General features: G+C 38.1%; 2 protein-coding genes and 1 long non-coding RNA gene across 6 annotated transcripts; 1 reads left to right on the top strand and 2 right to left on the bottom strand.

Moving 5' to 3' along the window:
* Positions 1-20,400: 20,400 nt before the first annotated feature.
* Positions 20,401-41,716, bottom strand: LOC135587657 (uncharacterized). Its single transcript, XR_010475939.1, has 3 exons — positions 41,576-41,716; positions 41,426-41,476; positions 20,401-20,665 (listed from the first exon to the last, which is right to left on the bottom strand). It is a non-coding gene; the product is annotated as an uncharacterized LOC135587657 (long non-coding RNA).
* Positions 41,717-43,218: 1,502 nt separating this feature from the next.
* Positions 43,219-44,008, bottom strand: LOC103994818 (nuclear transcription factor Y subunit B). The gene is made up of 3 exons (XM_009415255.3): positions 43,832-44,008; positions 43,503-43,736; positions 43,219-43,405 (listed from the first exon to the last, which is right to left on the bottom strand). The coding sequence occupies exons 2-3, from the start codon at positions 43,724-43,726 to the stop codon at positions 43,234-43,236; spliced, it is 396 nt and encodes a 131-aa protein (XP_009413530.2). The 5' UTR covers positions 43,727-43,736; positions 43,832-44,008; the 3' UTR covers positions 43,219-43,233.
* A 16,769-nt stretch (positions 44,009-60,777) lies between these two features.
* LOC103974110 (interactor of constitutive active ROPs 3) lies at positions 60,778-65,049 on the top strand. 4 transcript variants are annotated; one of them, XM_009388864.3, is made up of 4 exons: positions 60,778-60,903; positions 61,427-61,484; positions 62,233-62,404; positions 63,338-65,049. In XM_009388864.3, the coding sequence occupies exons 2-4, from the start codon at positions 61,465-61,467 to the stop codon at positions 64,955-64,957; spliced, it is 1,812 nt and encodes a 603-aa protein (XP_009387139.2). In that variant the 5' UTR covers positions 60,778-60,903; positions 61,427-61,464; the 3' UTR covers positions 64,958-65,049. The 4 variants fall into 4 exon arrangements, with proteins under 4 accessions (XP_009387139.2, XP_018677257.2, XP_018677256.2 ...); XM_018821712.2 differs by having other exon boundaries at positions 63,341-65,049; XM_018821711.2 differs by lacking the exon at positions 60,778-60,903 and adding an exon at positions 60,915-61,181.
* Positions 65,050-72,089: the final 7,040 nt, after the last annotated feature.

Below are 72,089 nucleotides of genomic sequence, written 5' to 3' on the forward strand. Positions count from 1 at the left end.
GGTAATCCCACTAACTTAATTAGGGGCCAATTAGGCCCTTAACAGGACTGAATTGGGTCGGATTGAATAGCCCATTTAGCCCCTAAAAACATGGCTAGTGGTGGCACCGCCAGGGCTAGCGGTGGCACTGCTTGGGAGACCCAATCTCTTAGGTGGTCTGGGTAGTGGTACCGCTGGCAGTTAATGCCAGCGGTGGTACCGCCCCTATCAGGCAATGGTACTACCAGAGCTCAGTCTCCGAGCTTTGTCAAGCAGTGATACCGCCCAGACTGGGTGGTGGTACCGCCCAGTGTCAGACTGCAGGCGATAGTACCGCCCAATAATGGTGGTGGTACCGCTAGGGCCCCGAAATCCGGGGATATGACACTTTTTGGCTCCAATTTTTGAAGTCATTAGGGCCTATAAATACCCCACCCTTTTCTGCATTAAAGGGTAACAAAGTGCTATTATATGTGTGAAAAATTCTAAGTGTTTAGGGTGTGAAAAATGTTGTAAAAGTGAGAAGAGTTCTCCTCCTCCCTCTCTTAGCCTTGTAACCATCCAAGAAAGAGGAGTGAGACTTGTAAGGGTTGTCTACTAAACCCGGCAAAAGGAGAAAGAGTTGTAAAAGGTGGTTGGCCTTCGCCTATTGAAGGAAAGCCTTTAGTGGACGCCAGTGACATGTTAGGATTGGAGCGGCACTAAGAGGGCGGGGGGGGGGTTGAATTAGTGCAGCAGATTAAAACGTTGGTTTCGACAAATCTTTCATACGATAAAAACCAAACTTGAAAAGCTTAACTTGAACACGTGTTCGTAAAGGTGTGCAGCAAAGGTAATGAGGAAATAAAGCATGTAAGAAGGTTTGCAGTAATGTAAATAGCAATAAGAAAATGCAAACTAGAGATCACGCCAATTTTAAAGTGGTTCGGTCAAATGACCTACATCCACTTGCGAGGCCTTCTTCGATGAGGCTCCCACCTTCCACTAGCAAATCTCTTAAAGGGGAAGGACAAATACCCCTCTTACAACCTTTTACAAGCAGTTCACACTCTTACAAATTTTCAGCAAGAAAGAAGGAGGTGAACACTCTAGCAAATTGAAAACAAGACTTGCTAAGACTTTTCTAAGACCTTTTTCTCAATCTATTGCTTCTCAAAAAGTTGTTATCTCAGCTGAGAATTGAGGGGTATTTATAGGCCTCAAGAGGATTCAAATTTGGGCTCCAAAACAAGACCGCCTGTCAGTGGCGGTGCCACCGCCTATCAGTGTCTAACACTGACAGTGTACTGGCGGTGCCACCGCCTGGCTCTCGGGTGCTGGGCAGTGCCACCGCCCAGTCTGGCAGTGCCACCGCCAAACCCTTCGGTTCACTGGTTGGGCTTTAAGTTCAGCCCAAACCAAGTCTAATTTTGGGCCAAGTTGGCCCCTAACCTGGATTATAGGATTAACACCTAATCCTAACCCTAATTAACATGCTAACTACGAATTTAAAGACATTTCCTAAGCTATTACAAAGTCCGCAAGTCAAGACTTTTTTCCGGCGAACTTCCGGTGGTCTTCCGACGAACTCTCGGAAACCATTCTGCGGACTCCCGGCAAGCTCCTAGACTTCACGATTTGATCTTGGCGAGTTCCAACGAGCTTCTTCAGCAAGCTCCGATCTTCTCGGCGAGCTTCGTGAACTTCCAACGAACCTTCCGGCGAGCTTTCGAAAAACCCTTCGGCAAGCTCCCTACTCATTCTCGGCTAGTTCCGGCAGCATTCCCGACGAACCTTCGGACTTCCGTCGAACTCTCGAACTCGCAACAAATCCTTCGCACTTGACTCCGACACTTTGTTTCGCTTTATATCTTCATCGTTATCTTAGTTAATCTTGCACACACAAGCCAAAACTCTACTCTGAGCTAGACAATTATTACAACGTGAATTGACATTCTGTTGCCCAGCACGTCATTGGTTGGCCCAATGCCCGACGTCCGAAGCCTTCTGCCATCCAATATCCTAACGTGATCTCCTCCGGCGCAATATCAATTCCTCCTGCATTAACTATCTAATCCTGATCGAGTAGACCTGCATCAATCAAAACGTAGATTAAATCATAAACACATATCAAGTGGTTTCATCATCAAAATACGAGATTCAACATGACCTTGATGGAGGAGGAATCCGAAGTGAATGTAGGTCTCATTGACCGAACCACTCTAAATTATGGTTTGCTTTTCCTTTTGTGTAATTTACTTTACTATAAATCTCCTTGAGCTTCTCCTTACATTCTTACAAAAGTTTTAAGTTCAACATCTTTCTGAAATGATTTGAATCGAGACAAACTTTATATGAAATCGAAGATTTTTTCGTTGCACTAATTCACACCAAACCCCCGCCCCCCCTCTTAGTGTCGCCCTTGATCCTAATAATATGCCCTAGAGACCACTACTTACCTTCTGAACAGAGTTCCAACTAAATAGGTAATGTCTACACCATATGAGATATGGAAAGGGAAAAAGCTCGATCTTAAAGTTGTTAAGATTTAGGGATGCCCTACCCACGTTAAAAGACACAACCCTGATATGTTGGAATCAAGAACAGAATAGTGCAAGTTTATGGGATACCCCAAGAAAACTTATGGATATTATTTCTATCATCTTGATGACCAAAATATCTTTGTACTCAAGAGAGCGGTGTTCCTTGAGAAGGAACACATACTTCGCGGAGACAGTGGGAGCATGATAGAGTTGAGCGAGGTTGGAGAACCTAGCTCAAGCACCACTCCATAGCCCGAGTCTATTCAGATACCTAGCACATAATTTCTGACTTTACATAGATCTGGCAGAGTATCCCATCCTCCTGAGAGATATGTGGGACATATTGGAGAAGAGGATGTTGAGGATATTGATCCTCAGAACTACGATGAGGCTATTACAAGTATAGACTCCGGGAAGTGGTAAGAAGCCATGAATTCTAAGATGGATTCCATGTACTCCAACAAGGTTTGGAACTTAGTTGATGCACCCGAGGGTATTGTACCCATCGGTTGCAAGTGGATCTTCAAGAAGAAGATCGAAGTAGATAGAAAGGTAGAGACTTATAAAGCAAGGCTAGTGAATAAGGGGTATCGTCAAAGATAAGGTGTTGACAATGACGAAACCTTCTCACTAGTAACAATACTAAAATCTATCTGAATTCTATTGGCTATTGCAACATACTATGATTATAAGATCTAGCAGATGGATGTGAAAACTATATTCCTCAATAGCAACCTCGAGGAGGAGGTGTATATGATATAGCCCGAGAGATTCATGTCCAAGGACTGCCCAGATAAGGTGTGTAGGTTGCTTAGGTCCATTTTTGGACTAAAGCAAGCTTCCCGAATTTGTAACATAAGATTTGATGAGGCAATCAGATCTTATGACTTCGTTAAGAACGAAGATGAGCTTTGTGTATACAGGAAGGTAAGTGAGAGCGCTATCACCTTCTTAGTGTTATATATGGATGACATCCTGATCATTGAGAATGATGTAGGAATGCTATCCACAATAAAGGCTTGGTTATCTAAATATTTCTCTATGAAGGATTTAGGGGAAGCATCTTATATCTTGGAGATCCGGATCTATAGAGATAAATCCAAGATGATGCTTGGCTTGTCCCAGTCCAAGTATATAGATACTATTGTTAAAAGATTTGAAATTGAAAATTCCAAGAGAGGTCTTATACTGATGAGAAATGGGATATCGTTTTCTAGGAGTATAACCCTAAAGACTACTAAAGAAATGACAAACATATATAGGATACCCTATGCCTCAGCGATAGGGTTTATCATGTATGTCATGCTATGTACTAGGCCTGATAGAGTGCATGCTCTAAGTGTCACAAAAAGGTATCAGGTGGATCCAGGATTGGAGCACTAGAAAGCAGTAAAGTATATCCTTAAGTACTTGAAAAGGACTAAGGATCTTTTACTAGTATATGGAGGTAGTAGCCTCAGGGTTGAAGGCTATACGGACTCAAGTTTCCAGTCCGATGTCGATGATAGCAAGTCGAATTCGGGGTATGTGTACACCCTGAATGGAGGAGCAGTATGCTGGAAGAGTTCCAAGTAAGATACTACTGTTGACTCAACCATAGAGGTGGAGTACATTACTGCAGTAGAGGCAGCGAAGGAGGGAGTCTGGATGAAGAAGTTCATCACAGATCTAGGAGTCGTGCTGGGCAGCGAGGAGCCGATTCACTTATATTGTGATAACTATGGGGCGATTGCTAAGGGAGCTCGGGTCTCATCAGAAGTGCTCTGAGGAGGTTCCACCTAATCAAAGAGATCGTGGCCCGAGGAGATGTAGTAATGGAAAGAGTTTCATTCGAAGATAACATTACAGATCTATTGACAAAGCCATTATCTCATATTGTCTTTAAGCATCACAGGGGTCTAATGGGGATCAGACACATAGGTGATTGGCTTTAAGTAAAGTGGGAGATTGCTAGTCATGGGTGCCCTGCAATCCAATCACGTGAGTGATAGCACGTGTGACTTGATATATGGTCTTATTACTTATTATTATTATTTGATATTTTATCACCTTATATTGATTATTATATATATATATATGTATATATTGTGATATCTTTGGATCTATGCAATAGGAATTAGATCGTGATGAGATCACGATAATGGGACTGATTCTCCTTTAAATACAAATGCTAAATAATCCTCGTCATAGGTTACTTGAGATGGACATCGAAATAATCAGACAGACTGATATGTTGTATACCCATCCATATGATAAATGTAGCTAGTCTCATAGCTGCTCATGTGAGGACACTAGGAATATAGTACAAGTGCTCATTGGAAAATGAGTTCACTAATTGATCTACTTATGGAATGTTAGATGGTTGATGATGCATTATTGTTAGACAGCGATTCTGTAGTCCTAGTGGTGTATCTGGTCCTTAGACTTGAGACACCAAGGATGTCTTATATAAGTACTTCATTCTTTGATATTGGACTTAGAGGTCTGAAGGTTCCAGATCTAGCACAGCCGGTCATCGAAAGCGGTAGCCAACCTTATGAGGACTATTAAGTGTCGATAGAGGATCATCCACTCTCGATGCCATGAAAGGAATGTCTCATGTGTTCTTGCTCAAACAAATCCTTGGCTATGGTCATTGGGATTAGGAGAGAAAGAGTTCTCCAAGAAAATTCGATTAGATGGATGAGATATTAGATGGATGAGGGACTATAGATAATGGTAATTGGGATAGACATGTTCAATGGATTGGATTCCCTTGTATCATCTAGGGATTGCGGCATAGTGGCCTAGTACATCCGTAATCGATGAGTCGAATGAATTAATATGGAGATAATAATTAAAGCCAGATGGAGTTTTGATAGATACGACTCATGGCCAATTCGATATTGGGCTTAGAGACACACATATGGTAGGCGTTGCGATGAGTAGAGGTTCGGATATGAGATATCCGCCAGAGCCCCTATCTTATTGGATATCCAATAAGCCCCTGAATTATTGGATCCTATGGATGAGATCCAATAAGAGCTAATAAGAGATTATTGGATAGAGATCCACTAATCTAAGATGCTTGGGTAGTTGGATGGAGATCCAATACCCAATAGAGCGGGATCCATTAGGGTTAAGTTGATAGAGGACTTCTATAAATAGGAGGGAACTAATGGTTCATAGGCCATGGGTTGTCTCTCCTATTCTCTTCCCCTTCTCTTCCTCAAATAGCTTTATGGAGCATCGTCGCAGCCCTGTTGTGTGGATCACCACTAGAGAGGAGGACACTTGACCTCCTTCACCCTCTCCTAGAAATCTACAGGAGTTCACGGATATAAGATCTCCCTAGGTAACACAATCTTTTATATACGCAGTTTTAAGTTTTATGATTTTTGTGTACCAATCTTCGTACGATGACGAACATATCTTTAAATAAATTAGGGGTTTTGTTTTTATATTCTTATGATGCGCATATGATGCCCCCTAAGATTCTCAACACCAGTGTCAGTTTCAGACTGGGCAATGGTACCACCTAGTGTCAGACTGATAGGTAGTGGTACCACCCAGTATTGGCGATGGTACCGCTAGCACCTTGAAGACCTAGGATGAGATCGTTTAGCTCCAAATGATTGAATCTCATATTTTGATGATGAAACCAACTAATAGTGTTTATGATTTGATCTGTGTTTTGATGGAAGAGGAAGATTGTTAATGAATGCCGGTGGCCTCAACAGAAGAGGAATCGATGGAGTGGATGTAGGTCACTACGACCGAACCACTATAATTCAGTTTGCATTTACTTTTTGCAATTTACATTTACTACAAACTGCCCTTCTTTACTTTACATCCACTATACTCTTTTGTATGCTTTCAAGTTAATATCTTCCGAAACAGGTTTAATCGCAATGAGATTTTAAACCGACGTAATTTTTACCGTTGCACTAAGTCACACCCCCTCCCAACCCCCCCCCCCGCCCCCCCCTCTTATTGTCGACTCATTCCTAACAGTTGGTATCAGAACCAGGTTATTTATTATTTAGTTTAACACCCAAGAGAAATTGCTCTTTTCGAATTTTAAGAGGGTTTTTCTATCGTTCATCCTCCTATGTTTAATGGGATGGACTACACTTTTTGGAAAACTCGAATGAGAGTTTTCTTGCTTTCTATGGATTTAAACTTATGGAATATTATTGAAAACATATTTCAAAAATCTTCTACTCCAATAAAAGAATGGAATGATTTGGAGAAGAAAAATTTTTCTTTAAACGCTAGAGTTACGAATGCTCTATTTTGCACCTTAGATAAAAATAAATTCAATTGGGTTTCTACTTGTAAAACGATTTTCAATATTTGGCACACTCTTGAAATCACATTTGAAGACACTAGTAGAGTTAAAGATTCGAAGATTAATATTTTGATGCATGATTTTGAGTTGTTTCGAATGAAACCAAGCAAGACTATTGAAGACATGTACACCTGTTTTACGGATGTCGTCAATAGTCTAAAAGCTCTTGGTAAAAGTTTTTCGAACCTTGAACTTGTGAACAAAATTTTATGATCTCTTTCTAAAACTTGGGGTCCTAAAGTAACGATCATTCAAGAGGCCAAAGATTTGAATACTTTTTCAATCGAAGAACTTATCAAGTCTTTGATGACCTACGAAATGACTAATGTGGCACATGACAAACTTGATAATAACCTTCCAAAGAACATGAACCAAAAATTAAAAAGTTTAAGTGATTGTGAACTTGAACCTCTCACAATAAAGATTAAAAAGTTTTTAAAACAAGAATCAAAAATTAAAAGTAAACTTAAAAAGAAAGTAACAACTTGCTATGAATGCAAGAAGAAGAAAGCACTTTGGGATGAAACGAGTACCTCCGAAGAAGATGAGCAAACCGATGAAGACGAAACGATAAACTTCGCTTTGGTGACTCTTGATAATGAGGTAAAATACTCAAACGAAACCCCCTTAGTTTACTTTGAAATTACTTGATGTTCTTCATGAGTTATTTTTAATTTAGTTTAAAAAAATCATATAAATTTCTTTTTAAAAATTGTATGTTTAATGATGTAATGAAAATGTTAAAAGTTTTAGGATCATGCTTTATCTTTCTAGTAATTTTGAAAAAGATCATGACAATTGTATGTTTTATGATAATGTAATAAAATATTAGATATAAATCTAATGCTTGTATATCTAAAAATATTAATTCTATGTATGGTTTAAAGAAACTATAATGAGTATCTTGATGATTTCCATATTGTTTTTTTATGACAATGCATGGCTTTTGTATGGAAGGCTTGATGATTTTTGTGATGAATCTTGTCTTTGGTTTTCGATTTTAAACATGATGTATGGTTTTGACATAAGAACAAATATTTGGGCATGCTAATATAAAGTTAATCACACAAATTGAAACTAAAGAAGTTTAGATATCTTTAAGAATCATTCAACATTATGTTCAATAAAACCATGCTTGATGACTTAATGAAAATGTAATGATAATTTGAAATCATGATTAATGAGTTTTTTAAAATTATGCATTGATGATTCTTGTGATTTATGGATTATCGATCTTTGCCGTAATGAAAGTTCTTTTTCGATTTTAAACATTGATGCATATTTTTTTATTTGGCATAAATGAAAAAGGCATGCTTCTATGAAATAAATCACATAAATCAAAACAAATAAAAAGAGGAAAGCATTTTTCTTAAAAAAAAATTTCTCTATCTTATCAATTTTTTTTACTAAGAGATTGATAAAGTTACATATGCCATTTTGAATCTCTTGAAAATGATTTTGAGTTGACAATTTGAATTTGAATGAGCTTTTATCTTGATTTTTCAAGAATTATAACTTGAGATTTCTTATGTATGAATCAAGATATTATATCATTTGATCTCTTATGTCTCTTTTTGTCATTTACTAAAGAGAATATCTCTTTCGGAATTCATGACTTAAAATTTCTTTTGAACATCTTTTACTATTTGATCTCCTATGATTCTACTTGCTATATATTAAAAGGAAGCATAATTGAAATCATGATCTTGAATTCTCGGAATCAAAACTTGATATCTTCCTTATGTGAATCAAGATCACTTACTTTTTATTCTCGAATGATTTTTTATATTTTATTAAAGAGAATATTTGTCCAAATGAATCATAATGTTTCCTTGATTATTTTTTTCTCACAACTTGAGAAGATGTGCTTTGATGTTTGGAACATTGTATACATAAATTGATTTTTCTTCCATTTTTCGATACTCCCTTGTTTTCATGAAGTATAACTCATCACTAAATTAATTTTTCTTGTTATTCTTTATGTGATGATTTGAAAATTGATGGAAAGGGGGAGAAATAAGTTATAAATGCTTAAAAATTTTAATGTCTTAGTATCATGTATGATATGCCTATAGTGACGATTGATTTATTTGGTATCTTGCATAAGGATGAAATGTAAGGTTTTAAAATTATGCATATTTTAATTTGAAACTATAATGATGCACAAACATATTGAAAAAGAATTGATACTTTAACTTTATCATGATTTAAAAATTGATGTAAAAGAAAAAAAGAATTATAAATTATATTCTTCCTTTCTTTTTGACAATGACAAAGGGGGAGATAAAATCTGCTAGCTTGCATGATGATATATGGAAGAAGAAGCTAAAACTTGTTAGCTTGCACATCGCAAAGAGAGCAAAATTTTGCTAGCTTGCTCATCTGAAAAGAGAAGCAAAAATGCAAACTTACAAAATTTACAATCTTACACATCTTTCACGTTAATGATGATTTGGTGATTATACATGTTGTAAAGTGATATAAAATCTGCTAGCTTGCATGTTTTAATATGATGTAACACTTGCTAAATTTGCTAGCTTACAAACTGCAATGATGATAAAACTTGAGATTATGTTTATTATGCAATGTTGTAAAGCTTATATCTCAAACACTTGAAAGTTGCACTTCTCCTTTTTGTTGATGAGAAAGGGGGAGAAGTATAATAATGTTATGCACAATTTTATCATAACATGTTGCTTAGATTTTTAAATCCAAGAGTTCTATCAATATGGCATATTGATAGTGGGAGTTAAAATTAACTCCGTCATCAATTGGTTGTCATCATCAAAAAGGGGGAGATTGTTGAATCTCGGATTTTGATGATAAAACCAATTGATAGTGTTTATGATTTGATCTGCATTTTGAGTGACACAGGATGCTTCGATCAGGGAGAGACAATTAAAGCGGGAAGAATCATGTTGGGCCAGAGAAAAACATGTCAGAAGATTAGACGTCGAGCCGAAGGATCGGTCGACGTATCGACAGGCTTCAGGCCATGAGTTCAGGCATCAGGCCAAGAAGAGCATATACTGTGCCAAGAAAATCAGAGTTGCAGAGGTCAACTGGCCGATTGAGCAATAGGCCGCAAGAGAGGACGATGCGTCGAAGAATCGGATGAAGCGTCGATGAACCAATGACATGCCGGACAACATTTAATTAGCTTCGTAATAATTGTCTAGATCGAATTAGGTTTTAACTGTGCAGGATTAACTATGATAGCAAGGTATAAAGCAAAATGAAGTCTCAGAGTCAAGGACGTGATTTCGTTGGGAGTTCGAGAGTTCGTCGGAAGTCCAGACATTCGTCAGAAGTTCTGTCAGAATTGATCGAGAAGTCTTGGAGCTTGCTAAAGAAACTCATCAAAACTCGCCAAGAAGATCGTTGTGAAGTCCAGGAGCTTGTCGGGAGTTCATTGAAACATTGCCGAGAGATCATCGGAAGTTTGCCGGAAGATCACCGGAAGCTTGCTAGAAGAAACCTAGACTTACGAACTTGTTTAGCTTAGTAAATACCTTAAATTTCATAGTTAGCCCATAATTAGAATTGGAATTAAGCCAACCCAATTAGGGGCTAGTTGGGCCCAATGAAAGGCCCAAACAATGACCCAACAAGCGGTACCATCATGGCATAGTCTCCGAGACTGTGTTAGGCGGTGGTACCGCTAGTCTGGGTGGTGGTACTACCCAGTGTCAGTGTCAGGCAGTGGGACCACCAGTCTGGGTGGTGGTACCACCCAGACATAGTCTCCGAGAGACTGTCTGGCAGTGGTACCGCCCATACCCGGGACCCGGGATGAGACATTTTTAGGCTCCAAGTTTGAATCAACTTGAAGCCTATAAATACCCCTCTCATCCCAGGTTAACAAACACAAGAATTGAGAGTGAAAAGGAAAGAAAATGTTGTTATAATCTTGTGTGAACTCCTCTCAAAGATCTAAGTGTTAGTATAGTTTGAGAGAGGAGTAAGTGGGGGTGTAAAGGTTCTCTCCTAAGGCTGCAAAAGGAGAATAGAGTTGTAAAATGGGAGTCGCCTATTAAAGGAAGATCATTAGTGGATGTCAGTAGCCTCGATGGAAGAGAAATCGGTGGAGTGGATGTAGGTCACAACGACTGAACCACTATAACTCGGTTTACATTTACTTCTTGCAATTTACATTTATTACAAATTGCCCTTCTTTACTTACTTTACATCCACTACACTCTTCTATATGCTTTCAAGTTAACAACTTCCGAAACGGGTTTAATCGCAACGAGATTTTGAACCGACATAATTTTTACCGCTGCACTAATTCACCCCCCTCTCTTAATACCTACTCGTTCCTAATACAAATTTGAATCCATTAGGGGCCTATTAATACTCCACTCATCCCTGCTCGATTTAAGCATGAAACTGAGTAGAAAAAGGGGAAAGAATACTTGAGAAAAATTGGAAACTCTCTTAGGATTTAGAGTCTCTTCCTCCTAGAGTTAAAAGTTTTCTAAGGGAGGAGTGAGGTCTAAAAGAGACGTGTAAAGGTTCTCTCCTGAGCTTGTGAAAAGAAGAAAGAGTTGTAAGGGTAGTTGATTTTCACCCATTGAAAGTGGATCGGTAGTGGAAGCTAGTAGCCTCAAGTGAAGAGGAATCGGGAGTGGATGTAGGCCACGATAACCGAACCACTATAAAATTGGTGTGCCTCCCTTTCTCTACTTGTTTACTTATTTTGCAACGGCTTTACCTGCTCAATACTACTCTTGCAAATATTTTAAGTTTAAATATTTTTCTGATATTGGTTTTCATCAAATGAGAATTTTCAAACCAACATGCTTTTACGTAAGTACTAATTCACCCTCACTCTTAGTGCCAATTTCGGTCCTAACAAGGGCGACATCGCATGCACAGTGGAAGAACAAAAAATAAAATCCCAAAATTTTCATAGAAAAAGGTTTCTTATCATCCTGCAAAAGTTGGTACATAGAAACCCACAAAATCAAAAAATTACACATAAGAGAATTACCTAGGGAGATCGTATATCCCTAAATTCCTATAGATCTATGAGATTAGATGAAGGAGTTCGAATGCCCTCCTCTCTAGTAGTGATCAGCATAGCAAGGGCTACGAAGATGCTTCTTTAATTTCCACTATTGCCTTACACTCGAGAAAAAAATTTTCTTAACATCGTGCAAAAGTTGGTGCGCAAAATCCCGTGAAACTGAAAACCTACGTGTAAGAGAATTCCCTAAGAAGATTGTATATTCCTGAATTCTTATAAATCTATAAGATTCGATGAAAAAGTTTAAATGCCCCCCTCTCTAGTAGTGATCCACATGGCAGGGGTTGTGAAGACGCTCCTCAAATCGTTGCCTAAAACTCTTCCTCACACGCACCATGCAATCAAGAAGGAGCTGCCCCTTCTTGTTGTCCACATGCCCCAAATAGGGGCTATGGTATGACGAGGAGAGGGAGAGTAAAGAATAGGATATAGCAGCCAAAAAGAACCTGGCCCATGGCTCTTTGGTTCCCTCCTATTTATAGAGGCCTCATGTCAACTTAACCCTAATAGATCCTGTCATATTGGGTGTTGGATCTCCATTCAACTATCCAAGCCTCTTAGATTAGTGTGTTTCTACCTAATAATCTCTTATCTTCTTTTATTGGATCCCATCCATAGGATCCAATAATTCAGGAGCTTATTGGATACCAATAAGATAGGGGTTCCAACGGATATCTCATATCCAAACCTTTACTCGTTACAATACCTACCATATATATGTGATCCTCTAGACCCAATATCGAGTTAGCCATAAGTCATACTTGTTAGAACTCCTTCTGACTCAATGAAATATTATATCTATAATAATTCACTCAACTTATCGACTACAGATGTACTAGGCTACTACACCGCAATCCCCAAACGATACAAGGAATCTAATTCATTGGACATGTCTATCCTCAGTTACTATGTATCTATAGTCCCTTATCTATCTAATACCTTAGAGACCATATACCGGGCATAGTGCTGTCAGGCCCATACGGTTTTCACTCGAGTCTTGCTTTAATCGGATTCTCTCGGAGTACTCTTTCTCTCTTACTCTGAATCCCTAGCTACGGATTTGTCAAAGCAAGAAAACATGAGATATTTTATTGAATCTCGAATTTTGTTGATAAAATTAATTGATGAAATTAAGATCTAATGTGCGTTTGAGTGATGCAAGACTAACCTCGATCAAGGAAAGACAATTCGATTAAAGCAGGAAGAATCAAACATTGGGCCAGAATGGAACATGTCAAAAGATTAGACGTCAGGCCAAAGGAATGGTTGACGTGCTGGAAGGACTCGTGCCATGAGTTCAGGCATCATTTTGAAGGATCGGATATTGTGCTAAGGAGATTGGAAGTTGCGGGAGTAAACATACCGATTGGGTAATACACCGAAGGAGAGGACGATGCACCAAATGATCGGACGAAGCGTCGAATGAACCAATGACATGCTGGATAATATAGAATTCATGCTTGTAATTATGTGTCTAGATCGAGTTAGTTTAGATATAATTGAGTTAGTTTTGAGGTGAAACAACGCCAACTTAATTATAGGCTAATTGGGCTTGAGTTGGGATTGTTTTATTGGCCAAGCAAAAGGCTGATTCGGTCACCCATAAAAGGGACAGGCGGTGACACTGCCAAACTGGGTGGTGGTACCACCCAAACACAGTCTCCCAGACTATATCAGGTGGTGGTACCGCTAGACTGGGTAGTGGTACCGCCGAGAAATAGTCTACTAAACTATGTCAAGCGATGGTACCGCCAAACTAGGCAGTGGTACTATCGAGTATCATTGTCAGATTGGGTAGTGGTACCACCCAGTATCAGATTGACAAGTGGTGTTACCGCTAGGTGTCATTCTAGCAAACGGTGGTATCGCCCAATAATGACAATGATACCGTCAGTACCCTGAAAACCGACAATGAAATACTTTTTGGCTCCATTTTTGAAGCCATTAGAGCCTATAAATACCCCACTCTTTCTTGCATAAAAGAGCATGAAAGTGTGAATAAAAAGTCTTCAGATTTTTTTTCTTCTATTTTTCTTTCTTTCTTTTCTTTTTTTTTTTTTTCTTTCTTCCTTCCCCAAGATCTCTCTTTCCTTGATTTGAACCTTCTTTACTCTCCTCTTCTTTTTCCTCATCTCTTCTTCTTCCTCCCTTCTCCTTTTTCTTTTTCGTTTTGTATTTGGGTGGTACCACCTAAACACAATCTCCTAGATTATGTCAAGTGATGGTATCGCTAGACTGGACAATGGTACCGCCCAAACATAGTCTACCAAACTGAGCGATGGTACTACCCAGTGTCAGTATCAGATTGGATGGTGGTACCACCTAGTGTCAGACTAATAAGCGATGGTTCCGTTAGTTGTCAGTCTAGCAGACGGTGGTATCGCCCAATAATGACAATAGTACTATCAGTATCCTGAAAATCGATGATGAAATACTTTTTGGCTCTATTTTTTAAATCATTATGGTCTATAAATACCTCACTCTTTCTTATATAAAAAAGCACGAAAATATGAACAAAAGTCTTAAGATTTTTTTCTTTTTTTTTCTCTTTTTTTTTTCTCCCTTTACGGATATCTCTCTTTCCTCGATTTGAACCTTCTTTACTCTCCTCTTCTTTTTCCTCCTCTCATCTTCCTCGCTTCTCTTTTCTTTCTTCTCCTCTCCTACAAACGCAGCCTTCTCTTATTTTTCTCTCTCTCCTTTCTCGCTTCTCTTCCACCGTAGCGTCTCTTCCTTTCCTCCTCCCCTTTCTCCCTTCTCTTCCATTGGCACAGCCTTTGTTTTCCTCTCTCTCCTTCCTCCTTTCTCTTGTTCTCTTTCCTTCATCTCCATTCTTCCCTTCTCTCCCATCAACGTAGCCTTCTCTTCCTTTCCTCCTCTTCTTTCTCCCTTCTCTTTCACTAACACGGCCTTTATTCTCCATTCTTCCCTTCTCTCCCATCAACGTAGCCTTCTCTTCCTTTCCTCCTCTTCGTTCTCCCTTCTCTTTCACTGACACAGCCTTTATTTTCCTTACGAGGAAGGCAGTGGTTGTTAAGAGATGTATGAGAGATGGTGGGAAGAAACCCCACCCCTATTTTGTACCTTTTGTAATTTAGTCCTAGTTATATGTATATTTATAAATAGGACCTCAGAAAGATAAAAAAAAAAATTACATTCTTTCCTTAATAAAAAGTTTAGTCCTATAAAATTGATGTATCTAATCTGGAAAGTAATCAAGATTGATATATCTTCATGACATCAATTATATCATGACATCGCATATAACTTAACATTTTAAAACTCATATAAAAACTCTAAGATATTATCTATCTCAAAGATTGATCCTTCAACATAAATATTTCTATACTACACAAGATATTAAAATAACTTAATCTTATATTCAAGTCCACTAGTATACTTTGATTTTTTACACTATACTTAATGTAAACATTAATACTTATGCATACTCAACTAATATTTTTGTATAATATTGAGAATGATATTTTTGGAAAGCATGTACTTCAATCCTAAGAATCAAAAATATGAGTATATCATTTATCATATATATGAAGCATTGATATTATAAATTATATATGTGTTATATATATATATATATATATATATATATATATATATATATATATATATATATATATATATATATATATATATATATATATATATATATATATATATATATATATATATATATATATATATATATATATATATATATATATATATATATATATATATATGTATATGTGTGTGTATGTAAAATCTATGTTTCTATAGCCATTCTAGTTATAATTTAATATGTGTAAGACTTTGACACTATAGTAGCACACACATACACACACACACACACACACACACATATATATATATATATATATATATATATATATATATATATATATATATATATATATATATATATATATATATATATATATATATATATATATATATATATGTGAAGAGGAGTTCTAATATCATAAGGAAGAACTTGTTGTGAAGAGGAGTAATTTCATTCATTGAGTTAATATATATTTATACAAGTTTTGAGGAAAAAAATTTCTTCAATCATGCACTCAAATTATTTGATCAAATTATGTACTCAAATATGTGATTGATCCTCAAATCATAAATAGATTGAGTATGTAAAGAATACAATGATGTTATTCTATGTTTGCCTCTATCATGATGTTCTATTAGTTAAGTATTGGACAGGTGAATTTGAGATTCTTTCGTACATTTTCTTCTTTGCTATTATGATGGCAGATGCTGAATGATGATACATCTGTATCTATAGGATATAAGAAAAGAGTTTCAAAAGAAAGAATCTCACAGCATATAATTGTTCTCTTGAAATATAATATTACCCCTTCGTGAAGTTTGTCTATATCAATATACAAACATAAAGATATATTGTGAAGTTTCTTTTATAACTTGAATATTAATTACATGATAATATGTTATTGTCTATTGATATTAACTTACTTTTAAATATTTTTAGATTAATAGTTTAAGCCGGTAAAGTTAATCGACTAGTAATCTCTTTGAGTTGGGCCAAAACAAATAATATTAAAATTTATTTAATATTAGAATATTATGGGACATTCAAATAAAAAAAGGGTAATATGTGGATAACATCCTAAATCTCACATGTGCCATACAAAGTATTTTTGAGTTATGAATTGGACATTGGCCAACACATCAATTTTTAGGTAGGAAAATTTACGATATCCCAATTTAGTTTCATATTCCAAATATAAAGATAGTTATGATATGGAATTATATGAGTTTACTATTATTAACTCAAGGCTTAAGTATTTTTATAATAGTGATTTATATCTATGGAGCTAATGAGTCAATTATAACATCAAAATAATTCACGATATAAGCAACAAAAATAAAAATAATTGAGGATTAGATTTTTAACTCTAGGAAAAAAATTTAGACCAATTTATGGACCGACCTTCCTCAGATGACTAAGTGAGCCTCAACATAAGTTCAATTACCAATACAAAAATAATCTATCAAATTAAAGAAATTGTAAGTATGTCTTATTTATGTAAAAATTTTGTTTGAGCATTGTTAAATTCTCAGTAGCCAAATGATTCTCATCCACTATATCAATTGGAAGACATGAGGGTCAACCAATGTTATTTCAATCATGTCCAAAACAATGTCAAACTACACTACCTAGTCACTGAAAAGTTGGATATCCGTCATGGACTTGGTGGCTTAACTCATCAGTAATCAAGTTCTCCATAAACATTAGGCCTGAGAAGAGACAACCTATAAATGATGAAAGAGCTAATCTCAAACTAAAGTAATTCAAGATTATGTAGGGGGAGAGAATGCTTGAGAAGGTGTCTTGCCAAAGCTTGCATCCACTGATACGTGTAGATTGAGATACTACGTGAAGTATTGATTAGCCTAAGATGATGAAGATGAGATTATTACTTTAAGACAACTAAAATATTACTTTAACATAAAAGCAGAAATTATTAAGATAACGATAGTAGCTAAAGTTTGTTTGCTTGATACCCATCACTTACGTAAACTATCCCAAGGCTCCTAAGCTCGATAGTTGGGGGATCCTAAACTCGTATCAACCATAATATAAGCTCGATAGATGAGATTATACTTTAAGACAATTAAAATATTATTTTAATATAAAAGCAATAATTATTACGATAACGATAGTAGCCAAAGATTGTTTGTTTAATACCCCATCACTTAAATAAGCTATTCCAAGGCTCACTTACATAACGATAGTAGCTAAAGTTTGTTTGCTTAATACCCATCACTTACGTAAACTATCCCAAGGCTCCTAAGCTCGATAGTTGGGGGATCCTAAACTCGTATCAACCATAATATAAGCTTGATAGATGAGATTATCACTTTAAGATAATTAAAATATTATTTTAATATAAAAACAATAATTATTACGATAACGATAGTAGACAAAGATTGTTTGTTTAATACCCCATCACTTACATAAGCTGTCCCAAGGCTCAAAGCCAAAGAGTATGGAAGTACAAAAGTAAATCATAATTACTCCATCGAAAAGAGATGAATCATAATGAGACTCATCTTATAAGAGAGTTTAGATCGGTTTAAATCAACCAAATCTAATTTATTTCTCACAACTAATGTGGATCTTCAAATTTTGAAAAATATCTTAACTTGCTCTTCTTCCGGAATGATCATCTCCGAAGTCACTTAAGCTATGATAGTGGTCGCCGTAATAAGTCAATGGGTCATTGCTCCTCACTTCAGGCAAGGAGATATTTTCTCCTCCAACACTTTGACAAAGCTTAGAGCTCTCCTAACTCTAAAATTAGATCTCAAATTAATATAATATATTTTGATTAACTAATACAAAGAGAAGCGAGAATAAAAAAGGGATGAGGGTAGAATTTATGTTATTTAAATGATATTCACTCATAAAAATAATCAAATAAATTCAAGAATTAAATATAACCTCGATAGGAGCTATTCCCAATATCAAAAGTATTTTCACTACTAAAAGAGAGATGCAATGAAAATTATAGCCCAATAACAAAGGCATCTGTAAATATATATATGAGGTTACGTATATTGATATGACTACTTGATCATTCAATAATACATGGGAAGGACTGATTCACTCTCCCAATAAGCTTCAGCGTTGAAATTTTTGATTTGGAAATCCCTTAATTATCTTCTCTAGTAGATTAAAAGGTCAACAACTTATATGCTTTCATTAGTATGTGAAAGAGGTAGACGCTTAGAATCCAATCCTCTCCAAGTGAAAGGACTAAGGAGAAACTCACTAACCCCTTCAAAAGAGGATGACTTCGTAGGAACTACTCTATAGATGATAATTCTATCAGCTTTGCAGAGGCTATAAGGGTAGCCTATGAAGTACTCTCGAAACGATTGAGAGGTCAATGGAAGAAAAAGATATAGTAAAAGAAAGTGTATAGATCTTTATTTATGGTAGATTAAGCAAATAATGATCCCTAATCTTGATATATAAGAATGGATCAATGATTTAATTTCTAGTACCAAAGATGAAGCTAAGTAAATACCAAAACATGTGTTACCTCCCAAGGTTTAAGTGTGATTTGAATTGACAAAAGCAATTTGTTTGCATGAAAATATAAGATTTTCCTAAGGAGGTAAAATGTGAATTCATTTGTTTTATGTTGAAGTGAAGCTCAAATTCCTTTATCAACTAAGTGAAGAAAAAGATACTATTGCAGTAAAAATCAAAATATTGGATGAAATTATGCACCCATTAAATTATGTAACTTATATTCTGAAAATGATAAAGATTTTTATGGGACATCACAACTAGGATGATAAGTTTTGTTTGTGACACACATAATGATAGGTAATTCGTATTATTTTCATTATATAGATAATAAGATGGAGAGTTTGTGATCTCTCTCCTGAAACAAATATATCTATTGTGTAAATCAACCGATTCTTACAAAGCCTATGTTGTACTTAAAAGCCAATTGATTTTTCAGATATATTATAAAATATATAAAATGAAAAACAAATGCTGAGATTGCAAAGATTGATATGCACTTTTAAGCTCATAACTTGGCAAGTTTCCTTTGTGAACAAAGATTATGTATTCAAAAATTTTTACTTTAGTAAAAAATTTGAGACTATGTATTGATGAATATAGATAAAGAAATCACATCAATCTTGTGAGCGTTTTTGTCGAGTTTGTACGTTATCACTTTACTGATCTCGTGTTAGTAGCCTAAAATCCTTTTCAGGGCCCCCAAAGTTTTAATGATGAAAAATTCTCGATGATAGATTTGAAAGGATTTTGAAATTACAACTTGTTACTGTAATTCCTCAATATTTTTTCTTGATCCTCCTCTCTCCACGACAAACAATGTTAATTCCTCAATATTTTTCTCTCTTTCTCCTCAATTTTATTTATATTTAAATATATTTATCTTATATAAATATTATTATTATCAATTAAGTTTGATAATAATTTTATTTTTTTATTAAATTAATTAATTAAAAGGATATTAAAAAAATTCATGGATTCTCTACCCCCATCGAGGACTCCCCCATTCCCCGCCTCCCACCTCATCTAAATGGGGAATAAGGTGAGACCGAGGGATGAGACAAGGGAAGCATTACCCGCGGGTTTATAGGAATGTTTGATATAATGAATGGCAGGTGACGCCACCTGTTTGGTCGACTCAGCATTAATAACCTCATTCTTGTATTGTACGTCCCAAAAACAATGGTTAAATATGGTATTGTATCAAACTATTTAAACTGACTAAACCGACGTCTTAAATATAAAAATCTCTATTAAAACATCTAAATTGGTTAATACATTGTTGCATAAATAACAGATCTTAAGTTTGAATTCACATGTGAACAATATATTATTTGATGTAATAAACATTTATTTTAATTTTAAAAAAAAAAATACAAGTAATGCAAGAGATGCAAAGTCATTTATATGGTGGTTCCAATAACATCATCAGGTCCCAGAAAAGTCGATCAGCAAAAGCTACAGAACATATCTCACAAACACTAAAAGGTCGTTTACTTAAGAATGTGCCCATTGAAGAGCAACAGGTAGAGTAGTCAAACTTAAAACCAGGGAATAAAACAAAGATGAATATGGTACATACACAGCCTATGATGACAAATAGTTTTAATTTCAGACTAATTTACACCGAAACACCATAAGAGGATGCTTAAGGAATGTCACTAACTCTTTCCCGAATAGCTTGTAGACCTGCAAGTCAGACTTCAAGATATTATAGGATCCTGAGCCATTCACTGCACCAAAAAAAGAAATCGCCATCAAAAACATGTCACTTTTTCATTGTCATGGAACCAAATCTCCATTGTTTATAATGCACTCAAAAGGAAACCAAATATAACGACGATTAGGTAAAATATAAAAAAATAAGAATCATAAGGTAATTTCATATGGTCATTCATAACATGGACCACAGCGAGTATCAAAGCGATCACAGAGTAACCCAGCAAGAGAAACCCCTACTCCCAATTAACACCTAACAGTATACAAAGACATGACAAGTTTACTCTCATCCACCAATCTCTCCACCTGAGATATGGTATTTTTCTAACATGCTTTCATCAACTACTACGAACCAAACTCATCATAAGTGATATTTCATTGTTTCACAAATAAAACAGCATACCAAGTTTTGCATAATTTATCTTTTAGTAAAGATGGACAGCGTATCACAGATACATCCTTTTGCAAGTTTTATATGTTTCATACATTTGCAAAAATAGCAAGTAATTTCTGTGTACGAGGCAATTGCCAGTACCAAGGTCTGGATATTCAGTGTTATCAACATAATGGATTTTTGAAAGTCACCTAAAGCATCAATTTGTGATTTCTAATGGTTAGAATTTGATAATAAATAGAATCACGTAATGGTGACTTTACGGAAATAGGAGAGGAAAAACAGATTCTTTTTATTTGCAAGAGTTGCTTTAAAGCAAATTAGGAGCAAATAAAACAACTTTAAAAAATCTTTTGGAGATTTCACCTCAGATTTTTCTTAGTTTCTGAACAATTATATAATTGAGCAAGTCATGTATTAAGTAGTTATTTTCACTTTCTTGTGTTGCTGATGTTCTCACGATGTTCTTTCTTGGCTAAGTAAAAAGTAATAATAAGTCAAATTACCTAAAATTGACATTCCACAACACTAAGCTTTGATTCAAGGCAACAAAACTTATTAGCAACATCTGTCACTTTTATCACCTTTACAGGAGAATTAATGCAGAGATTAACAAAAAATCTTGAACTTAAAACATGCCCATAATTGAACTGACAAAAGAGGAAAAAGAAAAGAGTAAATACATAAAAGTGAATTGCCAAATCCAACCACAATGATATGCTTGACAAATTCATGAAGCTTATGATTGTCTTAACCAGCATAAGATGTCAAAATCTTATGGAAATCATATGTTATTAATAGTTTAATACACTCTACTGGTGTATCATTACAGGGTGGTACACACATCTATGCCCAGACCAGCATCCAGACATCCCCATTTTGCCTGGCCAAACAGATTGGAAGCTAGAAATTATCAGGCCAAAATATGTGTTTAGGGTAAGTTGCTCAAAACCAATTATTCTTAACCCATTTAATCTACAGGTGTCTTTGGTAACATGGATAAGTAATGAGAAATGCTGATTTTCACATTGATGTTTGGATAAGATAATCTTAATCACAGCTCTTTGCCAAACAGATTGAAATTCAGAAGTATCCTGGCGAAAACTAGTGTTCTGCCTAACATTGGTCAAAAACCAATCATTCTATCTACAAGTCTCAAAACTCGGTCTGATATCAATATTGATCCTCAGTCGGACCATACTGTCTCAAGTTGTGTAAAATGTTCAACAAATAATCTACAGAAATAATCTTTCCATCTTTCCTACATATCACTATCATTTTTTTTTCATACTCATGCATTCAATCTTACCTAAATCCCTGCTCTTTCTTCGGAGCCTTAGCAATTTGATATATATCTTTTTTTGTCCTTCGTACCTAACTTTATATCTTGCCAAACCGTCAGCACTTCTTTTGCCACTTATTTAGATTTTATATTTATTTTAAAGTTCTCATTTTTATCATGATCTTAGTAGTAATTGCTTTTTGAACTTCCTCGTACCACTACCAGGCTACACATCTACCTTTTGGTTACCCAAGAATCTCCTTTGTCGTGTTCCAAATTTTATTGATCATCATAGTCTATATGATATTTCTATTAGCTTCGTCAAAGTTCGTGACAGTATACCCAAGAATCTCCTTTTGGTTACTTGACACGTGTCATGTAGTGCAAACACTACACATAAACTATATCCATTCATTTTATATTAGCGTCTTACACCAATGATGGGCTACCAAATCATTCACATAAGGCCTCAATACATGTTATGTTGAGATCTGTCAAATCTGCTATGGTTTGACTTGTTGAGATCTGCCAAGATCTGTGGTGATTTTATTATTGACATACTACCTTATATGATAGATAGACTAGGATATGATTGTTGATTTATTCCTGATTTATTTGTTATATATTTCCTAAATTAGCACCTAGATCTATTTAGGTAGTTCTTTACTTTTTTTCTTTATTCTGGTTCGACTATATGTAAAAGTGAAACTCTCTTCTTCTATTGTCCTGTTCATGGTATCAAAGCAAGGTTTGGTTCTGTTTTTTTTTCTCTGTCGTATATGGTATACTGTCACGGACTTAGCTGGAATTGCCTAAGTCATGAGGCACCCTTACGGCAAAGACGCGAACTTAGCTTGTGTCGCCTAAGGCGCGAGGCACCCTTGCGGCAAAGACGCGAACTTAGCTTGCGTTGCCTAAGTCGCGCTTCGCCCTTGTGATTTGCGTCCGCAAAGATCAGCCCACTTGCAACCTCTCGCAGGTCCCGAAGGACTTGTAAAAGAGAAAGTTAATTAGTTCGAAGAACGAGCGACGGACAAGTCCTGACGTCTCGCGAAAAGGGGGAAGCTTTACAAGTAATTCAGCGAGCACCTTCCGTGCACAAGAGAAAAGAGGGAGAAGGGGAAAACAAGGACTTTAGAGGGTTGAACAAAACAGCTACAAGTCCACAAAAAGCTGCTCACCAAGTGCCGGGCACGACAACAAATTCCCATCAAGGTAACGTGCGAACTTGCGAAAGATTGTTCAACGCCCGACACTATACCGAAGCCCCATCCCCCATGGTGCCACCCGGGTGGTTCCAGGGTGCTGAGATGGCTGACGTTTCGTGTGCAGCAGTGGGCTGCAGAAAACAGCCCGTGGCACGCGAAAACGGAGCTGTTTTGGGCTGTTTTGGGGCTATTTTGCTCGGTTCGATGAGCAATCGCACTGTAGCATTGCAACTTGTTCGAACTTACATTTTTACAAGCAAAATGACTTAAAACTAAGACAAAACATGCTGCCAAGCAGCTGTACATGTAGATGAGAGCGACGAACAGTTCGTTGAACGGAGTTGTTGTGGGTGCACGACAATCCTTCGTGACATTCTCCCCCACTCAAGCTGTCGACACCCTCATCGACGCTTGTTGATAGTTGTTGATGATTGCTTCTTCATGTCGTAGGTCGTCTTCAGGCTCCCAACTGGTTTCAGTTCGAGGAAGCTTTCGCCACTTCACCAAGTACTCGGTCTGCTCAAGCTCCAGTGGGTAGCTTTATCTTGTGGTCCGCTAAAATGGTTTCAACTCGCTTCTCGTAGGAGGCTGTGGTGGGGGGTAGCCGAGTTGGAACACTACGGGAAACATCTTGAGGATCTGAGTAGTAAGCTTTCAAGTTGCTGGCGTGAAGAACATTGTGAATTTTGAACCACGCCGGCAGCTGCAACTTGTAGGAGACGTTGCCCACCCTACTAATAATTGAGAATGGCCCTTCATACTTGCGCACCAATCCTTTATGTACTTTGTTCCTAAAGAATTGGAGTGATGCAGGTTGGAGCTTGACCAACACCAAATCGCCGATCTTGAACTCTTGCGGTCGCCTTCCCAAGTCTGCCCACTTCTTCATTCATTTTGTCACCTTCTCCAAGTAAGTCCGCACAATACCTGCATTTCGGTGCCACTCCCTTGCAAAGTGGTAGGCTTACGGACTACTCCCAGTATACCCAATTACCATGGTGTGAGGAGTTGACGGTTGTTGCCCTGTAATGATCTCGAAGGGGCTCTTGTTGGACGCAGAGCTCCGCTGCAAGTTGTAGGAGAATTGGGCAATGTCCAACAACTTCATCCAATCTCGTTGGTTGGCACTCACGGAGTGCCAAAGATATTACTCTAGGAGCGAGTTTATCCTTTCAGTCTGGCCATCCGTCTGAGGGTGGAGGCTTGTGGAGAAGTATAACTTTGACCCCAACAATTTGAATAGCTCGGTCCAGAATCGTCCTAGGAACCGAGCGTCTCGATCATTGATGATATTGTGCAGGACTCCCCAATACTTCACAACATCCTTCATCATTAGCTTGGCTACCTCCTCTGCTGAACAGTGTAAGGGAGCAGCAATGAAAGTTGCATACTTAGAAAATCGATCGACCACCACGAGTATCGATCCGAGTCTCCCTACTACGGGCAAGCTTGATATGAAGTCCAAGGAAATGCTCTCCCACGACCTTTCTGGTACGGGCAACAGCTCCAAAAGTCCCTCCGGCTTCCGTTGCTCCACCTTATCTTGTTGGCAAGTGAGGCACGTTCGAACATATTCCTCTACATCAGTCCCCATCTTCGGCCAATAGAAGGCCCTCTCCAGGAATCGTTACACTCTCTTAAGAGTTCACGTCTCAGATTGTCCACTCGAGGAACATAGACCCTATTCCCTTTGGTGTAAACGAGTCCCTCCTGGACCCAAAACCGTCGTGCCTTACCTTCTTTAATGAGTTGTATCAGGGCTTCTGCCTGGGGATCACTGTACAGTCCATCCCTGATCCTAGAAAGGAAGTTGGAGTACAACTGACTTGCTTGGCCTCTGCCCTCCAATTGTACGGCATTCACACGCTCCACTTTCCGACTTAATGCATCGGCCACGACATTCGCCTTTCCGAGCTTATACTCCATTGCCATATCAAACTCAGTCAGGAAGTCTTGCCATCGTGCCTGCTTTGGGGAGAATTTCTTCTGAGTTTAGAAATAGCTCAAAGCGATATTGTCTGTCCTTAGAACAAATCGCGATCCAAGAAGGTAGTGTCACCAAACTCGTAGACAGTGGATCACCGCTGTCATCCCCTTCTCGTGCACCGGATACCGCCGCTCAATCTCGTTGAGTTTGCGGCTCTCGTAGGCCACCGGATGACCCTCCTACATGAGTACTCCCCCAATAGCGAAGTCTAAAGCATTTGTATGGACTTCGAAGGGCTCCCCATAGTCTGACAATTTTAGCACTGGTTCTTCCAACACAGCAGCCTTCAGATCTTGGAATGCAATTTCACATTTATCAGACCACCTCTAAGGCTGCTCCTTCTTCAGCAACTTCGTCAGTGGAGTTGCACACTTCGAATACCCCGTTATGAAGCGTCGATAGTAGTTGACGAAGCCAAGGAAGGATCTCAACTTTGGCACCTTTTTTGAAGTTCGCCATTCCACAACCACTTGCACCTTCGATTTGTCCATCCGAATGGAACCATCACCGATTCGATGCCCCAAGAATAAGATCTCCGTTTGAGCAAAGTAGCATTTCTCCCTTTTCACGAACAAAGTGTTCTCCCTGAGAATCTTGAAGATTGTCTGAAGGTGCTTGACATGCTCCTCGAGCGTTTAACTGTAGACGACGATATCGTCCAAGTAGATGACCACGAACTTATCCAAATACTCCTTGAATAGCTGGTTCATGAGAGTGCAGAACGTGGCCGGAGCATTGGTTAAGCCAAAAGGCATCACCAAGAACTCAAACGCTCCATACCTGGTCACGTAGGTAGTCTTTACTTCGTCACCTTCAGCAATGCGCAACTACCAATACCTCGACCGAAGGTCGAGTTTTGAGAAATACTTGGCTTTGCCCAACTGGTCGAACAAGTCCGCGATAAGCGGGATGGGATACTTGTTCTTTACCATCACTTTGTTGAGGCCTCGGTAATCGACGCATAGTCGGAAGCTCCCATCTTGTTTCTTCTGGAAGAGAACTGGAGCTCCGAATGGTGCTTTAGAGTTGCGGATGAGACCACCGCTTAGCAGTTCACCTAACTGCTTTCTGAGTTCTGCCAACTCTGGTGGGGGCATGCAATAGGGTGGTCTTGCTGGAGGCTTCACTCCCGGCTCCAGCTCGATGTTGTGATCCACGCCTTTGCGTGGCGGAAGAGTCTTTGGCAACTCGGGTGGCATAACGTCAGTGAACTCTTTCAGGACGTTCACCACCACAACAGGCTCATGAATAGCCTTCTCGTCGAGTGGCTCTAGCTTCATAGCAGCCACGAATGTTAATTCACCTTTTCGCACCCCTTTCTTCAGTTGTAATGCCGATATATGTTGGGGTTCCCTGGCTCCTCTCTGAGAGACGGGAACCACACAGGGGTCGTCACCTCCCATCACATATAGGGAGTTAAGGAACGGCATTGGCACCAACTTGGCCACGTGCATAAATTTCATTCTAAGAATCACTTGGAAGTCATCCAATGGCACCACCATCATGTTTGTGCTCCCGCTCCATGTTCCGATCTTGATGGGAACTCCCTTTGCCAACCCGGATATTTGCTTGGCCTTCGAGTTCACCGCCTTCATTCGACTTAGGCTCTTCTCTAAGATCAACCCAAGTCACTTTGCTTCTCGATCGGCGATAAAGTTGTGGGTAGCACTCGTGTCCACCATTGCACGAGTTGTTTGGCCATTGAGCTTGATGTCTACGTACATCAGCTCACCACTTCCTGCTTTTTGTAGCCTTGTCTTCGTGTTCTCCCCCACTTGACCCCGCATGGCGTTCAACAAACGCATTACTCCCATCCGGGGTCCTTGCGACTCCTCACCGTCGCTGCTGGATTCAGAACTACTAGAACTAAGAGCGAAAGCCTTGCCCTTGTCCAATCTGGGGGGGTGTATGGAAGCTGTTAAAGCATTGAGTGCATGTTTTTGTGGGCACTCCCTTACCATATGCGGCCCTCGGCACAAGAAGCACCCGCCAGGTTTTGGGGCCTTGCCTTTCGGGCTTGGCCCTTTGTGGGAACTCTTCTTCCTTTGTTCGCCCCCGAGCTCCTTCCCTCGAGAATATTTTGGAGGGCGATTGCCTGAAGATTGTTTCCTTCTTCCCAGTCTTTAGAGGAAACAAAGTCAGTGAGTCTTTCTGCGGCAGCAATTGCCTCGATCACATCAGCGACATTCTTTCGATGTAGTTCTTGTTGAGCCCATGACTTCAAACTATCAAAGAAGCCGAACAGCTTATCCTTCTCGGACATGTCCTGTATGTCCAGCATTAGCGCAGAAAATTGCTTCACGTAGTCTCGAATGGAAGTACTCTGGCGGAGTTGTCTCAACTTCCTTCTTATGACGAACTCTGTGTTCTCCGGTAGGAACTGAGTTCTTAACTCCCGCTTCAAGTCCTCCCATGTGTCAATTCGACACCGACCTTGTTGGATCTCCTCCCAACGGGTTCGCCACCAAAGTTTTGCATCTCTGTTCAGATACATTGTTGCTATAGAAACTTTGGTTTCTTCAGAATCAGGCCTCGTAGCTCGAAAGCATCGTTCCATGTCGAACAGGAAATTCTCGAGCTCTTTGGCATCTCTGGCCCCTCCATAACCATGAGGCTCGAGTGCCCTCAAGTTTTGTGACGGCGCAACGCGGGTGTTGCTTCCTCCCGCATTTAGTACTCTTGTGAGCATGGTCACCCTTGAAGTGAGTTCCGCCACAACTTCCTGTAGGTGTTGCACAGTCTTTGGTATCATCTGACAATCGGTCGACTAGGGCCTCAACCTTGTCGATCCGGAACTCCGCTTCTTCTTGCGAGCTCTTTACCCCAACAAGCCTTCGTTGGCCATGGTAGAGTTCCTCCAAGCTCGCTTCAAGAACATCCAAACGGGTTTCAACCGTTATGAGTCTCTCCTTGTGACTCTTTTTACCCATTGGCACTCCAGATTGTGCTTCCTCCACTCGTAGAGAGTAGCCAACTTCTCGCTCATCATGTTCGTTGTCGCGCTCCTCTTGAGCGGCTCCAACAGCATGAGAGCGAGTGTGCACTTGCAGCCCTCTTGCGGCTGCTTGGGGCAAGGGTCCGGCTTGCCCCGTCTTGCTTGATTCGCCACGATGCTTTGCCATGGCAAAGTTGCGAAGTTCCTTCGTTGCTCGCTCGACATGCTTGCCCGCTCTGATATCACAATGTCACGGACCTAGCTGGAATTGCCTAAGTCGTGAGGCACCCTTGCGGCAAAGACGTGAACTTAGCTTGTGTTGCCTAAGTCGCGAGGCACCCTTACAGCAAAGACGCGAACTTAGCTTGCATTGCCTAAGTCACGCTTCGCCCTTGCGATTTGCGTCCGCAAAGATCAGCCCACTTGCAACCTCTCGCAGGTCCCGAAGGACTTGTAAAAGAGAAAGTTGATTAGTTCGAAGAACGAGCGACGGACAAGTCCCAACGTCTCGCGAAAAGGGGGAAGCTTTACAAGCAATTCAGCGAGCACCTTGCGTGCACAAGAGAAAAGAGGGAGAGGGGGAAAACAAGGACTTTAGAGGGTTGAACGAACAGCTGCAAGTCCACAAACAACTACTCACCGGGTGTCGGGCGCGACAACAAGTTCCCGTCAAGGTAACGTGCGAACTTGCGAAAGATTGTTCAACGCCCGACACTAAACCGAAGCCCCATCCCCCATGGTGCCACCCGGGTGGTTCCAGGGTGCTGAGATGGTTGATGTTTCGCATGCAGCAGCGGGCTGTAGAAAACAACCCGTGGCATGCGAAAACGGAGCTGTTTTGGGGCTGTTTTGCTCGGTTCGGTGAGCGGTCACACTGTAGTGCTGCAACTTATTCGAACTTACATTTTTACAAGTAAAAAGACTTAAAACCAAGACAAAACATGCTGCCAAGCACCTGTACATGTAGATGAGAGCGACGAACGGTTCGTTGAACGGAGTTGTTGTGGGTGCGCAACGACCGTTCGTGACAATACGGCAGAAATGTTTTTCTCTTGGCCTTCATTGCTAAAAGCCCTCTCTGGTGACTCTTCTTGTTTCTAGCCATGTCAGAAACTCCTAAGTTTGTTTCTAATCTTCTTAAACGTGTCCACACTCATTCTTCCCTTCAATTTGAGAGTCATACCCTTCAGAACTCTACCGTTAAACTAAGTAGGAGAAATTTTATAGAGTGGTCACAATCCATGAAGATGTCTCTAATGAGTAAAGGAAAGTTCAAATATGTGAATGGGGTTGCAAAGGCACCAACCTTGGAAGATGCTTCATACAAAACTTGGGAGATCAAGAACATGATGGTAATGTCGTGGCTGCTTCACTCCATGCAACCAGAAATCAACAAGACGTAACTTCTTCATTCTATGGCTAAATAAATTTGGGATACTATCAATAAAACCTACTCCAAAGTAGGTTTTACTTCTCAGATTTTTCAAATCAAAAGACAAATTCAAAAGATGAAGCAAGGTACATCAAGTGTCACAGATTACTACAACAATCTGCGAGGTCTATTGGCTGAATTAGACATATATCAAATACTGGAGATGGAATCTGCTGCCGACACTAAAAGGCTGAGAAACTTGCTGGAGATGGAGAGGGTATTTCAATTCTTATTGGGGTTGAATTCTGAATTTGATTAGGTATGTGATCGTGTTCTTAATAGAGAACCTTTTCTTGATCTTATAAAGCATTTACCCCAGTTTGAAGTGCTGAAAGACAATACGAACTGCTAACCAGTAAAGAGGCAGATTATAGCAAGTACATAGTGGAAAATTCTGTCTTGACAGGCTCAAATATACTTCCCAATGCCGAACACAACAAGAAAGATGGGAGATGGTGTGATTATTGCAAGAAACCAAATCACACCAAGGAGACATGCTAGAAACTGTACAGTAAACCTCAAAACTGGAAAAATAATAAGAGCAACGATAAAGGGTTTAAAGGAATGCAGGGAAGATTCAAGACACCTTTGTTCAGTAAGAAACAGCTTGAACATCTGTATGGACTTCTTAACCAATCTCAATCTCAAGGTATGCAATTTCGTACCGTACCGGACTTTCGACGTTTGCTCGGTACGGTACGAAACTGTATAGCGAGCGGGATACCGTTCGGTATACCATGTTCAAACTACCAATCCAGTAACGTCGCCTGTTATAAAATATTTATATATATTAATTTATAATTTTTTATAATTTTTTTTTTGTTTCACCCAGTAACGGGCGATCCGTGTACTGGTAAGCTGACAGACCGGTACGTACCACCCGTACCGGACAGTATTATTCGAAATTGCATACCTTGTTCAAACTACCAATCCATCTCCTACGTGTTCCCTTGCAATACAAGGCAATATTCCTACTGCCCTCCACATCCTCTAACCAAGCACTTTGGATAGTTGATTTGGGTGCTAGTGATCATATGACCAACTTTTCTCGCATGTTCTCCTCCTATATACTCCACGTCCTGGAAACCTTAAAGTTTGTATTGCTGGTGGATCTTTGTTTCCAGTTGCAGGAAAAAGTTATGTTGTTCTCTCAAATAATCTAATTCTAAACCATGTTCTGTATGTTCCTAACCTATCCTTGAATCTCTTATCCATAAGCAAACTCACTAAAAAGTAAATATTCAAATTGTGTGGCTAAATTCTTTCCATCTCATGCTAGAGAGGTTGATCAACTCTATTACTTTGAAGGTGATGCTTCCTTGGATGGACAAGCTCAAGCTGTAGGCAACTTCTCTTCCCTTTTTGATACAGATGAAATAATGTTATGGCACTATAGACTAAACCATCCTAGTTTCAAGTACTTGACTTTGTTTTTTAAGAATAAGAACATCTCTCAATTTCACTGTGAAATCTACTTGCCAAACATCAACATGTCATATCCCCTTCACCAGCCATACAAACAGTCCCAACCTTTTTACTTAATACATAATGACATTTGGAATCCTTCAAAAGTCAAAAACATCACCGGGACTAGGTGGTTTATAACCTTTATTGATGATCATACTAGAGTGTGTTGGGTATATTTGTTAAAAGAAAATTCTGAAATTGCTATAGTGTTTCAAAACTTCTATAACATGGTCAACACCTAATTCCATGCCCAAATACAAATCCTTAGAACTGATAATGGAGGTGAATACTTCAAATTCAATCTTAAAACCTTCCTAATGGAAAAGGGAGTTATCCATCAAACATTTTGTGTTAATACACTCTAACAAAATGGAACTGCTGAAAGGAAAAACTGCCATCTACCATAGGTAGCTTAGGCTATTATGTTTACTATAGAATGCCAACCCGAGTACATAATTCTGAGAAACTTCTAAACATCCTTCTACAAACCTATCCACAAACCCAAATCTTTAGTAATTTGTCGGTGTTTAGTTGTGTAGCATTTGTTCATATGCATAGTCATAACCGCACAAAATTTGATCCATGAGCAAAAAATATATTTTCCTAGGCTTCTCAACAACTCTAAAGAGAATGCTTTGATCCTCTTATAAAACAGTTCTATGTAAGTATAGATGTCACCTTTTTTGAAAATCAACTTTATTTCTCCCAAACTTCTCTTCGGGGGGAGAATCATACGGAAGAAAAGTTTTAGGAAACTATTATAACCCTACCTATGAATTCTCTGTCTGAATTCAATCCTATTGCAGGTACATCTCCTCATAATTCACCTTCTAAATTCAAATCCATTCCTCTCCCAATTCTACCTTCTCAGCCACAACCTATCCCTTGTACCGCCAATCCAATGTTGCAACCTCAATCTATTGTACTAGAAGCCTAGAACATGAAAAATCTGATAAAGGGGGAAACTTAGCAACTAATAAATAGCAATCAAAGCTATGTGTCTATACAAGGACAAGGTTTAGGGTAACAACCACATAATACCTACCAAGAGTCAGCTCTGAGTGCAACTGATCATGAAACTTCAGGTACTCCAAAGTCAAGGTTTGCAATACCGTACCGTACCAGTGGTTCGAGATTGGCTCGGTATGGTACGGTACCGGTATACCGAACAATTTTATATATTTTCTTCATTACTGTAGCACTGTAGCACTGTAGCACTGCTACAATATAATGCTGTAGCATTGTAGCGGTATCGGGCGATCCGCGTACCGGTATGCCGTCGGACAGGTACATACCGCCCGTACCGGGTGGTACCATTCAATACTGCATACCATGCTCCAAACCATTCTTTACGCCTAGAACCCTGCGAATTTCAAGATCTTAATGTTCCCATTGCTCTTAGAAGAGGAACGAGGTCATGTACTATTCATCCTATTTCCAATTTTGTGTCATATCACATATTGTCCTCTTTCAGATCCTTCATTTCTAACTCGTCAAACACAGATATTCCTAAGTCTATTCAAGAAGCTTTAGCTGTACCTGAGTGGAAAAAGGTTGTGTTCGAGGAGATAAGGGCATTGGAGTAGAATGACAATTGGGAACTTGTAAATTTACCCAAAGGAAATAGACTTGTTGGTTGTAAATGGGTGTTCACAGGAAAATATAAAGTTGGCAGGTAAATTGAGAGATACAAAGCTAGTGGCTAACGGATACACTCAAACATTTGGGATAGATTATTAAGAGACTTTTGCACATGTGGCAGAGAAGAACAGCGTCCGAATCCTGTTGTGTCTTGTAGCAATTTTTGTCTAGCCTCTACAATAGTTAAATCATAAATGTGAAGAACGCCTTCTTCAATGGTGAACTAGAAGAGGAAGTCTACATGAATCTACCTCCAAGTTTTGAAGGAACATTAGCATTTGACAGAAGTCCGCAAGCTGAACAGGTCACTCTATGGATTAAAACAATCTCCTAGAGTATGATTTGATAGATTTACTAAGGCCATAAAGAGCTATGGATATTTGTAAAGTTAGGCAGATTACACCATGTTTTATAAGAATGCTGGCAGTGGAAAGGTCTCAATACTCATTGTGTTCGTGGATAACATTATCCTAGTAGGTGACGATCTTGTTGAACAAGAGAAACTAAAAACCTTCCTAGCCAAAGAGTTTGAAATCAAAGATTTTAGAACATTATGGTACTTCTTGGACCAGAACCAAGGAGGGGATCTCACTGTCACAAAGGAAGTATACAGATTTACTTGTGGAAACTGGTATGTTGGGTTGCAAACCATCTAAACACCTATTGACCCCAACCACAAGCTAAGTGCAAACACAAGTAGTGAGGTGGATAAGGGACAATATCAATGTTTGGTTGGAAAATTAATTTATTTGTCACATACTGGACCAAACATTGCCTTCGCTGTTAGTGTTACAAGTCAATCTATGCACTCACCTAATGAAGAACATAAGAGGGTTGTCATTAGAATTCTTCAATATCTCATACGAACTCCAGGCAACGTGTTGATGTTTAAGAAGAGGGATAATATGTATGTTGAAGCATACACAGATGCTGATTGGACCAACAATATAGATGATAGAAGATCTACATCTGGATATTGTACTTTCAAAGGGGAAATTTTGGTGACTTCGAAGAGGAAAAAACAGAATGTAGTGGCTAGAAGTAGTGTTGAAGCTGAATTTCACGCTATCGAACAAGGAATATGTGAACTCCTTTGGGTAAAAAAAACTTCTAGATGAGTTAAGAGTTTCTTGGAACCAACCAAGGAACTAATATTCAGATAACAAGACAGCAATTAGTATCTCTTACAACCTAGTGCATCATGATAGAACAAAGCAAATTGAGGTCGATCGACATTTTATTAAAGAGAAGTTAGATGGACTGTTTTGTATTCCATTTATCCCTATCAAACAGCAAAGGGACATCAAAAACAGCAATTTGATCACTTAACTAGCAAGCTGGGGATGTTGAATATCTTCGAGCCTACTTGAGGGTGAATGTTCAGATCTGTCAAATCTGCTGTGATTTGATTTGTTAAGATCTGTGGTGATTTAATTATTGACAGACTACCTTATTTGATGTGATAGACTATGATGTGTTTGTTGATTCAGTCCTAACTTATTTGCTGTATATTTCCTATATTAGCACGTAAATCTATTTAGGTAGTTCTTTCCTTTTTTTTCTTTTCTCTAAGTTCGACTATATGTATGTCATCCTGTATACAAGTAGCAATATAGAAAAGTAAAACTCTCTTCTTCTATTGTCCCATTCATGTTAAATATTAACAATATATAATAATCAGCACTTTTGAGTTACTACTTAATGTCAGTGGCGAGCAGCCAGGTAAATGAGGAATCCACCAATGCAAGGTCTAGACAAAAATTGTTGTAGGCAAACTTATACCTGCAAAGAAATCCATCCTTTCTAGGTCTCAACCTTGGTCAACCAAATGACGCAGGATAATTCACTATGATGCCAAGGCTTGCCCTCTTAACTGACCCCTTAATGTTTTATATATATTTACGAGACTTTTTTCTATCTTTCCTAGTAGCTCCGCACGAATTTAACCTAAGAAGACTTTACTAGAAACAATAAATAAAGATTTAAATGCTATTAATTTAACTACAGATATCATTTTGTACAAGTCTCAATGATTGCCATTGTGTTGCACCACCATTACCTGAGGTAATAGGAAGATACAAGTTTATATTTTGTGCATTGTGTAGGTGAAATCTACTATTGAATTACACAAATAACTAGTGAGTTGAATACAATATTAATTACTCATAAAAATTAATAAGAAATATCCTTTAATGATCATCAGTAAAAATGCCTATCAATTGTTGTAGTTATACTAAAACGTGATCTGCACATTTTTCCAATTAAAAAGATCAATCTTTTATCCATTTGATGCCCTCAAATTTCATAATTTATAAACTCAAGAAAAGTTGTCAACCGGTGCTTCTTTGATTTGCTTCCTTTATTAATATTTTTATTATATAAATCATTTAACAAATGGGGAGGTTTATGCAAAATCTTTTTTTTGTTATTTAAAGTGAAAATAAGACTTTTAGCAAAAGAAAAAGAAAAGAAACAAAAGGGTGTAAATATTAGTGAAAATTCAATTTATAATTGACAATAAACTATAAAATGCAGCATGAGTTGTTTTTACAAAAAAACAAAGATCATCGTTTTGCCCAGTCCGGTATGAAACAAGCAACATGTACCAGTCCGAGTGCTAACCAGTATGTAGACCCACCGCGATCCGATCCGCCGCATAAGAGAAGTGGGAAACCCTAATTCCCACTTCTCACAAGAGTGTCGCCTCCGCCTTCGTAGGGCTCACGAGCATCGCTTCCGATGTTGCAATCGATGCTTCTCACACAGGCGACTACCAGACTAGGGTACGGTTGCGATATCACTACACACCGCCACGTCTCAAGTAAGCCTTTCTCCTCTTCCACGTCTTCCTCCTCCGTCGCTTCCTCTTCTTCCCTCTTTCTTCCTCCACCGTCCCTTCCTCTTTTTCCTTTTTACTTCCTCCCCAAAATATCAATACTTACCGATGTACCATGTGTTGATACACCGATACAGATCGATACATACCAACCCAACGAATTTCTAAGTCGGGTCCAATACCCAGAAAAAATAATAACATATACAAAAGGCTCTCTAATTGCAAAAGCAAAAACAAACAACAAAAAAGATGTGGCATGTTGAACATAATGTATTCAATCAATAATATTGAAAGGAATGTAGCCTTAAATGTATAATATAAAGACATTAAATTTAAAAATATTATAAAATAATAGATAACATATATATACGAAAGTAGAATGGAAAAAACAACAAATGAAATATGAAAATCTTAGGTCAAAAGCCTCTTATTTTACTATAAAGAAAGCAACATAATCAACAAACAATGTCACAGAAAATCAATTAGAATAATTTTAATAGCACCTTCCCACCACCTCCTATTTGGTTCTTCATTCTTTTACTCAATGTTTGTACGTACCACTCAATACAGTATGATAATGGGTGGTACGTATTCAATTTGACAGGTAACCGAAACACAAACCGCCCTATACTAGGCGATTTTTATTAAGGGGTAACATATCAGGCGATACGAGGGTATATACTAGGCAGCAAAGTCAAAACTCAATCATTACTAACCTATACCGATCAATAACGATCGGATTTCAATCAATTTCGATTGACGACCTAGATCTAGATGTTTCCAATGGTCAATTTGACCATTGGCAGCATTTGAAAGGGGTTTTAACTTTCCTGCCCCTCTTTCAATCTCTTTCACTCTGACACTCTTAACTTATTCTCACTCACATCTCACTCTTTCTCACATTTCATATTCTTCAACTCAAGCAAAGGTACCATTTGTGGATTACTCTAATTTAAGAGGTTTAAGCAAAATTCGCACAAGGAGCCAAAGGAACCAAAGATCGATCCCCTTCGACCTCCAATACTACAACGAAGATTCACAACTGATGTTGGAGTGGGTCGAAACAACAGAGAGCCAAGAGAATCCTTTACTTGATGAAGCGAGAGATCCTCCACGTCCTTCTCGTTTTATCATAGAGGCAAAAAAAAAAGGAACAACATCCCCCAATAGGAGGAAGATCCCCCTCAGTCAAAACATGGCAAAAGGAGCCGGACAATCTCAAGTCAGACTGCTCGAGGTCATGACACCCAACAATCACAATCGTTCACTTAATGTGCAAAGGTAAAGGGGAAGACAGTAGCATCAGCCAAACCATTAGAAAGAATTGAGTCGGCCAACAAGACACCTTCTCAATCACTCCAGCAGCCCACTCGAACAATAAACATACCAACAACGTGTACAGCAATGCCTCGACCAACGATGATAGCAGCGACGACAAGGAGTGGATGGTTTCACCTACTCAATTTCAAGGTGGTGCATGGATTGACGAGCAGCATTTTATGCATGCCACACAAGATTCGAATCATAGAACTTGCGAAGGTAGTCATCATGTTTACACGAAAAGGAGAAGGGAAGATAGTCAATGATTTTGAGCAGATGCAACAGAGCCTATACGATGTATACACAAAACGAAGTTCGTTGTATTCCTATTTCCTAGTCATCGTATTATGGAGACTCTTATGATCAACAAAAAATACGATGATAGTTGGTCATTCTCTTTTGAGGCTGATCGATCTGATAATACGAAGTAGTAAGTCAATGGCAAAAATAGAAGTTCTGACGTTCTCCAACCTTCGCACCAATACATGTCATAATCATACTTGTCTTAGGAGCCATCTTGAACACATGTTTTATCAGGCTACAAATGTCACTACATTGATGCACCAGTGACATCCGGTCTATCAGCATACCATGTTGTGGGAGCAATTTCAGGATTGGATCTGACAAGCATACCCTACTGATATACAAATACATAGAATCAACGATCCCGATCCACCACCAATGGAGTCCTACATTCATTTTGGTGGTAGAACCAAGTATACCCATCGATCGATCCAATTTTTACTTGATTCATTGGAATCTTAAAGTTTCAACTTGTAATCTCACAACTCAAGTCATATCTTTGTAAATAATTCAATAATGGAAGAGCAACTCCGAACATGCCGCAAAGTTGCTCCTCGAAGCCCGAAAAAGATCTATCATTATCCCTTCATAATTTGGATGATTTTGTATGAAATTAAGCTAAACTTACATTTATTTCCAAATAAAAATCCCTAATCTATTATTTTTCTTAATTTTTAGGTTTTTTATTTTTTTGTGCCATTGACACACCGTACGGTACCGACACATAGTACGTCAGTATGAGGTGATACATGTCGTGTCACATGCCAATCGACATGAGAAGTCGAACCTTGCTTTTGCTTACACATTGTGAGTATAATTTAAATGTATTAACAACCAAAACCTTTGTAAATAGTTAATATTAAAAACTTAAATAAAACAAAATTTAAAATTAATGCATAATTGAACTAAAAGCAAAAAAGAAAATAGCAAAAGTCAAACAAAATAATAAAATAAATATTGATAAAAAATAAAATTATAAAATTATTATATATAAAAGAGAACCAAAAACTAGTGGTAAAATAATAAAACATATAAACGATATTAAAAATCAAAAACAAAATGTTAGAAATTAAATAAAATAAAAAGTCTCTACAAATTCCGAAGATAATTGAACAAATAAAGGGAGGAGAAGAAAAAATCTAAATATTAATGTGTGTCACGTATTAACTAGTATGTACATATCAACATCATACCCGATTAGTAAATCTAATAAAAATAATATATATATATTCTTATATCTCGTCAAAACAACCACAAATGTCATAATTTTAACCTAACAAATTTTCACGGGAACTTAAGAGTCTAGTGCATTAGTTCTCGATTCTCGCACTTCTTTTTCTTTGCAACCAGCTTCTCCCTTGCCAATGCACAATAACTCCCTTGACTTGTTGAAACTTTTTGAATAATCAAAGTGAGAATCACCCATGACACTTTTCTATTTGGACTGTTAATATGGATAACTTTATTTTAATCTTTAATTAGATTGATAAATCCTGGTTCTTATAAAATTCTTATATTTTAACATAAATTGTTCGTTTTGCACTATCATACATTCTACAATGTTCTTAATGTCAATAAAACAGGAAAAAAAATAACAAAAAAAGTAAAGAGAAAAAAGAAAGAAAAAGAAATGCAAAGAGAAGAGACATTTTAAACAATGAAAGCCTTAAAACTAGTTATCATAAAGTGACAAGTTTTCCTAAATCCATAAATTTAGGAAAATAGGAATACATATCTTTCAGCCTTCTCAAGCTTTAGGGGAAGCAAGAAATATATACTCTGGATATCAGAAAACTCCAATTTTACTTAAATAAGAGAGCATAACATTTATTTTCTTATGACTTCTATAAGATATTTTGTGATTGATAAATGGTGAAATTGGGATTCAATAGCAGGACTATTCTACAGATGTTCTTTTGAGATGATCCAAAAATCTGTACTAAAAATATTAGAGCCACATGGGAAGCAAACCTTACTTCTCAGTGATTTCATTTTTTCCAAAGATTTTAGGGGGACTTTAAATTAATTTCCGAGGAACACCATTATAATTAGTAATCTAGTAGGAATCTATTACCCTTGTCCTAGTAAGGTGATCAATATAGAAACAAGAGAAGGGGAACTACAATATCGCCTTAGAGACAGAGAGAGAATGGGAGCTACATGATCAACAACTATAACATTGTCATGCAATGAGGATGCCACAACTATGCCCAAGGGCATCATAAGAACAGTGGCTTACATCAATAAGTATATAAGTTGGTGAATTCCTCCTTAAAAGCCATAAAAAAAATCATCCATATTGAACAGAATCCTAAATTTGTTGCAACCATCATTATCACAAGTATCCCTGGAGGTGCTACAAACAACAAAGCCTGTTGTAGAACTGAGGCAAGGCTACGATCTTCAATTATACGAGCAAGGCTGCCATGAGAAGTATTGATAGCCCCACCATCATATTACTAGGCCTTAGCATCATTGCACCTTGCAATGATTGCACAATTTACAATACTCTTTCCACATCCTTACATGTCGGTAGTTGTATTAATTGCACCTATTTGCTCTCAAATGAGTGCACAATGCTCTACAGTAAGCAGATATGACAATATATATTTGTTAACACACTCGATAGTTCATAATGATCAAACCTAATTATGATAATCTTCAAGCTAGACAATCCCAGTTTGAAGAGTCCTCACCACATTGATTGGCATCTTCAATGTATCCTTATAGCAAATAAATTTACTGTGAACAAATTGCTCCTACAAGCAGATAAACTAGTACCTCAGAAACATCAAGAGGAACCTTCTACTGCTAGTCTCTTATAATTTTTGTGACATAAATGGGCCAATTTCAAAAAAATTAACTCAAAAAAGGTCCCAAATGTGTTTAGAATCCATTTACAAACAAATAAGTCACACTAATGTTAATTGAAACCACATTAATCCTTAGAGTTTTAACATTTATGGCTTCAAGCATTTTTTGTCATTTATCTCCGATACAAGATGAATTCCTCTTGATTCAAAGAACCAACAAACAATGCACTATATGTTTTTGACATAAGATGAAGTTTCTCATGAAAATCATCTCAATGTTTCCACATAAGATGGTGAATTTTAAGAACAAGGTGGGATAAAGCTTGCATACACTTCCATTAGTTGCATAATTAACTCATTGCTTCTTTTCAGATACTCCAGTGTAAATCTAGTTAAAAATGAAAAAAAAATGCAGAACCATGGAATGGCACCATGTTTGAATGGGGCCACAAGGCAATTCATGCTAAAACACTAAAAATCTTCTCTATAATGTTGGAGAAAGTTCATAAGTGATTACTAATATAAACAACAGTATGCTCAAAACTGCATAACGACACCTATTTTAAGCAAGTGAACCTAAAATAGTAAAAGAAAATCACAACAGTTGCTATAAGATCAAAAAGATGAACTTATCAAGAATTATTTAAAAGAAGACAGGAAGAAGTTGAATATCAGTCCTTTAAATGGTTATAACTGTTTTCCCTGAGAGAGTTATACCAGAAGGTTTGGTACCTAAAATTCAAGCCAAAAACCAGTGGGCATTTATAAGATAATAAATTTATTCAAATTTACTCATTTGGCACCATGTAAATTGACATTGATCAGGGGCAGTTAGCACATTGATGATTTTAGATCCATTAGCCTCCAAATACAAACAAATAGCAAACATATACCTATATAGTTATAAATGTAATTCTGTATGTAAGAATATATATCAGTCATATGACAAATAAAAACAAGTCCCTTCAGGAAAGGCATTAAGTGCTACGGAAAAACAAGAATGATCTTAATCTAGTTTAGTAACAACTAAAACGATGAAAATCATGTAACAAAAAAAGAACTAAAATCTTTCAGTTTAATGCAACAGCATGAATCTGAAAAGTACATTGAAATCATCTGAAGTTCTCACTAAGAACAGAAAAAAAAAGTAAAGTACCTGAGGTTGCAAATAGCTCATGCCTTGAGTAAAAGTTCCTTGGTGACCCATCTATTTATGTCATTGAGAAATATGTTAAATTGTGGAACCAGTATCAGGAAATTTCCAGATCTAATGTCAAATGCAAAATAAAAGAAAAATCAGTACTACCCCTTGGGATATTGGACCGGGTTGAGTTCCACCATGAGAACTAGCTGTATCCTGTTTAACAGAGCTGTCTCCACCTTTGGCAGACACCTTATTGTCACCCTGTCAACACAATTAAAAAATTTATAGAAAAAAAGAAAGAGCTGTTACAGGAACTTCACAAGACTAAAATGTTCATGGTATGATCATAACAAGTCCAATTTCAAGCAATATGGAGAATATACTTTTATCTATCATAGGTGAAGAGGCAATGGATATGACACTCATCTACTGGTATATGCAAAGCAACACATGCTTTTCATCAATGGGTTTTGATGTGAGTAAAAACATAATCTCAATGAGCCATTGATGCCATATTTTAATAATTATATCAATAGTAATGAATGTATGTTAATATCATATTGATGTATCATAAAGCTGATAAAGAATTTGGCCAAAATTATGCTGAATTCATTTGGCATGGTTATATTACTAAGCCAAATACATGTCAAACACATATACCTAATTTAATTGTGAATATAAATAATTACTTGTTATATTTACAGTTGGATCTAGATAACATGAATTATCCCTTGTCAGCAATATTTAGGGAAAAAAAAAAAGCTTTTGCATGGCCTCATATGCATACTGCCATATGAACACATCACATACAATTGTGGCTTGAATATGTTGTGTAATTGTGTATACAGCTTATACTTATTATATGCACAGATAACTTCGATATCAAATCTTTTAAAACTAAACTTGCCAGCACTGTGTTAGGACTCACAGCTTTATTGTTGTTATTGTAAACTTGCCAACACCGTTTGAAAAAAAGCAGTTTTTGTGATCGTTTATGCAGGCACAAATGCACACGTCATCATATGAATGCATCACACGAGACTCATGTGACTTGAATAGGTCGTGTAACTACAGATAAGACTACGTAACCTGCATATGTAGCTCTAACTTACATGGGCCCTTATGCAGTCCCTATAGGTATAAAAATGTGATCACGTATTATTCTCTTATATTGCATTTAATATTGCAATAATAATATATAACCTTAGTCAAATGGAGTTCTATATTTCTTATAACTTATTACACTGATAACTTCTTAAAGAGTGAAATAATGCATAAGTTAATTGTTCGGCCATAAAATATATTTATTTTTTTAATCTAGATAGACCCTCACTAAACCAAACAGAAGCAGAAGCTTCATGCGCTAGGCCACTCCTTTATTTTTCGTTTGTACATGATGGCAATTTTTAGTGTTTTGATACAAACCACATATGTGCCACATATGCACTATGCATTGCCCTAGCTGCTAGGATAGCATGTTGCTCTCCCAACATTGCTTGGCAATTGAAATTCATCTAGTTTTTGCCTGTCATTAAGTTAATAGAGTTAAATATATTGAAAAAGTATACCTTATCAAATGTAAGTTTAGAATTGTTTCATTAAACAAAGAAGCAAATACTTGCAGCACTAAATTCTGTCCTAACAACCACATATAGCATCAATAAGAAGGAAGCTCCTTACCTCCAACTGGAACAGAACACCACCGCAGCAAAAGCACATGCAAAATAAACACAGGAAAGGAACATCAGATCCAGTATGCCATTTAAAAATACAAACTTAGTAATTTCTTCTCAAGCTACCCATTTTCAAGTACATATTAATCAGGAAAGATTCAAATGAAAAAAAAGAAAACAGAAAAGAACCTCTCTGTACTTATGCAGATACAATTTCAGCGGCTCGATATAGTCCTCGAATCCCAGAGTGGCCATCGCCCACAGCAGATCGTCGCCATTAATGGTCTTTCTTTTCTCCCGCTGGCATTTATCACTGGCCCTAGAACACCAAATTATCAAACTATTAATTAACTAAACCAACCAAAAGGATCATCCCAAGTACAAGAAGAGAGAAGGGGGAGGGGACGAAATCAGACTCGCTGGTGATGAAGCTAATGAACTCGGAGACACACTCCTGGACGGTCTCCTTGGCGTCCTTGGCGATCTTGGCGTTGGCGGGGAGCGCCTTCTTCATGATCCGGCTGATGTTGGCGATGGGGAGGAAGCGGTCCTGCTCCCGGACGCTGGATCGGGGGCTCTGGTCACCTCCGCTTTCGTGGCCGCAACCTCCACCACCGGGGCTAGCCGGCGCATCCGCCATGCTTGGGACCCTGACAGATCCACGAACAAACCACCAAACAGATCCATGGAGACCCAAACCCTAAATCGGGGAAGGAAACGAAGAAGAAAAAGGGCGTGGACGTACCTTTGCTTTGCTTGGATGGGAGGAAGAGAAGGCTTTTGTATTTGGCGCGCGCGCAGCGAAGGGAGGCAACAAAGGAGCGAGGGAGGAAGGGAGAGAGACGGGGGAAGAGGAGATCGGACGCTGGAGACAAGGAGGCGGAGACGACGACTGGGATGGGAGACGGGAGACCAAGTTTGGCTATCTGCACCGTTCGTCCCCCCTTTTCACGAAGCGGGACCCACCCCAAGCGGTTAGTCGAATTTTCTTTCTTATTTATATTTTTTAAAAAAAAAAAGAAACTCTGTGATATTTTTGTTTGGGTTTTCTTAAATAAATGGGTTATCTTTTATGTTAATTCCCTTCTAAAAAGTGGGATGAAGTATAGTGTAGGCATCTCCGGAAGTAGTGTGGTGTTGATTAGAACGTGAGATTGGGAAATCTTAATTGATGCTCGGTAAATATATGATGTGAAAGCTGTGGGTATTCGCCCGCCACTGGGTGGGCGTGAATGCCATTTAGTCCAAAATAACGGGGTATTTTAGTCCAAGTATTATTTTAAAAATATTTTATATAATTGTATCAAATATATGGGGTAAAATTTTGTCAAAACACCTCTAATTTTGATTTTTTTTTTTTTTGGTTGGTACTTTTTTTCCAATCAGTACCCCACTTTTTTCCTATATCTGAAAATGACCCTATTATGACAATCAAAAAAATTCCTATTATTTACAGTGTCTTTTTTTTATATATATAGGATTATAGTATTTTCGATATTTTCACAAAAACAATGTGATCCTATATCAAAACACAGTAACCGACTCAAAATTTAATATAAACTTACTTATCGATCCTGTTTAATTTTAAGTAGAATTTCTTATTGATTTAATAACAATAACATATAAAAAAACTAACTTTTATGCTAGTTATTGTATTTTTATGGATGTACTAAAAGTATTATAACTGTGTTTTGAGTTTTTTTATTTCTATGTTAGGGACCATTTGGGGACATAGGGAAAGGGGGGCATTGATGTAGAAATACTAATATATATATATATATATATATATATATATATATATATATATATATATATATATATATATATATATCCTCTCCATTTTCTTGTGTAAAGCTACCAATGCTAAGCTTAGGGAAGACAAATACTTGTCAAGCCTTGTGATACTTAGGAGGTATCAGTGTTTAGCTTATCAAAAAGTTAATAATAAAATATAAGTATCTTAGGTAATTTATCAAATAATTAATTTTTTTTATTGCCCTTCTAATTCATTTTTACCTTAGTGTGTCTTTTTTTTTATTTAAATAAAAATAACCTTATCTTTTATATCAAATGATATTAAAAATAAGAAATAATTCACAATCTTTTTTTTTTCAACTGATTCGATCCAAATCAAAAATTTTTAACCCAAACTCAACTTTCCTCCTAGTTTTTCTCTTCCACCTCCTCCTCCCTTCTATTGACCTCTACTTCTCCCCTCCGCTTTCTCTTCCACCTCGCTCCATTCCTCCTCATCCTCGTCCTTTGTCTCTCCCTTTGTTACTTTCTCCTCCTTGTCATTAAACTATTGAAAGAAAATGTTGCCATTGTATTGCTAAAGCCTTGGCAACATTGCTAAAGCCTCAACTGCATCGATATTGGTATTCACAACAATGATACCAATATGCATTCACATTAAGATAAACATATGCACGTCAAACACAAGTGAAACGAAGTATTTATACAATATTGATTATAATGTTTGAATATCAAATGACATATTACAACACATCTCGTATCTAAAGAGTAAAACTTGTCATATCATTATAGTCAATTCTCTCATTCGATTGTGACATAATAAAAATCAATCAATATAGTATTTGCTATTTCCATCAGAAATAATAATATATAGTTTTATATGAAATTCAATTCTTTGAGAATGAGGTGCTGAGGAAAAATAGAAGAGGAGACAAGAAAAGGAGAGAAGGAGACACCGATGAAAGAGAAAGTGAAAACAGAGGAGGAGGAGATGGGGGGAAAACGAATGACAAGAAGATAATAGAGAGAGGGGAGACAAAGGTAAATGATAAGAGAAGATAAAGGGGAAGGATAAGGAGGAGGGGGGGGGGGGGGGGGGGGGGGGGTAGGGAGGAGGAACGAGATAAGGTAGAGGAGGAGAAAAAGACAAAAGATAAGGAGAAGGTAAAGAAGGAAGATGAGGGGGAAGGAGGTGGAGGAGAATGACGAGGAAGAGGAAGGATATGAGGTATAGGAGGAAGAGATAAAAAGAGAATGAAGAGGAAGAAGATAAAAGGCAGAGGAGGAGGAGGAGATACAAAGAGAAAAAGGAGGGGAATGAGGTGGAGGAGAAAGAGGAATAGAATAAGGCAGAGGAAGAAAAAGGGCGTTAAAGGGGGAGGTGATAGTGTAGGGAAGAAGGAGGTGAAGGATGAGGAGGAGGGGAAGAAGGTTTGATTGAATCAATTCAAAATCTATTTAGTTTCAAATGGTTTATAATTTACTGATTCTGGTTCATAAGTTTTTTTTATTCATTTATAAAAAATTAGATTCTTATAAGTAAAACTAAATAGAAAAGTGCTATTCAGTAAAAAAAAACCAATAGTATAAGTTTTTTTTAGTAAAATGCCCTATTATTTTAAAAAAAAAATTAAAGACCAAGAAGAAAAAATATATATACCACAAGAAGTGAAAATCTTAAGCATTCATTACATATATAATAAAATTATCATATGTGATATGACTTAAGTGTTAGATTCTCTGTTAATTATCAATAACAAATTATCTATGAGAAACACATTTGCTCCTATAAATAATATATCCTAGGTCATTAATGTCAGAAATTTCATAAGATTTTCTACCTCCCCTTATAATTAATGAATAAATGTAGAGATTTTTTTCAAATGTAATTTTTTCCTCTTACAATAATTAGTAATATTTTTTCTTATAATAGTAATTTTTATTGAACGAATAAATTCTATGAGAATATAAGGGAGATCGAGCTTTTCTTCTTTTTGATATAATTTGTTCCTGTGATGGTCACAAAAAGACTTCAAATTTATAATAGGTGTCTTCTTCTTTTATACTAGAGATGTTGAGGCTGTTAGCATAAAGTCTATAATCATGTTATTTATAATGCGAAAAACTTTTATGTCAGGATTGAAATCAAATAAAATTAGATCTAACGATATTACGATGCGTAAACCTTATCCGATCTATAGGCGCACCATCGTCAGATCTAAGATATCAATCTGCAATGAGAACTAGATCATTCTCCTTTCTTCCTATTTTTTCACAAAACCATTTAGATTGATAGATTAGGGAGATTGAAAAAAAATAACCTGTCTCTTTAGCCCCTAAAGGCCTTGTCTATTTATAGGCGAGAGTAGAGAGTCTATAATAAGTTATTAGGAGAGTCTCTCCCATCAAAGGCATCCCCTAAGGAATCCTACTATAACATGAACTTCTTTTCTATTAGCTAATAACCATAATCAGAATCCAATCATATCTATAATATATCTTACCTAATTAAATAGGGCCACATAATCTAACATTCTTCCACTTGACCCATTAATTAGTAAGATAAAAAAAAGACTTAAAATAAAAAAAAAATAAAAAAAAATATTTTAAAAAATAATTTGACCTAATTAGATTCTGAAATTTTAGTAAAACTATATACACGCGCGTGAATTTTTTAAAAATAAATCAACAAGTCCAATAAATATAATAATACTATATTAAGTCTGACTAACAATATGAGTCATAGTGGTTGTATGTCATCAGTATTACACTTCCTTCTATGTAGTACAACATTGTTAGACTTTCCTAATATAGTCCAAAATGACCCTTATAATTTATCTTATTAAGACAATCATGTCATTACATTCAACCATAATATGTACATACATAATTGTGAACAAGATAGTAGAAATAAATAACTTTAAGTATGTAAGCAAGAATACCAATTATAGTATTCACTCAAATATACATTATCATATTCTTTATGGGTTGCTCACAAACCCAATCATAAGAACATGTTCTTTCAAAATACTTTAGGCTATAAATCCTAAATGAATGGGCCAGCAATCATTATAGAGGAACTCAAGTAATTAATTGACGTTGGATATTTCTGGACTTTTTTTCTCTAACCATCAAGTACTTTATACCATAATGCATAGAGATACAATAATACTTGTCATTCTTAGAGAAGAAAACTACTACAATATCACAAAATATCTTCAACGACTTGGTAATTGAATCTAACTACACCAAGTCTTGAGATAAAATTTTGCAGTAAAATTTTGATGCCTCAAAGCATGCCACAAAATCAACTTTTATTATTAATAATAATAAATTATCCCTCTAATTGATATAGGTATTAACTATAAGGTGGACTTCCTATTATTCAGGTAATTTATACAATCAGCATCTAAAAAATAACATCATTTCAAATTGATATAATTTCATATTTATGAGCATATAATCCTCTGTCCCTGTCGGATATTTTATTACTTTCTTTGTAGTCCTTTAGTGTTTTTACTTCTGGGTAACTCCAATATATACCCAACTTTTTAATTGTAAAATTGATATATGTTTCACCACAAGCTAAAGCACAGACTTCCAACTACGCATATACAAAGAATATTTTCTTTATCTGATTCTTTTTAAGTCATTTTAAAGCATTTACTATTAACTAAAATTTTATTTTTATGATTTACTAAATAAAGTTGTATATTAAATCTTTTCAAGACTCGATTGATATATCCTTTGTAAGATAGTCTTCACAACCATTGAGATCTATCCTTGAATTACTCAATGTTAATAATATAAGATGTCTCATTCATATCAATTATCTTAAAACTCTTAGTGACAAATTTCTTGATTTAGTATAATAAACCAAGATCACTAGGTAAGGCAAAATATTATCTATATATAAGATCAATATAATAAACTTGCTATCACTAATATAAATACTGATCAATAGTTTTTTCCTTAAATCTAAAAATAATGATATCAAGAACCTTTATATATCATTATCTTGAAGCTTGTTTAAGGTCATAAATGGACCCCTGAATTTGTATACCAAATTTTATATTTCTTTCATTTTTTTTGTAAATCATTTAGAGTAACCCAAATAAAGCTAGATCTTTAAAAAAATTATTTTTATATCGTTATGATATAACTCAAACTCATAATGAGTCATTAATGTCACGATGATTATTAACAAGTTCATTAAAAACTAAATATCTCGTTATGGTCGATACATTCTTTATGAGTAAAACTTTTAACTACAAGTCTGACCATTATATCATTCGACATTATTTTTTGAGTCATATTTATACAATAGACTATTTTATAATTATTGGATAATTCGATAAATTTATCTGACACTATTCTAGTTATTGATTTTAACTCTTCTTTTATTACATCATATTATTTTTTAAAATTATTACTTTTCATGACCTATGAAAATAATAAGAGATCCATTCTGATTCTTATATCATAATATAATTATTGTAGATATGTAACATAATAACCATAAATGGCAAGATTCCTTTCCTTTGAGATATTCTCAAGGTTGTCAATTATGATTATTCTATAAGACCATTAACATTGATATCAATATAATGTGGGAGTTTAGTAATGTTATTTTATTGTTTACTTTTATCAAATCATTTAATGATTTGAGCAACAACAATCTCTCAAATAATAAAGGAGTATCAACTTATATCTCCTCTATATCAAAATTAAATTTCAAGATTTTCACTCCTACTGATTTGCTATTTTATAGGAATCTTATGTTACCAGATTTAATTGCCTTCGTATGATTGAAGCAATAAGATATGTACCCCTTTAAACTTTTTTTGAATAGATAATAAAATATTCAGAAATAGTTATTAAATCTAATTTTATTTTATATGAGTTGAAGATCCTTATCTCTATAGAACAATCTCAAATATGTAAATATCTTAAGTTAGGTTTCCTATTATTTCATAACTTAAAAGAAGTCATATAATTTACTTACTAGGAACATCATTCAAGAAATACATAGTTATCCTTGGAGTTTTTTCTCACATTGATTTTGGTACAAACGAATAATTGCCTATCATGCTCCTGACCATATCTATAAAGGTATGATTATATTTTTCATCAATCATATTTTGCTGTAATATATCTAGGAAATCATATACCTTATTTTTTTTAAGAATTTAGCAAAAGAATTAGAATTATAGTTAGGTTCATCATAAATACCATAAAATTCATCACCCCGATGATCTTGACTTTTCTATCTAATTGTCTATCGATTTTATTTATGTACACTTCAAGAGTGTGAACAGTCATAGACTTTACATGAATTAGAGATATATATAATCATATCTTAATAGGTTATCTATACGGTGATAAAATGTCTCTCTTTAATAAGATGAAAACATAGAGTGACCCACAGATATAAGCATAATATCAAGGAGTTTATAAAACTATATTTTATTTTAATATTTACTTATAAGACAATTATAAATTTAAGATTCATATTAATTATGTATAGATTATTATATAGAATTTAAATATTAATTTTTATTAAATTATAGTAAGTTTACAACCATCAAAAGGGAAATAATATTCTAACAATTTTAGATAAAGTATCCAAATTCTCAGAATTATAAGAACATGACATGGATCCTCAAGATCTATCAAATGAATCATCTTTAGATGTGGTGATAAATATAAACTAATATCGCTTTCACTTTAAGATGATTTTGTATAATGATGAATATCTCATTCTCTTTTAGTTTTATCCCCATTCATTTTTTTTTAATGAATATCTATTATTGGTAACATATATTGAAGCATCAAATTAATCTATCAATAATATCTATTATAGATTTGAACCATATAAAGGTTATATTTATACCTTTTCATTTAAATCTTTTTTTTTTCTTCACATAACTTTCTTTGGTATAGAAGAAATACTTTATTATGAAGATATTCTTTTATGAGTGTATATAGTAATTATAAACTCAGGTGACTTACGCTTCATTCTTATTTTAGTATTATCGACTCCCTAAATAGTACTCAAAATATTATGAGTCTTGAGCTTACAACTTTATCATTTATATTGAGGATATAATCTTGAATTTCTCAAATATTATCATTTTAAGGTGTCAACTAATAACTTATCAAAAAATTTAAATTGATCCTTAGATATTCTCATATGCTAGTTGTAAATTGTACTAAAGTATAAGTATCATAAAATTGAATCTTTCGTACCTTTCCTGATCAGTCACCTTAATTATTTATTCCATAGAACTTTTAGTAATTAAGTTTGTATTTTGTTTAATTAATATGATTAAGGTCTTACTCACTCAATACAACTTGTATATACTCAAGCCATTTATTTCAAAAGATATAGAGATATTTACAAAAATACAATGAAGAAAGTACCATTGTAATAATAATATAACATTAATGCTTTGAATTTTCAAAATATAATGAGCTATTGATATCATCTACATTTCATCTTTGGGTGAAATATTGACATATCTAGTGTTCACTCAAGATCATTTATGGAGGACTGATACCATCCTTATGGAATAGTATTGTTACCTTTGGGTATACAACCAACCCTAAACTATAAGGATATCCAAAAATAGTATCATCATATCCAATCACATAACTATTTGAAATAGATTCTCCTTTTGGATTATCTAAATCTCCTAATTATATATGTCATCATTAATATTATTTTATTTAATATTATTTTGGATCAATTTCATAATATATTTTATAGATTATTGGTTCAGGTCACTTTGGTAGCTGTAGAACTAATTCAAAAAGATAAAATACAGTCTAAAATATCTCATGAATGATAAGAACTTTATTTTAATTCATATCTCATAAGCCTATCATCCCAAGCTACTTTGGTAGCTACTGATCAAATAAAATTTAGGAAGATAAATTATAAATAATATTCATAAATTTATTTATCTTGATTCATGCTGAAGCAGTTTAATAATAGAATAACAACTATAATTATTATTGAACATTAATCAACAAAAGAAAAAATTCATATGATAATCATGATAATATATAAATCGTGCCTTTAATTGAAAAATAAATATTATTTCATAATTTCAAATATATACATGTGAATAACCAAATAAATATCCAAGAACAATAATTAAATTTTATTTACCATATATTAAAATATAATCAATAAGTCATATGAGAAAACTATAAAAGTAAACTGTAATTTATAGTTTTTTAATCAAAAAATTAAATCCAATCAAATAATCAAAAATATAATCATAATCAAATTCAATCATAATTATAATAAATCATATTTATTAATTTTATAGTTGAGAATATAAATTATAATTCTCAATTTCATAGGGGTAAAATTATAAATATGTTGATAGGACATAAATTAGAATTACGAAATTTATAAAGGGCAAAACTATAATTTGATAAAAACCCTAGCCTCAAGGAAAAATTGTAAATATGTCAAAAGGCAATCCCTTCCCTGCACCGCTATCGCCTGCGCGTGTGTGGCTCCCACTACTCGCGCGCAGCCGCTGTCGCTACCACCGCTGTGGTTCCTGCAGCGTGTGGCCGCCGCCAGTGCACGACTCCTACCCGCACGTCACCGTCGCTAATGCACGACTCCTGCCAGCGTGTGGCCGCCACCTAGGTGTAGCCTATGCCCGCGTGTGGCTGTCGCTTGGGCGATTGTTTGCCCTCACGTGGCCACCGCATGGGTGTGATGCTGCCCACGTGTGACCGCTATATCGGCGTGGTGCTGCTCGCGTGCAGTCGTTTCCTGTTGTGTTGTAGCACGCACGTTGCCCAACGTAGCATATTCGCTAGTTGTACACAGCAAGGTCGACGGCGATCATTGCTACTTCGCGATCATTAGAGAGTATAGATCATTTATGTATCGTAAATAAAAATAATAGATCTAATATATTTGATCTCAAGAACCTAGCTCTGATACCAATTGTTAGCATAAAATATGTAATTATGCTATCTCTAATGCAGAAAAACTTTTATGTTAGGATTGAAATCAAATAAAATTAGATCTAATAATATTACGATGTATACCTTTTATTGTTGTTCATAAGAATAAACCTCATATGATCTATAGGTGCATCATCGTCGGATTTGAGATATCAATTTGCAAGGAAAACTAGATCATTCTCCTCTTTTTCTATCCTTTTACAGGGCCACTTAGATTGATGAATTAGGGAGATTGAGAGAAAAACCTTGACATCTCAATTGTATTCAGATGCGTCTCTTTAGCCCTTAGAGGTCATGTCTCTTTATAAGTCCCTTAAAGGTCCCGTCTCTTTATAGATGAGAACAAAGGGTCTAAAATAAGTTATTAGTAGAGTTTCTTCTATCAAGGGCATCTCATAAAGAATCCTACTATAACATGAACTTCTTTTCTATTGGCCAATAACCATAATCAGATTCCAATCATATCTATAATATATCTTACATAATTAAATAAGACCACATAATCTAACAAAGATAATATTATAGCATAAAAATATACAAAGAATGATTATTTCTTCTCAAAGAACTACCACAATAATATTGTTATTGAGAGAAAAAAAACCAAGTAATTAAGAAAAATATTAAGTAAATATTATTTTAAGATAAAATCTCATCCATAAATGTGGGATTTATCGAAATTTTCATCTCAATATATCTCTCACGAGAGTACAATTGTGGAGTGATTAAACTTATTCTCCTTTAAAACTCCTCAATGAAAATAATGAATAAATATTCATTAACATTGTATGCAATGAAGAAAATCACAAGAAGTGCATTATTACTCATTTATAGTGTTTTGAACATACACATGGTGTTTTACATATCTGAACAAAAGCACTATAACAACATTCATAGATACTATAAATGATTTCTTATGACTTAAAATTGTTAGGATCAAGAGCACTAAGAGGGGGGGGGGGGTGAATTAGTGCAGCGAAAAACTTTCTGCGATTAAAATCGAAAGCTGCGTTCGAACGATAAAAACAACTTTTGTATGAAAGTTGATACTAAGCAAGATTAAAGTCAAACTATACAGGCAGTTTGCAGCTATGATGAAAACCAGAATATCGGCGCAAACTGAAATCCGGCGTTCGTACGAAGAAACTGATTTACGTCTAAATGCTGATTCTTAAATCACTTGATTAGATAAGACGCAGTTTAAGCAGGAGTATAAAGGCAGTGTGCAGTTATGGTAAAGCTCAAAACGTAAACGCAATCTGTAATATGATAATCATACGAAAAAGCAGATTTACGTCTAAACGCATATTTACGTCTAAACGCAGATTTATGTCTGAACCTTGAAACTCGTTCGTAAAATCGCAGAGGGCAGTAAGCTATTGAGAAGTTTGCAGTGAAGGTAAAATGCTCAAAGGAAATGCAAACCGAGATTTAGAGTGGTTCGGTCAATCTTGACTTACTCCACTTTTGGCTTCCTCCACCGATGAGGTCACCGACGTCAACTAGAGGCCTTCCTTCAATAGGCGAAGGCCAACCACCCTCTTACAGATTCACTCCTTTTGACGGGCTTAGGAGACAACCCTTACAGAAGTTTTCTCTCCTCTCTTTACAACTCAAACTTTGAAGAACAGAAAGAGGAGAACTAGCAGTTTTGAGCTCTAAGAACCACAGAAAGATAGCAAGATTTCGAGTGTGTGTTCTGTGCTTTCAGTGCTGAATGGGTGGGGTATTTATAGGCCCCAACCCAGTTCAAATTTGGAGCTCAAATCTGTCAATTCCCGGAATTCCGGGATCAGGCGGTTGCACCTCCTAACTGGGGCGGTTGCACCGCCTGGCAGAGCTCGAAGACTGAGCCTCTGGGCGATGCCACCTCTGTCAGGGGCGGTTGCACCTCTCTGCCAGAGCTCGAAGACCGAGCTCAGGTGGTTGCACCGCCTGGCAGAGCTTGAAACTTGAGCTCTGGCGGTGCTACCTCTTGACAGAAGAGGTTGCACCGCCCAGTCTCGCTCGGAGACTAAGCCCGGGGCGGTGCCACCTCTTGGCTGGGGCGGTTGCACCGCCCAGTCTCGCTGGGAGACATAGCCTGGGCGGTGCTACCTCCTAGCTTGGGCGGTTGCACCTCCCACAGCAATCAGGGTCCGAATGGGTTAATCCATTCGGCCCAATTTGATTCTTTCAGGGGCCCAATTGCCCCAAGATTAAGCTAATGGGATTACCTCCCATTTCTAACTTAATCAATGTGCTAACTACGATTATTTCCTAAGACATATTCTGCAGTTTGCTTCGGTGCGTCAATCGCTTCTTCCGGCGAGTTTCCGGTGAACTTCCGTCGATCATCCGACGAACCCTCGGTGATCCTCCTACGGACTTCCGGAAAACTCCTGGACTTGCGACGATCCACTTGGCAAGTTCCGACGAGCTCCTTTGGCAAGCTTCTGGACTTCTCGGATTTGTTCCCGCAGAACCTCCGACGACTGTCTGAACTTCCGTCGAGCTCTTGAACTCCCAACGTGATCATTGTCATGACTCCGGCGCAACTCCTACTGCATGTCTTACTTTCATCGTAGTTAATCCTGCACATGTAAACAAAACTTCGATCGAGACAATTAATCCTAAGCAATTAACCAAGTTGTCCGGCATGTCATTGGTCCCTCGACGCTTCGTCCGATTCTTCGGCGCATCGTCCTTTCCTGCGACCTATTGCCCAATCGGCCAGTTGGCTCCGCAACTCCGATATCCTTGGCACAATACCCGCTCTTCTTGGCCCGATGCCCGAGTCCACGGCCCGAAGCCTTCTGTCGATACGTCGACCGATCCGCCGGCCCGACGTCCAATCTTCTGACATGTTCCTCCGGCACAACATGATTTTCCTGCTTTAATTGTCTCATCCTGATCGAGGCATCCTACGTCACTCAAAACGCAGATTAAATCATAAACATATATCAAGTAGTTTCATCATCAAAATACGAGATTCAACAAAAATAACTTATGATTGATTATTTGATTATTTATATATCGTCTATCGGTGATTATTATCATGTTATTTATCACATTTTTTTTATATAGAATCTCTAAATAAGAAGTTTTATCAAACTTCTTAATTAAAATTATGTCTATATCAATTTACAAATCTTGATATTTATTTGTTGACAAATTATAGAATGAAAAAAAAGTGTCTTGTTACCTATTTATAATATTTTTTAACATAATCACAGTATTTTTTATATCTGAATGAAAACACTATAACTGATTTCTCGTGACTTAAAATTCCCTCTTATGATTTGAAATCTCGTCTGACAATGCATGTGTTGCTTATGATTGATTGTTTGATTGCTTACATCCTATCTATTTTTGATGATTATCATGTTGTTTTCCATATTTCGTTACATAGAATGCCTAAATAAGAAATTTTATCAAACTTCTCAATGCAAATTATGTCTATATCAATTTACAAATCTAGATATTTATTTGTTGATAAATGATGTAATGAAAAAAAAAGAAGTGTTTTATTACCTATTTATGGTATTTTTTAACATAATCATAGTATTTTTTTATATTTGAATAAAAAGACTATAACTGACATCTTGTGATTTTTTAACATAACCATAGTATTTTTTATATTTGAATAAAAAAAAGGCTATAACTGAGTTATTGTGGCTTAAAATCCCTTTTAGAACCTCAGTGTGATGTTTTGTCTATTGTCGAACATTATCATGCTGATTATCACATTTCCTTATATGAAATATCTAAATGAGAAGTTTTATCGAACTTTGGGGTCTAAATTATATTCATATTAATTTTAAAATCTAACAAGTGTCATATTACTTCAATGGGTTTTTAAACTTGGTGATGCAATCCAAAAAATCACTCTTCAAATATTTTAACTGACTTTTTATGACTTGAAATCCTCTACAGCTATGCATCCTGAACATAAAAAAATCCTCCAATTGAAGGATTTGATACAACTCTTCAATGTAAATTATATTCATATCAATTTAAAAGTTTACATACTAATTTGTTGGCATTGCATGTAATGAAAAAAATCATTTGAACTTTGCACTTTACATAGACAAAAAATAAATTTATATTTTCATAGGAAAAATAATTGAAACTTATTTTTTGTTAAAAATCTAATAGAAATTATTTTTAAATTTTATATTTATTTTTTGTTGTAATCCGCATCATCCACTACCATTATGATCATCACCATCAAAATTAGCATTATCTTTATTAATATTATCGCCATCGATAGCCATTATCACGATCAAATTATTATTGACATTATTGTTTTGAGATTAAAAATAATAAAAGTAAGTTTATGTTATTGGATTATATTCTTAAAATTTCTTGCATTACCATCCAAATAATTTATACAAAGGAATAAAATGCCAATTGTTCTCATTTTTGTAAGCCATGCAATAATGGTTTAGACATTTTACTAATACGGAAGAGATTGGCTCGTTGATGGCGAAAGCAATGTATGTAACTGTTCATCTCTTTGGTGCCGTCAACTACTTGTATTTATGTACTTAAAAATTAAATACAATGGCATGCAAGTTTTTTCTTTTTTGTGTGTTAGAGTACATACAAAAAATCTCATAACATTGTCATAGGTATTAATCTTATTGTTTAGTTGATGATGTTACTACCAAAAAAATTGAAAGCTAAACGCATTGCATTGTTGATCATTTGAAATACACTATGGTTATAATATATTTTTTTCAACACTATATAAAAAACAAAATTTAAAACGTAGGAACTCATCCGAACAAATTGAATTGGCTATGATAAAATATAAAGAAACTCTATGAGATAGGTTTTTAGATTTTTCCCAATTTATCTCTTCAATATCATAATAAAGCTTCTTGGATAAATAAGGCTACATTAAGAAATAATAAGTTATTTATTGATCTTTTGGATGTTTCAAATGATGGGGATATAAACAGGAATAACCTTTGTATAGGAACAAATACTAGAAGACCATAATACGCAGCGGAATAAAATGGAAACACAATCAAACAGAACACCAAGATATACGTGGAAAACCTTTCAATGTGAAGGGTAAAAACCACGGGGCAAACTAGAGATAATCCACTATCAGAATAATGAATATAAAATCTCAATCTCTTGCCCAAAACCCTAGCAACAACCACAAGAGAATAACTGAGATACAAGGATCACGTCACTGCCCACAATATTTAAAACCTCCTTAAGTAATCACAGCAATAGTCTATTGTAGATTTGATCTAACCTGAGATGAGAACACTGTTAGATGATTGTGAACAGTCTCTCTGCGTTGTTCTTGTCTTCTTCCCTTTCTTTCTCTTCATTTTCTGCCTTGTTCTCCTTTTCTCTTTAGAATCTCGTGGCTCCAAAGATCTGCCTCGTTGCTGCCTTTTTATAGCTTTAATCTGCCTCTAAAACGCAGCCACCACACCCCCCTAATCTTAATTAGGGTTAGGTTAAGAGGGGGTATGGACTGTGGGCTGATAAAGCCCACATGGGCTGAATATAGGCCATCAGCCAAACATCAAAATCTTATACAATTACTATCTATGCCACCTTTAAAATGAAATAGGTTTTTCTTTTTTCTTTTTCATTTCCACCCATTTATTTCTTAGAATTCATGTTACGATCTTGCCGTCATGATCACATGTTACGATCTTGCCGTCATGATCAGTAGAACATTAATCTCTACTAAAGCAGAAGATCCAACTATATTCATATAGAAACATATTTTGAAGTGAGAATTCAAAAATTTGGAGCTTCCACTTTGAAGTAAACTTCCTTCAAATTCAAATTTAGGAGTGCAGCTTCCACTTCAAAAATAAATTAGTGAAAAAAATTTAAACCTTACTTCAAACTTTAGAGCTTCCACTACTTTGTCAAAGGTAAGCCCTCTAAATTATTATTTTTTTGTTCCTTCATAAAGAAGTGTTTTCGGATTTAGATTGGTCGTTATCAACTAACTTACTAACTAACTATAGTATAGTATAGAAATTCAAAAAATATACTTACTAGCCTTAATAAGTCTTTCTTTTTGAATAATCCTTCAGATTAAAAAATTCACTTTGTCTTTATTTTTTAAGGTTTTGCAACGCATGCCCCTTTAATATTTTTGATATACTCATTGAGCTAAGTGAAGATTCTCCATCCCTTTTTGTTTTCATATTTCTTTTATCAAATTTATTTTTAAAGTAACAATCGATAACCTCTAATTAGTTTGAGAACAAACTATTATTATTGAACGTTTTTTTTTTACATCACTTTATTAAGAACTTATATAGTTTGATGTTCCTTATATGTGTCAGTAGAAAAAAATTATTATTATATTAATTATACACACTATCATATAAACCAAACGATAATTTTTCTCATCTTGCCTTTCACCCGAGAGAAACTTGGATTTAAGATTCAAAAAATAATTATTGAGTTTTTTTCTTCTTCTCTTTATATGCAAGTCTTTTCACAAGTAGTGTAGAGTGAAGGATTTCAACTCGATAACTAAAAGCAACACCAAGAATTGCCACCGGTCCCAATCGACTTTATCAAAGTGGACAAAGCAATCCAAAATCTTGGGACTAAGTGGAGTTGGCTTTTGCTTTAATGACTCCCTTTCCTGATTCTCATTGGACAAAGCCACCTCTCAAAATTTTGACTTGCCGAGGCTTAAAAGGCATAGACTGTTGCTTTCTTCGTTAACACACATCATTGAGCATTGATGCTTTTGCCTCCTCACATGAAAGAGTTTAATGAAGCCCAAACAAGCCGTGCTTTCCGACTTAGCGGCTACTTTCTACGCTTTTAAATTCTTACACATTCATCTTTACAAACTCTAAAATAACAAAAAAATTACGGAGTCCTATCGAACTCAATGCTATCGTTTGCTTCCCAAATATCTTCTTTTTTTTCTTTTTCTTCCTTCTCTGTCACTTTCTCTTCTTCCTTTTTTAATTTCTTTTTTTTTCTCATTAAAATATCGATATACGTATTATATTAGTACTAATCGATATGTATCGATTCAAAAGATTATTAAGATAGTTCCCGTACTAGAAAGATACGATAAACCTTAATTTCAATCATAATTATTAAAATCAACTTGTAAAACGATCCGGTCAAGTGTTCGGATGCTATTGGTCGAATCGGAGAGTTAACTATTCGGATCATATGTTTAATTTTAATTTTTTTAAAAAATATATTACATAATATAAATTTTATATAATAAAATCTAAAAATATTAAAAACAATTAAAAAATTATATAAAAATAATATCAACCAATCATTATAAACATAAACGCTAGTAATAATAATATCAACCAACCAATATTTCTCGGATTCCTGTGCGTTTGGGTTCACGTGAGGCAATGGGTCATAAGACTGTCATGTTGTGTCCCCGAGACCAAATAAAACAAAACAGCGTCACAAGGCCCTGCCAATTGCATGATGCTCCACTTGGTCACAGATCTCATAGCTGCTCAAACTTCTTATCCCCCCCCCCCCCCAAGTGACCTAATACGAACCTACCGGTTCCAAAACTACACACGATCGATCGGAGGATAAGACATCCATCCCATTAACATACATACAAAGCACATGAATGACGATCACTGCTTAATATTATTATGATTGTGATGAATCAATCTATTTACCCTATCTTCAACGTTTGCGTGGTCCGTCGAATCATCACTCCGACAATCCGAAACAAAAGTATATCTATCGTCTTCCTCTTTTACTTCGTATCAAGTATAACGTGAAGAAGAGACAAACGATATGAAAGAATAGATGCCACTCGATCACATCTCGACGGCATCCTCGTCACTCCATTAACTCCGGTTGCCCTTTTGATAGAAAATATGCAACAGAATAATAATACTATACATCGCTCCCGACCGTCCGATAGGATGTGCACGTTCTACTACATTCGACGTTTCATATTTTAAGCCCGTTCTCATTGTTCGTCTCTTGGCTTGACAGGAACGCAAAGAGCTGCTGCGAGAACAAAGACACAGCATTAGCAGAGGCCCTGCCTGGGAACCGCAAGGAGGAGGCGAGTTGACCGATCAAAACCCGGTGAGTCTCTTACTCTTTCAGTCCACTTCCCCTTCCCACTACCCTTTCTCCTCCGCTTTGAGTTCCACTCGGGGAGCTTTCGACATCGTATACACAAAAAATGTAAATAGGAGTGCTTTATTCTTCTTCCCTATCATTCTTAATGTTGTTGTTTCGGGTCAGAGATCTTTAAAGGCGTTCGACGAGTAGTGTGTAGACTGGATTCCTTCTGCAAGTGATCACCTTTTGACTCGGTGTTTCAAGCAGCTGCTATCTGCACTGAGAAAAATGGAGCAGAGGTAAAGGGAAAAGCAGCAGTTCTGCTCGAATCCTTGCCTCAATTTCTACGTTTGGTGCTCGTCGAGAATGAGTACCTGATTAAGTGTAAAGGGACTTCCGCGGCTGTCGTTCCTCTCCGTTGTTGTTCTAAACCCTCCCGTTTGGGGTTAGCAAAAAAAATTGTAGTGAAGAAGAAGAAGACTAACACTGTCACATGCACATGATTCTCTCACAATGATGTCTCTGTGTTCTTCTGACTTTGCAGGGTAGGCCTGTCAGAACATACAACCGAGAGTTACCAACATGCAGATACCCAAAACAAGGTATAACACTGACTTGGTGTGCGATTTATTCAATTAATTATGTCTTCTGGGGATCCAAGAAACTTGTATCAGAACGAAGAGGAACCAAAAGGCACACTGCAGTTGACATCCTAACCATGTGATTCTGATTCTACTCGGATTCTTGTCGTGGTAACATTTCAGCTCCCGTGACGGCCCATGTGTTAGGAAAATCCACTTTAGACACTTGTTCGTTTACCATTTCATGGCTTCCTCTAATCTTGTTTGATTTTTCTGTGACTTCCTTCATGTTTGTCTTCTTTCTTCCGAGCTGTAGGCTGTAGGCCCTCTCTGTCAGTGAAGGCTTCTTCCCTGTGCTTCGTTTCATTGCATCTGGTGCTATTGGATTTTGGTTTTAACTTCTTTTTCCTGTTCATTTATTTGAGCCGGAAGGCCTGCAAACAAAGTTGCCATGCTGAGGGATTGGTTTGTCCTAAAATAAGACAAGCATTGTATGATATATCATTACCAAGCTGTCTATGGTAATTGAACCAACAACTGGTTTATCTAGTAATACATCTCTCGGATGCAGAGTGAGAAACGTTCTCTGAAAATTTTACCTAGTTCCTTTTTGTGATGGCAACTCTTCAAGGTCAGCTAGAGATCTGTCAGATGAGTCGAGGAATAGAGTGGTTCAGTCATTTTTTTCTATTTGATTTGGAACTTAAATCATAGCAATCTATGTTCGTTGATATCCTCTTTTGTCTGTGAACTTTTTCACTTCAAGCAGGAATGGATCATCAGAAGTTCCAGGCAAGAATTCTATGCTGACGCTTAAATCGAAATGTCCCACAAAGGTGACTGGATCGGAATTGAATACTTCTTCTACAAATTCATCCAAACTTCTCGCTGATAGAAGTCCCAAGATCGAATGCCGCACAGCTAAAACCATGGAGACTGAGGTACTCAATCTAGCCATTACATTGTAGAGATACAAAAGACACCATGCTACGTCTACAATCGTGATCACCGAGAGCTGCTCTCTTAGAAGAAGAGACATTACATCGTAGGCCGCCTTAAAAGTTAGTTAAAACCATGCTATTTTGGCAAGCTTAGCTTAAAATAATTCAAGAAATTAAAAAAAAAAAAAAAAGGAAAGATAAGTAATGCTGCGGTTGTTTTATGCTCAAGTCTGACAAGTGAAAAGGCACAGATAGTTTCTCTCGGAAAAGACTGAGAATATAGGAAAAGGAAAAAAGATCTCGAATGTAGTTTTCTTGGTTGAAATATCATACAAAGAAATCCATGCGCATCGATATTGGATTACAGATGAAGAAACTGGAAGTGGGTGGGGCATCTGGTTGACTGAACAATCCTCAAGTTTAGAATATTAGCAATATACTTGCATGCTTCCTCTCATTCCTGTTAGGACATGTAATTTAAATTTAATTAGAAGATAGAGTTGAGTTTATCCACAGTAGGATCAGAATAATTTCCTTTGAGGTTTTGCTGTCATATATACCTAGTCGCTGTTTTGTCCAACGAATAAAGTTTCTGCCTTTTAGTTTCTCCTTCCATCTCTACTCTCTTCTCAAGTTTTATTTCATATGATCTGAGATTAGAAAATCTAACAATTTCAGCCCAAGTGTGCTCATACTGATCTTTGACAGACTCTGTGTTTATGCCATGCCTTTGTTCATAAGCTAAGCCTTCTGCATCTCAAGTAAATTCAGCAGTTTATGTGATTCTTAGATGGTACTATTAAGTGCGTAAGGATGTTCAGTAACCAGTTCAATGCAACTATGCTTTCCTCTTTTAAGTGATCTTTCGACTTCAATTCCATACTAGAATAGGTGGATATTACCAATTGATAGCCTACTTCACTTCTGATCCAGAAGAGAGGCTCAAGCAGGGTCACCGAGTTGGAATGTCAGATCGCTCAGCTCCAGGACAATCTGAAGAAGACAAGGGATCAGCTGAATTGTACCGAGTCATGGAAGAGACGAGCCCAGCAGGAATCAGAGGAGGCCAAGAAACAGCTTTTAGTCGTGGCTCTAAAGCTCGAAGATTCCAAAAGCCAGATGATGGAGCTATCAGCAGCAGAAGAGTCACGGATTCAAGAATTAAGAAAGATTTCTCAGGAACGTGATCGAGCATGGCAGTCTGAGCTGGAAGCCATCCAGAACCAGCACTCCATTGATACTGCAGCACTGGCATCCGCCATGAACGAGATACGAAGGCTGAGGCTTCAGCTCGAGATGGTCCTTCGATCCGAGGCTGCACTTACAAAGAAGTCTGAAGTTGAACACATAGAGATGCAGTCTTCAAAAAGAGATCTCGCGGAGGTGTCATTCTCCATTGAAAACCTAAAACTTCAGCTCATAAGTAGTGAAAAAGCTGAAGCTGAAGCAAAATCCACGCTTGCTGAGACAAGGAAACAACTGGAAGTTGCACAGAGTACAATTGAAGCTCTCCTTACTGATGGGTCAAAACTCATGGAATCTTTCAGTATCGTAGCTACCGAACTAAAAGAATCCAGATCACGAGTCAAGTCACTTGAAGAAACTGTGAAGAGACTGCAGGAAGAGCGGTTCACTGCTCATCTCCAAGCCTTAGCTGGTTTTGGCAATCCAAAAAAGATCTGCTTCGGTTCTTTAGACTCTGAAGTGGAACAGTTGATGTCAGCACTAGAAGAAGCTTGGATCAAGAATCAGCAAGAGCAGATCGAGAGAACAGTGAAGATCCAGTGCACTCGTGAAATGATGGAGAAAATGAGTACTGACTCCAGACTAAGAGAATCTGAACTAGAATTGCGACTAATTGATACTGAATCAGAGGTTACTGTGCTCAAGTCCAATCTGTTTGACAAGGAAGAGGAGCTACAGAGAATCTCAGATATGAACAAGAAGCTGCTTGCAGACAGCGAGGAAGCACGAGAAAATCAAATTGAATCCGAACTTGGTTTAAAGCTAACAAAATCAATTGCTGATGCTAAGGATTTAAAGTCTAAACTAACAAATTTGGTGATAGATCTACAGAGACTATCTGAAGAGAATGAGCAACTAAAATCCGAGCTGAGGAGGACTGAAACAGAGAACCATAAAGCTTGTGAAGAAGCAATAGCCGAGATGAAGTCAGCTAAGGCTGCGGAGGAGGAGGCACTGATGAAGCTAGGATCCATTTCCGACAAAGCTGAGAAGAACAACCGAAGGGCTACATGGGTGGCTGAAGAGCTGGAGGCAGTTCAAGCGGTGAAGTCTGAAATGGAAGCTGAACTGAGGAAGCTCAAGGTGCAAGCGGAACAGTGGAGGAAGGCAGCTGAAACTGCCATTATGATGCTTACGGCTGACAACAATGGGAAATTTTTCGGAGCTGTGGATTCCGAGCGCAAATCTGCTGAAGGGAAGTTGATGAGCTTACGCCTCTCCGATGACATTGGTGAGGAATCCTCGAGGAAGAAGAAAAACTATGTCCTTAGAAGAATCAGAGGGATGTGGAACAAGGAGCAGAAGTAATAGTCAATTTGCATCTGCAGTTTGTAATGTTAATCGAATGCCTTGGCTTCTGTTTAATATTGAAACAATAAATAAACATTTGTGTTTCCGGAGCTGAGATTTCTTGAACTGCGAATTCATTCTTTCTAGTGATAGGAACACAGGAGCTTTCCAGCTATTGATCTCATCGTTCTACTTTGCTAGTTTTCTGAATCAGGATTTAGGAGAACATGCTTCTTTTGTGGACCACACACATAAACACGAGATTTTGTTCAACAAGCTTGGAAGTGATACTAGAACAAAGAGCAAAATTTCAAAAAGGAGAAGAACAAGTGCCTGAGAACAGCAGTCGTTTTTATCTTTCTTCCTCTTCTTTTTTTTATTTTTTACCAATTAAAGCCTCTCACATCTCTCTTTCCTTTCATAACCTTAACAAACAAAAGCTTTCAAGAAAAATATTCTAAGAGTGGCACATTCTCTATCTCAGTCTTCCTCTCCCACGTTTGAGAACACATTTGCATTTTTAATATGCGGTTGAAGAAAAAAATTTAAATAAATATGTAATTATGAAAATTTTGAAGTGTTTAATAAACAATATATAAAAACTACATCTTAAATATACATTGATATAAGTGTTCTCTAGTGGAATTATATTTCAAAAGTTATTGAATATTTTGTGATAAATTTGCCCTTCTAATATCTTTAATATTTATTCAAAAATAAATACATATTTTTATTTAAGTAAATAAGCAAATAAAATAAATAAATATGTAATCTCATAAAAGATTTCATGTGGCCCAAATATATGATAAAAAAAGTATAATCATATAAATAGACATAAGATAACTTTTAAAAATACATAAATAAAATATCACCTTATAGAAAATATAAATTATGTTGGTTTTTCACTAAATCATTTTGATAATCTTATAATTTTAGATAATGTAATAGGGTATTTTTAGAATTTAAAATATTATATTAATATCCCACAAATGTTGAGATGTTAATGCTATCCTTAGTTAACAGAAGAAGAAGATTAAAGAAAAAAAAAAAAGGAACCCTTCAACAATCAATCAATCGTCAATCGTCACATCAGCATCTCCTCGTGTGGCCAGCAACCATAGGTCTAACCTTTCATATTCTCAAACCTAAATTTAATTTAGGTATCACATCGAGAGATCACATCGATCTCCAACACAAGTAGGATCCATTTTGGGCATCGAAAGTGTTGGTGAACAAATGTGCTGTGGTTAGAGAGTCAACACAACTAAGTCCACGGGCTGATGTCAGGAGCTTTCTGTAGGTTGATTTGGATGATGAGGTACCCGAGCTCTCGAGGAGTGCTGGATGGAGTTGGTCGGGGTCGAGACTGATTGGCGACTCCTCAGTGTTGGGTGAGTCGCGCTCCCGTGCTAAGTCCCTAACAGTCGATGAGTAGTAGCCCTCCTGCAAAATGGCCTATGTCGGGTGGTACCCGGTCGTGGCCCCTCCGACGAGCAAGTTCGTAGTCTCCCCCTTTTTTAGAGGCCGGGATAGAGGTCTTTATACTACTGTGAGAGGGTCGGTCGTATGTGGATTAGCGTGGTGGACATAGCACAACATCAGTACGGATTCTGGCTCAATGTGTGGGGCGTTACTGTCTCGGGATTGCTGGAACCAAGCATGTCGAACAGTCTTGGGGGTATGAGTTCTGACATGGCGTGTGGCATCAGCTATGACATGTCCTGGGGGCAAAACATGGCTTATCACTTCTCCCCCCCCAACATGGCACGTCGTGGGGTCCTGGAAGGGCCGAGAGGCGTGCCGGGGTCGGAGTGGTGTGACTGTGTCGATTTGCTTGTGAATGGGATTTGGATCGGCTCGTTGAGGGGCAGTTTAGAGGGGCTGCGCCCCGAGCCTCAGGAAGGATTGGCTCTGCTGATCGGGCAGCCAGGGCTAGACGAGGCAAGACTAAAGTGTTGTAGGTCAGATAACTGGTTTGGCGCGGCTCGGAGTTATGGCCGCCGAGTTGCGAGCTGGAGCAACTCGGTTAAAGATTTGACGAGCCGCGAGCCGGAGATTGACGTGGAGTGACTTGGATGACAGACTAGGCCGGCGAGATGTGGCTCGCACGTTGGACTAACTGAGAGGCGACTAGCCGCGAAGCATGACTCGGGCGTTGGATTGGCCGAGATGCGGCTCGGGCATTAGACTGGCTAAGAGGCGTGCTCGGAGTTGGCGCCGGCGAGTCGTAAATCGTGGGACGTGATATGGCAATTTGGCGGAGGACCGGTGAGTCGTGAATCGAGGATTGAGCTGGAGCGACTCGATTTGGAGGCTGGGCCTGCGAGCCGAGTGATTATACTCGGGCTTAGGGTTTGGGGCTGACAGGTCACAAGTCGGGGGCGATCTGGAGCGACCCGAGCAAGATTGGAACTGTCGGCCGAGGGATTAATCCCAGGCTCAGGCCTGGTGCTAGCAAGTCACAAGTCGGGGGCGATCGAGAGTGACTCGGGCAGGATTAGAACTGTGGGCCAAGGGATTAATCCTGGGCTCAGGCTTGGTGTTGGCGAGTCGCAAGTCGGGGGCGATCTGGAGCGACTCGGGCAGAAGCAAGGTCGGTGAGTAGCAAGTCGGGGATCGACATGGAGTGATTCGGGCAGAAGCTAGGTCGGCGAGTCGCAAGTCGGGGATTGACACAGAGCGACTCGAGCAGAAGCTGGGCCGACGAGTCGCAAGTCGGGGATCGATCTAGAGCGACTCAGGCAAGAGCTGGGCCGACGAGTCGCAAGTCGGGGATCGACATGGAGCGACTCGGGCAGAAGCTAGGCTGGCGAGTCGCAAGTCGGGGATCGACATGGAGCGATTCAGGCATAAGCAGGGTCGGCGAGTCGCAAGTCGGGGATCGATCTGGAGCGACTCGGGCAGAAGTTGGGTCGACGAGTCGCAAGTCGGGGATCGATCTGGAGCGACTCGGGCAGAAGCTGGGTCGACGAGTCGCAAGTCGAGGATCGACATGGAGCGACTCGGGCAGAAGTAGGGCCGGCGAGTCGCAAGTCGGGGTCGACATGGATCGACTCGGGCAGAGCTGGGCCGGCGAGTCGTAAGTCGGGGATCGACATGGAGCGACTCAGGCAGAAGCAGGGCCTGTGAGTTGCAAGTCGGGGATCGACATGGAGCGACTCGGGCAGAAGTAGGGCCGGCGAGTCGCAAGTCGGGGATCAACATGGAGCGATTCGGGCAGAGCTGCGCCGGTGAGTCGTAAGTCAGGGATCACATGGAGCGTCTCAGGCAGAAGTAGGGCCAACAAGTCACAAGTCGGGGATCGACATGGAACGACTTGGGCAGAGCTGAGCCGACGAGTCGCAAGTCGGGGATCGACATGGAGCTACTCGGGCAAAAGCTGGGCCGACGAGTCGCAAGTCGGGGATCGACATGGAGCGACTCGAGCAGAAGCTGGGCCGACAAGTCGCAAGTTGGGGATCGATCTGGAGCAACTCGGGCAAGAGTTGGGCTGACGAGTCGCAAGTCGGGGATCGACATAGAGCAACTCGGGTAGCAGTTGGGCTGGCGAGTTGCAAGTCGGGGATCGACATGGAGTGACTCGGGTAGAAGCAGGGTCGGCGAGTCGCAAGTCAAGGATCGATCTGGAGCTACTCGGGCAAGAGCTGGGCCGACGAGTCATAAGTTGGGATCGACATGGAGCGACTCGGGCAAAAGCAGGGCCGGCGAGTCACAAGTCAAGGATCGACATGGAGCGACTCGAGCAGAAGCAGGGCAGGCGAGTCGTAAGTCGGGGATCGACATGGAGCGACTTGAGCAAAGCTGGGCCGACGAGTCGCAAGTCAGGGATCGACATGGAGCGACTCGGGCAGAAGCAGGGCCGACAAGTCATAAGTCGAGGATCGACATGGAGCGACTCGGGCAGAAGCTGGGTCGGCAAGTTGCAAGTTGAGGATCGACATGGAGCGACTCGGGCAGAAGCAGGGCCGACGAGTTGCAAGTCGGGGATCGATCTAGAGCAACTCGGGCAGAAGCAGGGCTAGCGAGTTGCAAGTCAGGGATCGACATGGAGCGACTCGGGCAGAAGCTGGGCCGACGAGTTGCAAGTCGGGGATCGACATAGAGCGACTCGGGCAGAAGCAAGGCCGGCGAGTGGCAAGTCGGGGATCGATCTGGAGTGACTCGGGCAAAAGTAGGACCGGCGAGTCGCAAGTCAGGGATCGACATGGAGCGACTTGGGCAGAGCTAGGCCGACAAGTCGCAAGTCGGGGATCAACATGGAGCGACTCGGGCAGAAGTAGTGTCAGCGTGGCGGCTAGTCCTCGAGGGGTGGTATCATTCCAGGATGATAATGGCCAATCACCGGTCAAGGGACCGAACTGTGTGGCTCGAGAGGAGACCGGTCTCATTGGTCGAGTAGTTGATCTCGGGCTTAGGTCTGCCGGCGGGAGACCCTTTGTCATGACCGGTGCCATTGCACCACGTGGCATGCTAATTGGGGCAATGTAGGTTCTGACTCGGGCCGATCGGGCCTCCTACGAGCTTGCGATGGGGGCACCGGAGTTGCTCCTCGAACTTGCTCCATCCTCAGCCTCTTATTGTCCTCGCGCCTTCTCGCCATTAGGGCTTCTACTGATTGGCGCGCTGGAGCATCTAAGGGATGGTCGCAGGTGGCTTCTCGATGAGTGACCCAAAGAGCCTCAAGGGCCTCAAGCCCCTCAGGAATGCCTGCATGGTTACAGAAGGGTGAGCGTCCGGGAATCCCCGGATTTCCACGGCAAAGCGTGCCACGAATTGGGAGAGTGATTCGCCCTCGTGTTGAGATAATGCCAGCAGGGTGGCGATGGAAGGTTTGGGTCACACACTGGTGAGGAAGTTTTGCTCGAACTCCCTTGTGAGCTGGTCGAAGGATGAGACTGAGAGCGGGCGCAGCCGATTGAACCATGTTCGTATCGATCCTCTAAAGGTGGTCGGGAACGCCCAACACATTAGAGCGTCCGAGGTGTCGTAGAGGGTCATCTAAGCCCAAAACGCCGTGACATGGTCCGTGGGGTCAGAGCCACCGTCATATGTCTCCAATGCCGGCAACCTGAAGTTGAGGGGTACAAGCTTGTCCTGTATTTCCTGAGTAAAAGGGGAGTCACTCGAGTTGCCTTCGTTCGACTCGCTCCGCAACTTCTGGAACTCGCGTTGGAACTCGTCCAGGCTTTGGTTGACCCAGGACAGCTGGATCCTGAATGAGTCATTCGGTGAGTCAAACGATATGGTGGCAGGCTCAGAGCGGGTCAGTGTGATTCAATAGGGTGCGGGTATGCTTTGCTCGAGTGGACCTCTCGGGTCCGTGGTTTGATCTCAGACTTCTCCCATCTCGACCTGCTCCCTGCTCGGTCTTTGTCGGGTTGGGTCGGTCAGGAGAGATGCTAGTCGCACACTCTGAGGAATGAGTGGGATGAGCATCTGCATCATCCCTGTCATTGCCTGCACTTGCTTGGTCAAGCCGAGGAATGCCTCGGGTGACACGACCGAGGGTCCCATGGTAAGTCCGGGAGGTGATAACCCCGGGTCGTTGAACGGGCGCCAGTAGCGATCCGGCGTCGAGGCCGGGATCCCCACATCTCGAAGGACGGGGAGGGGCTGATCTCTGGGCCTGACAAAGGGGTGACCGACCGGTGGTTCTCCCTCGGGGAGAGCTCTCGCGGGATGCTCCTGCAACATGGCCCTCCTTCTAACGCCAAAATGTTAGTGAACAAATGTGTCGTGGCTGGGGAGTCAGCACGGCTAGGTCCACGGGCTGATGTTGGGAGCTTTCTACGGGGTGATTCGAATGATGAGGTACTTGAGCTCTCGGGAAGGAGTGCTGGTTGGCATTAGTCGGGGTCGGGACTGATTAGCGTCTCCTTGGTGCCGGGCGAGTCGCGCTCCCGTGCCGAGTCCCTCACAATCGATGAGTGGTAGCCCTCCTACAAAATGGCCTTCGCCGGGTGGTACCCGACCGTGGCCCCTTCGATGAGCAAGTCCATAGTCTCTTCCCTTTTTTGGAGGTCGGGATAAAGGTTTTTATACTACCGTGAGAGGGTCGGTCGTATGTGGATTGGCGTGATGGACACATCACGACATCAGTACAGATTCTGGCTCGGTGTGCGGGACGTTACCGTCCCGGGATTGCCGAGACTAGGTATGTCGAATAGTCTTAGGGGTACGAGTTCTGACATGACGTGTTGTCACGGACTTAGCTGGTTTTGCCTAAGTCGTGCGGCACCCTTGCGTGTCCGTCCGCAAAGGTTAGCCTCCCCGAAGCCTCTCATGTCCCTTAAGACCCATAAAAGAGAGAACGGGTTAGAGAAAACGCCTCAATCGGGATCCATAAGCAAACATCTCCGAAAAACACTTCATAGACAATGCAAATTACAAACAGACTTTACAAGCTCTGAACAGTGGCACAACAAAGGGTAAAATGGTCCATTACAGATCTAAAATCTCTTGCACGTGTCCACATGACACAACCTTTATTTACAAGCCTAAAGAGGCCACCAACCCAACTAAAATGGGACTATTAAGCCTTCGGCCGCCCCTCTACATGCTGTACAAGGCATGAACATGCCAACAGACACGGACATACATAAGCATTACATCAAACATCTTGTTTAGAAGTTTGTCTGTGACATTCTCCCCCACTTATTCCTTCGACGTCCTCGTTGAAGCCTTTGTTGACACTGTAACTCCTCACCTTTGCTGAGTCTTCAATCTTCTGCTCCAGCTACAATGCGCCTCTTGGCTCCTAGCTACTCTCCGCTGCTGTTTTTGAGTAGTCGAACCTTTGATCCGCCATGCTGCTTCAACTCACCAATGACTCTGACTCTAGTGTGGGGTTGGCTGAGTTGTGTTGATCCTTGTTGATTCCTGTGGATCCCCCAGATGAAGGAAAAGACCATCCTTACTGCGCCAGTCTCTCAAATTCCTCATGCCGCTTGAATTGGGTGGATGCTTGTTGGAGTTTTAACGAGCATCGTCTCGTAAACTTATGAAGTTTTGGGTCATTCCTCCACAAAATTTGCTCATTGACTCTTTTGTCACCTAGTTGTCACATCCAAGTAGGTTCGCATCACTTCCGCTTTCGATTGGCATTTCGTTGGGAAATGAAGCGGACAATCTACTCTCAGTAACACTGATC

Source organism: Musa acuminata, chromosome BXJ1-8 (assembly GCF_036884655.1).
Source record: "Musa acuminata AAA Group cultivar baxijiao chromosome BXJ1-8, Cavendish_Baxijiao_AAA, whole genome shotgun sequence".
NCBI lineage: Eukaryota > Viridiplantae > Streptophyta > Magnoliopsida > Zingiberales > Musaceae > Musa > Musa acuminata.

Coding starts and splice junctions, on each gene's coding strand:
- LOC103974110 (XM_009388864.3), top strand. CDS start 61,465: ATGCAGATACCCAAAACAAG. Junction 61,485..62,232: donor ATGCAGATACCCAAAACAAG/GTATAACACTGA, acceptor CACTTCAAGCAG/GAATGGATCATCAGAAGTTC. Junction 62,405..63,337: donor CTAAAACCATGGAGACTGAG/GTACTCAATCTA, acceptor CTTCTGATCCAG/AAGAGAGGCTCAAGCAGGGT.
- LOC103994818 (XM_009415255.3), bottom strand. CDS start 43,726: ATGGCGGATGCGCCGGCTAGCCCCGGTGGTGGAGGTTGCGGCCACGAA. Junction 43,406..43,502: donor ATTAGCTTCATCACCAGCGA/GTCTGATTTCGT, acceptor TTGGTGTTCTAG/GGCCAGTGATAAATGCCAGC.